General features: G+C 42.1%; 1 long non-coding RNA gene across 1 annotated transcript; it reads right to left on the reverse strand.

The window, feature by feature from the left end:
- Window positions 1–17,730: 17,730 nt before the first annotated feature.
- On the reverse strand, window positions 17,731–34,643 carry LOC131828111 (uncharacterized). The gene is made up of 3 exons (XR_009352237.1): window positions 34,504–34,643; window positions 34,112–34,149; window positions 17,731–19,840 (listed from the first exon to the last, which is right to left on the reverse strand). It is a non-coding gene; the product is annotated as an uncharacterized LOC131828111 (long non-coding RNA).
- Between the last annotated feature and the right edge of the window lie 37,446 nt (window positions 34,644–72,089).

A 72,089-nucleotide genomic window follows, 5' to 3' on the forward strand; every position in this document is an offset into this window, starting at 1 on the left:
CTGGTTCCCTCTCACAGGCCAAGGAAGCGCCATTTTCAGAAAAACTCCCTGCTTCTCAGAATGAATGCCCTTTTGGTGAAGGGCACATGAAGGGAAGTTTCTTTTCTTGCTTTGCTTTTGTTTCAGATTCCCCTGGGGGTTACACATATCCTGTTCGAATTCCCCGGTTCCTTGGGGAAGCACTCAGCCTGTGACGGGAAGAGAAGGGACGTGGGCCCCAAGCCCCATGGACAGGGAGGGAACGGAGGCTCCTCTGGGTCTGGGCTGCCACTTTGTTTCCTCCTCTGCCCAAGTACGTCACTCGTGTGCACAGGAAACTTTCAAGTGCCACACACTGACCCTTGGTAAGATTCCATTTCTTACTTCCCATCTCTATGACCTTCAGTTGCCAGCTCCTTCTGGTATTTTTAACCGCCTTCTATCGCCTGGGAGCCTTCTGTCTCCACGCTGCAGGAGAATGTTGGAAATGGCCGGGCCAAGGAAACACCAGTGTGGGGAGACGGGGATGCGCCGAGGGAGAGGAACAGAAGCTCAGACTGCAAAACAATTAGGTCTTGCGTGCTTCAGGATTTGAGGTTATCAGACATTTCTTGTATTGTTAGCTCTTTTTCAATAATCACAAGTGGTCATTTTCTGCTAATTGTCCCACAGGAAGCAAAACTGAGTTTCAAATATTTTTTGTTTTCTGTCTGGCAGTCTCGTGGATAAGCAGAGGCATTGACAAAGGTTGACCCAGGGAGGAGAGAGGGACAGTAAAGTCGTATTTCATTCACCGTTCAGATAATCACCTGGTCGTGACCGATCATGTAGAAATAGATGCCTTCTCTCCAGTAGGTAGCCTCTCTCTCTAGATCTTTCTGGAAATACCTTTCTTGAATTTAAAGACCACCTCTAGATATGACTTTCCAAGACAGGAGACTTCTGGTGGAGTCTTTCATTCACACTAATAAGAAGGTGAAACATGGTACCACCTCTTGCCACAGTGATCTTGTATTTGAAGTGGACACAGGACGGACGACATGCAGCTTATCTCTTCCACTTCGTGTTGAGCTCTGATATCTGAGTCTGGCAAAGACATTGCCTTCCTTGGCTGCTCCCTGCTTTGCCCGGCTAAATAAAAATGAATTGTTAGTTTCACTTGGCTTACTAACTCCATGGGTTAGGATAATCTAATAATTAGGATTATAATTAGGATAATTTTGTGAGACGAAATCTGGACAAATTCTCTGTACTTCTTTATGGGCAATATCTACAGTTAATCATGCTTTGAGAAAACATTTCCTTAGAACGGTCATTGGAAAGGGTTTTGTTAAGAAAATTTGAGAGCTGGGGGTGGGGGAGGGGTCCCTATATCACACCCTCTGCTGAATTTTTAAAAAAAACACAAGGCTTCCATAAAATTCAGTTAACTCTAGCCAGTGATAATCTCCCCCCGTTTCCACATGTGTCAAATTGGGATTATGAAATTACCTGTCTCATGGGCTTTTGGGGACTACTTCATATAACTTTTGGAAGTACTTGGTACCTAGTAAGTATTCTATAAATGTTAGCAATCATTATTACCAACTAATAAAATTCCTTGTTGCTCTCACAACATACGACCCATTAGGGAGAGGTTGCAAACTAACAGGCCACAAACAGGTTGCAGTTGTGAACAGAGTTGCAGAAACTTTTTAGCTCTGCATTTTACAAGTGAGAGATTTTGCACACATACCTAACAAACAAACAAAAACTATTTCCAATTTTGCTTTACCAGGAGAGGACCCAGGGTGTGAGGCATGTATTTCTTAAAGGCAGCATGGGCTGAGCTGAAGGACCCTTTTTAGAGGGCGTGTCTGGCCAGTCAGCAAAATCCCCACTGTGTCCTGCTGGGCTCCCGGCAAGGCCACTTGGCCCATGGAGCATTGCATTTCCCTCTCCTGTCTTAGACCCTACCAGGCACTTTGAAATAGGTGCTGATATTTTGCTTTACATGAAGCATAAGACGCGTGGTTTGGCGACATAACCCACATTTCTGAGTTGAGGAAACTAATAAAAGAGAAGGTGGCCCAGTGAGTCTCTGGGAACCGGGACTCAAACCCAGACCCCCTTCTTCTGCAGCGTCATGTCGCTTCCCCAACCTGGTGCACAAACTCCTTTCCAAGTTTTCTGCAGAAGCGGCTTGTCCTCTGTCAGTTCACCAGTTGCCGTGGCAACATGATGTGCCAGTGTTGAATGGTAAGTTAAAATGTGACCTAAGGTGTCCGAGGAATGTCCTCTCCACTCCGCTAATAAGAGACAGGCCATCTCTAAATATTTGCATGGAGTCTGGCTCCCAAGATAATTCAGTGTCCGTGTGGCTCTGTTTCACCTCTACTTATTTCCATTACCTTGCATATTAACTATGTCAAGTTGATGGGCCTGCTGTTCCCCAGGGTGGCTATTATAAATATGGTGTTACAGTGGAACACTTCCAGTCTTCTGGAACCTCATTTGAACTAAGCAAGTTCTCTATAATGATCATTAATGATGTATTGCTTGCATATAAATGTTGGATATTAATCTTTTGTTTACTTTCTCTATGCCATCAGACTTTTTAGAGGTTCTTTGTAACATGCTCTTAATTGATGATGAGCAGTAATTTCTGCATTTGGGAAAGAGTGATTTTTTTTTTCAGCTGACAATGCACTGTGGCCAGTGAAGACTTACTCTCAGAGCCCTGACTGATAGACCCACTTCTCTTGGCCGAAACGGCTGCCCAGAGCTCTTGGAGTTCACGTATAACTAGCGGCAAGGTGTAATATCTCACTGAGCCAAGACTGTCCATTGGCTCATATGTTTCCTGAGTTGGAGACAGGAACCTGTTGACACCAGGAAGTCCCTGCACAATGACTGGGATGCACCCAGTCACCAGTTCTGGAAGGGAGGACATGGTGGGTGCTGGATACATCCTGTTGCTTTCTCACAGGACCTGAATTGGGCCCATGCCCTAGTGGGTCTGAGGGCTTCATCTGGTTTGGATCCTTTGATAAATCCCCTTTTGCCAAGACCCAGAACTCAGGTGCTGGGTTAAATCTAAAAGGGTCTCCCGTGACTTGGGACGGATTCTTCTTTCTGTATTGAATTAGACTCGAAGAGATGCCTGCAATTTGGTTTAATTTGACTTCATACTAGGGGATCGCCCAGGAATAGACTGGCAGGAAACGATGAGACGTGAATGTTCTTTGTGGCACGGGGTTACTCAGTAAGACAGGGGCTCAGGAGTAAGACAGACCTGTATTTGAAACCCCGTTCTGCCACTTACTACCTGTGTAACCTTAAGAAAGTTTCTTTTTTGTGTGGCTGTTGTAGATTGTGTGGTTCCCCCCCCAGGGTTACTGAGATATAATTAACATATAACAGTATATAAGTTTAACATGTATTTAAGGTTTCTTAATCCCTCTTTAAGCCTTTTTTTTTCTTTTTGCTTAATAGAAAGATTAATGGTACTTACTTGATGGGGTTGTTATGAGAGCTAAATGACTCTGTGTGTGTGTGTGTGTGTGTGTGTGTGTGTGTGTCATAGCCCAAAATCTAGTACAAAGCAAAAAGCAAGTGCTCAGTACAAAGTACAAAGCTGTAATAGTAATTTTTTATTACATGTCATTATTATTGTTATTTGTGATGACGCTGATGTTGGCCCTAGCTGCAGAGTCCTCTCCTGACGTTACTCAACCTGAAAGAGAAAGGCTATTTGCTAGGCTGTGTACATATCCCTGTTCCACCTGTCTCTGTTATCAGAAGTTAAATGTGACAGAGGTAAAGGAGACTTTGCTGGGGTTACTTAAGAGCAGGATGAGGAAATGGCCCTGTGCTCAAACCGCAAATTCACTGCAGGTCTTTTATGATAAGGAATGCACATTAAAACCTGTTAGATGCCGACATGCTTATGACATGTAGACTCATGTCTGAGGAAGGTGTGGAGGATCTCGTGGGAGAGGCCAGGCATAGACACGGAGGATGCTGAGGCAGGCATGTCATGGTCAGGGGTCATGTGGAAGTGGGTAAGTCGCATGGTTGCTCGGTACCAGTAACTGTGGTCATGGGTGGGACGTGTAATCTCCTCTGTCTTTTCCATTTTCATCATCCCTCACTTGAACTTTGTGAAAAGCTAACACCATGTTCTCTGCCATTATCCTTTTCCTGCTCAAGTTCATTCTTCCACACTGCTGGCAGAATGATCTTTCTAGAGCACAACTCCAATTATGTCCTCTCTGTCTTATGGTCTTTGCTAGGGCCCAGTGTTTACCCAAGTAAGTCTAGTGGCCAGAACTAACAGCTAAACCCCTTAGGCCTTTGGCATACTATTGCCAATCCCTTGAGCCCCAGATCCAGGAGGAGTTGGTGGTCCCACACTAGAGGTAAGAGGCTGGAAAACTCAAGGCGGGCTTATCACCACTCACTCTGAGCATTCACCACCCAGTGGGCTGCAGTGGAGAGAGATGAAAGGAAGACACACATGTGTTTCCCATCTTTCCTGGAGATTAAGTGTTTTCACAATCAAGGAGATGTGTGTGGTTTCATATGCCTGAAAACTTGTTCAATCCCCAAAGTTGAGTCTGGAATCCTCCTGAAGCATCACTAGAGAGGACTGGGGACTTCCCTTTTTCAATCAATTCCATTTTCCCTTTGGAAATAAACATTCGTCTCACTGCCTGGGTGCCCATGAAGTACCAGCCTTCTACTTTCCTTTAAGTACACACTTACTTGTACTATCTGTTTGGAAGGCTGTGTGATTCTTAGGGAAGTTTCTGTTACATACAGCTTTTTCATGTTTTCTGAATAGTCACTTGTAGTGATAGTAATAATAGTAGTAATAGTCACTCACTTGTAAATAGAAGTTGAGGCCACTCATCTTCAGATTTCTTTAAGAAAAACTGAGTTTTTCCTTGACGAGTAAGGCAATGAGTCCTTCAAATTCCAGAGGACTTGCCTTAAAGGCAAGCAAAGGTCACTTTAGCACAGGTAGAATGTATAACATCTCCCTGTCTTGCGCCATTGTTCTCAATCTAGTCCCCACAGCAGCAAGCTGGAGAACTCTGCCTCTCTCTCTTGGGGATTTATATTTTCCTGGAGGACTAGATCCATGGAGATCATGCGACAGCCTGCCTCAGGCCCTTTGACTTTGCTCCTGACTGGGCCACCAGTATCTGACATGTTCCCATTTTAATACTCAAAACCAAGAAAGAAGCATTCTATCTAGCCCTTCCTCAATACTGATCTCACAAAAAGTAAAGACTGGGAAAACTGTTTTTTGTTTTTTGTTTTTTTAAGAAATGATCCCTGATATTCTCAGATTTACCTGCCTGACACAAGTCAGAAAGCCTCTGGTCTCTGATTTTCCATTGAGTCCAAAGCATGTTGGCTTCTGGCACAAGTCAAAGACTCTGGGGAACGTGCACATCCTCTGTCAGCATTGACTGTTCTAGTACCAGCTATTTGTCAAAAAGACTTATTTACCACAATTTACTTACAAAAATATTTTGTTTCAAACATCGGATGCCGAGCATTTCATGAACATACCAGCAGTAGCTACCTATTTTTCTCCTCGTCAGAGAACTCATGAGCGTGAAAATGTTCCTTAAAGACTTGCTGGAATTGAGAGAACCCACTGGTCCTCCAGGCAAGACTTCCATGTAGAAAATCATTGGTTTCTAAGTCTGATCAATTGAGTGTCTAGCAAAATGATTGGCTCCCCAGATTATTAACCTGCGTCCCAAATCAGCTTTCTTAAATACAGGACTACTTTACCCTCCTCACCCCTGTATGTCACCAGGGGTGAGGAGGGTGAAGTAGTCACAAAATGCTTGTCACAAAAGCCTGTACTCAGCAGCATTTTTCTTCTGAAGTTACCAGTGTGCAAAACAAAAATGGAAGTTAGTGATTTCCTACAGCCCCAAAATGCTTTCTTCTTCCAACAGAAATGCTGCAGCACATTGCTGCAAAATGTGGACTGGGACCCTTGGGTATTTTACAACAAGTGAACAATGGCTGAGTCATTTAATTTAAGAAACACAGCTAGCTAAGCACTTATTTATTTGTGCAAAAAATTCAGTGGGCTTTTATCATTCTTGTACAAGATCCAGTTTTCTGAAGACTCCCTAAATCCATAAATACCCTTTGACATGATGGGCCATTATGACTCTTAAAGACTCATTGCTGTCTGTTGGCTCAAACTCGTGGTTCATGTTGAAGCCTGGGAAGATTTATATGTCAACCATTCCAAATCATATCTCTACTTAAAACTCACTATCTTAAGAATGAACTGTAAACTATTTTTACCTGCTGGTATGAAGCATTATTCCCAGCCAAAAGAGTGTTAGAGACATTTCAACTCTCGAGGCTCACATCTGTACACACCTGCAACCAAATATCTTTCCCTTTTCTTCTCCTTGGGGGATGGAAGTCAGCTTGGTAGATAAGTCTCAGAGTCTCAGACCTACCACTTAACTCCAACTTGACCTGAGCCACATAAATCACTTAATCTTTTAGAGAGATGAGTGTTGGAATGAAGAGTTGAATTTCTTACCAAAGGTCATTTATTAAGTTTCTGCTCATGACCAGAAGGAGAAGCAGGGCAGTGCCGCCTCATTAAAAGATTCAGAAGAGGGGAGGAGTCAAGATGGCGGAGAAGTAGCAAGCTGAGACTGCTTCAGCTAGCCGGAGATCAGCTAGATAGCTTATCTAAAGATTGCAAACACCTGAAAATCCATCGGCAGATCGAAGAGAAGAAGAACAGCAATTCTGGAAACAGAAAAACAACCACTTTCTGAAAGGTAGGACCGGCGGAGAAGTGAATCCAAAGCGACGGGAAGATAGACCCCGGGGGGAGGGGCCGGCTCCCGGCAAGCGGCGGAGCAACCACGCACAAAATCAGGACTTTTAAAAGTCTGTTCCGCTGAGGGACATCGCTCCAGAGGCTAAACCGGGGCGAAGCCCACGCGGGGTCAGCGTGGCCTCAGGTCCCGCAGGGTCACAGAAGGATCGGGGGTGTCTGAGTGTCGCAGAGCTTGCGGGTATTGGAACGGGAAAGCCGGCTACAGAGACAGAGCCGACAGTAAGCTCGCAGCTCCGTGTTACCTTGAACCGGTCGCAGGCTCGGTGAGCTCGGAGCGCGGCCGGAGGTCAGGCAGACGGGAGTAACTGGGCGCTGTTCTCTGAGGGCGCACTGAGGAGTGGGGCCCTGGGCTCTCGGCTCCTCCGGGCCGGAGACCAGGAGGCCGCCATTTGTATTCCCGTCCTCCGGAACTCTACGGAAAGCGCTCAGGTAACAAAAGCTCCTGAAAGCAAACCCGAGCGGATTACTCACCCCGGCCCCGGGTAAGGGCGGTGTAATTCCGCCTGGGGCAAAGACACTTGAGGATCACTACAACAGGCCCCTCCCCCAGAAGATCAACAAGAAATCCAGCCGAGACCAAGTTCACCTACCAAGGAGTGCGGTTTCAATACCAAGGAGAGCAGCAGAATTCCAGAGGAGGAGAAAGCCAAGCACGGAACTCATGGCTTTTTTCCTGTGATTTTTTTTAGTCTTGCAGTTAATTTAATTTTTTCTTTTTCATTTTTTTTTTTTTTCTCGCCTTCGGGTAAAATTTTTTTTTAACTGTTACCTTTTTCTTTTTTAACGATTTTTTACTAGTTTATCTAATATATATATATATATTTTTTACATTTTTCTTAGGTGTTTTCTTTCTTTAAAAATATTCTTTTCTTTTCTTTTTTTTTTTTTTCTTTTTTCTTTCTTCCTTTTTGAACCTCTTTTTATCCCCTTTCTCCCCACTCACGATTTTGGATCTCTTCTAATTTGGTTAAAGCATATTTTCCTGGGGTTGTTGCCACCCTTTTAGTATTTTACTTGCCCCTTCATTTACTCTTATCTGGACAAAATGACAAGACGGAAAAATTCAACACAAAAAAAAGAACAAGAGGCAGTACCGAAGGCTAGGGACCTAATCAATACAGACATCGGTAATATGTCAGATCTAGAGTTCAGAATGACAATTCTCAAGGTTCTAGCCGGGCTCGAAAAAGGCATGGAAGATATGAGAGAAACCCTCTCGAGAGATATAAAAGCCCTTTCTGGAGAAATAAAAGAACTAAAATCTAACCAAGGTGAAATCAAAAAAGCTATTAATGAGGTGCAATCAAAAATGGAGGCTCTAACTGCTAGGATAAATGAGGCAGAAGAAAGAATTAGTGATATAGAAGACCAAATGACAGAGAATAAAGAAGCTGAGCAAAAGAGGGACAAACAGCTACTGGACCACGAGGGGAGAATTCGAGAGATAAGTGACACCATAAGACGAAACAACATTAGAATAATTGGGATTCCAGAAGAAGAAGAAAGTGAGAGGGGAGCAGAAGGTATACTGGAGAGAATTATTGGGGAGAATTTCCCCAATATGGCAAAGGGAACGAGCATCAAAATTCAGGAGGTTCAGAGAATGCCCCTCAAAATCAATAAGAATAGGCCCACACCCCGTCACCTAATAGTAAAATTTACAAGTCTCAATGACAAAGAGAAAATCCTGAAAGCAGCCCGGGAAACGAAGTCTGTAACATACAATGGTAAAAATATTAGATTGGCAGCTGACTTATCCACAGAGACCTGGCAGGCCAGAAAGAGCTGGCATGATATTTTCAGAGCACTAAACGAGAAAAACATGCAGCCAAGAATACTATATCCAGCTAGGCTATCATTGAAAATAGAAGGAGAGATTAAAAGCTTCCAGGACAAACAACAACTGAAATAATTTGCAAATACCAAACCAGCTCTACAGGAAATATTGAAAGGGGTCCTCTAAGCAAAGAGAGAGCCTACAAGTGGTAGATCAGAAAGGAACAGAGACCTATACAGTAACAGTCACCTTACAGGCAATACAATGGCACTAAATTCATATCTCTCAATAGTTACCCTGAATGTGAATGGGCTAAATGCCCCTGTCAAAAGACACAGGGTATCAGAATGGATAAAAAACCAAAACCCATCTATATGTTGCCTCCAAGAAACACATTTTAAGCCCGAAGACACCTCCAGATTTAAAGTGAGGGGGTGGAAAAGAATTTACCATGCTAATGGACATCAGAAGAAAGCAGGAGTGGCAATCCTTATATCAGATCAATTAGATTTTAAGCCAAAGACTATAATAAGAGATGAGGAAGGACACTATATCATACTCAAAGGGTCTGTCCAACAAGAAGATTTAACAATTTTAAATATCTATGCCCCCAATGTGGGAGCAGCCAACTATATAAACCAATTAATAACAAAATCAAAGAAACACATCAACAATAATACAATAATAGTAGGGGACTTTAACACTCCCCTCACTGAAATGGACAGGTCATCCAAGCAAAAGATCAGCAAGGAAATAAAGGCCTTAAACGACACACTGGACCAGATAGACATCACAGATATATTCAGAATATTTCATCCCAAAGCAACAGAATACACATTCTTCTCTAGTGCACATGGAACATTCTCCAGAATAGATCACATCCTCGGTCCTAAATCAGGACTCAACCGGTATCAAAAGATTGGGATCATTCCCTGCATATTTTCAGACCACAATGCTCTAAAGCTAGAACTCAACCACAAAAGGAAGTTTGGAAAGAACCCAAATACATGGAGACTAAACAGTATCCTTCTAAAGAATGAATGGGTCAACCGGGAAATTAAAGAAGAATTGAAAAAAATCATGGAAACAAATGATAATGAAAATACAACGGTTCAAAATCTGTGGGACACAACAAAGGCAGTCCTGAGAGGAAAATATATAGCGGTACAAGCCTTTCTCAAGAAACAAGAAAGGTCTCAGGTACACAACCTAACCCTACACCTAAAGGAGCTGGAGAAAGAACAAGAAAGAAACCCTAAGCCCAGCAGGAGAAGAGAAATCATAAAGATCAGAGCAGAAATCAATGAAATAGAAACCAAAAAAACAATAGAACAAATCAACGAAACTAGGAGCTGGTTCTTTGAAAGAATTAATAAAATTGATAAACCCCTGGCCCGACTTATCAAAAAGAAAAGAGAAAGGACCCAAATAAATAAAATCATGAATGAAAGAGGAGAGATCACAACTAACACCAAAGAAATACAAACTATTATAAGAACATACTATGAGCAACTCTACGGCAATAAATTTGACAATCTGGAAGAAATGGATGCATTCCTAGAAACATATAAACTACCACAACTGAACCAGGAAGAAATAGAAAGCCTGAACAGACCCATAACCAGTAAGGAGATTGAAACAGTCATTAAAAATCTCCAAACAAACAAAAGCCCAGGGCCAGACGGCTTCCCGGGGGAATTCTACCAAACATTTAAAGAAGAACTAATTCCTATTCTCCTGAAACTGTTCCAGAAAATAGAAATGGAAGGAAAACTTCCAAACTCATTTTATGAGGCCAGCATCACCTTGATCCCAAAACCAGACAAGGATCCCACCAAAAAAGAGAGCTATAGACCGATATCCTTGATGAACACAGATGCGAAAATACTCAACAAAATACTAGCCAATAGGATTCAACAGTACATTAAAAAGATTATTCACCACGACCAAGTGGGATTTATTCCAGGGCTGCAAGGTTGGTTCAACATCCGCAAATCAGTCAATGTGATACAACACATCAATAAAAGAAAGAACAAGAACCATATGATACTCTCAATAGATGCTGAAAAAGCATTTGACAAAGTACAACATCCCTTCCTGATCAAAACTCTTCCAAGTGTAGGGATAGAGGGCACATACCTCAATATCATCAAAGCCATCTATGAAAAACCCACCGCAAATATCATTCTCAATGGAGAAAAACTGAAAGCTTTTCCGCTAAGGTCAGGAACACGGCAGGGATGTCCATTATCACCACTGCTATTCAACATCGTACTAGAGGTCCTAGCCTCAGCAATCAGACAACAAAAGGAAATTAAAGGCATCCAAATCGGCAAAGAAGAAGTCAAATTATCACTCTTCGCAGATGATATGATACTATATGTGGAAAACCCAAAAGACTCCACTCCAAAACTGCTAGAACTTATACAGGAATTCGGTAAAGTGTCAGGATATAAAATCAATGCACAGAAATCAGTTGCATTTCTCTACACCAACAGCAAGACAGAAGAAAGAGATATTAAGGAGTCAATCCCATTTACAATTGCATCCAAAACCATAAGATACCTAGGAATAAACCTAACCAAAGAGACACAGAATCTATACTCAGAAAACTATAAAGTACTCATGAAAGAAATTGAGGAAGACACAAAGAAATGGAAAAATGTTCCATGCTCCTGGATTGGAAGAATAAATATTGTGAAAATGTCTATGCTACCTAAAGCAATCTACACATTTAATGCAATTCCTATCAAAGTACCATCCATCTTTTTCAAAGAAATGGAACAAATAATGCTAAAATTTATATGGAACCAGAAAAGACCTCGAATAGCCAAAGGGATATTGAAAAAGAAAGCCAACGTTGGTGGCATCACAATTCCGGACTTCAAGCTCTATTACAAAGCTGTCATCATCAAGACAGCATGGTACTGGCACAAAAACAGACACATAGATCAATGGAACAGAATAGAGAGCCCAGAAATAGACCCTCAAATCTATGGTCAACTAATCTTCGACAAAGCAGGAAAGAATGTCCAATGGAAAAAAGACAGCCTTTTCAATAAATGGTGCTGGGAAAATTGGACAGCCACATGCAGAAAAATGAAATTGGACCATTCCCTTACACCACACACAAAAATAGACTCAAAATGGATGAAGGACCTCAATGTACGAAAGGAATCCATCAAAATCCTTGAGGAGAACACGGGCAGCAACCTCTTCGACCTCTGCCGCAGCAACATCTTCCTAGGAACAACGCAAAAGGCAAGGGAAGCAAGGGAAAAAATGAACTACTGGGATTTCATCAAGATCAAAAGCTTTTGCACAGCAAAGGAAACAGTTAACAAAATCAAAAGACAACTGACAGAATGGGAGAAGATATTTGCAAACGACATATCAGATAAAGGACTAGTGTCCAGAATCTATAAAGAACTTAGCAAACTCAACACCCAAAGAACAAATAATCCAATCAAGAAATGGGCAGAAGACAGGAACAGACATTTCTGCAAAGAAGACATCCAGATGGCGAACAGACACATGAAAAAGTGCTCCATATCACTCGGCATCAGGGAAATACAAATCAAAACCACAATGAGATATCACCTCACACCAGTCAGAATGGCTAAAATCAACAAGTCAGGAAATGACAGATGCTGGCGAGGATGCGGAGAAAGGGGAACCCTCCTACACTGTTGGTGGGAATGCAAGCTGGTGCAGCCACTCTGGAAAACAGCATGGAGGTTCCTCAAAATGTTGAAAATAGAACTGCCCTATGACCCAGCAATTGCACTATTGGGTATTTACCCTAAAGATACAAATGTAGTGATCCAAAGGGACACATGCACCGAATGTTTATAGGAGCAATGTCCACAATAGCCAAACTATGGAAAGAACCTAGATGTCCATCAACAGATGAATGGATCAAGAAGATGTGGTATATATACACAATGGAATACTATGCAGCCATCAAAAGAAATGAAATCTTGCCATTTGCAACAACATGGATGGAACTAGAGCGTATCATGCTTAGCGAAATAAGTCAAGCAGAGAAAGACAACTATCATATGATCTCCCTGATATGAGGAAGTGGTGATGCAACATGGAGGCTTAAGTGGGTAGAAGAAGAATAAATGAAACAAGATGGGATTGGGAGGGAGACAAACCATAAGTGACTCTTAATCTCACGAAACAAACTGAGGGTTGCCGGGGGGAGGGGGTTTGGGAGAAGGGGGTGGGATTATGGACATTGGGGAGGGTATGTGATTTGGTGAGTGCTGTGAAGTGTGTAAACCTGGTGATTCACAGACCTGTACCCCTGGGGATAAAAATATATGTTTATAAAAAAAAAAAAAAATTAAAAAAAAAAAAAAAAGATTCAGAAGAAACCTTCAAGAAGCCGGGAGTAGTAAGCAATGTCATGCGGGAGTGAAGATTAAAGAGAATGAGAACTCTGAAAAGAATCTTGGGTTCCAACCTCTCCCTCACTCCTCCAACCCAACAAGGCATTTGGTCTTGTTCCTTTTACCTCCATGGTGTCTCTCTGGCCCAGCCCCCACTCTCCATTCCTTCTGCGATAACCTTAGTTCAGGCCATCAGCACCTCTCCTTGGACTCTTGCTTTCTGTTTGTCCACACTGTAGAAGGCATTGCTTTGTAATGCGTGGAACTAATCATATGGCAAATGGGATCTTCCACAACTGGAAGGGGCTACTGCTCTCCTAATTGCCCCACTTCCTACCATTCCCTGAGAACACCTTGGCTCATTCCTGTCCCTCTGCCTAGAATATTCTGTCACATCTCTGCTCCCACTATTTGAAATCCTAGTCTCCCACAAAGCCCCCCGCCCAGTCCACCTAATGAAAATACATAGCTCCTGCCTCATTTGCCATGTCCTCAAAGCACTGTCTTTGTAAACTCAATATGATGTATTTGTAAACTCAAAATGATGTCTTGTCTTGTTCTGTGGATTCATCTGTGTACATCTGCTTTGCCCCATGATTATAAGCTTGGTGAAGGCAGAGTTCGTATCACCCAATATCTAGCACAGGGCCCCATAGGTAGATACGCTCAGCAAACATGCACTGACTAAATCAGTCTATGCACACAGGTCAGTAGACTTGGCATTTGGTGTTTGAAATAGGAGAGTTAATGGAGTCATCGAAATAGAACTCAGAGTTGAGGACAGTAAGGTGAGAGGAAGGTTGGTGAGAAAACAGAAGTCTTTTGCAAGATATTATAAAAATATCATATGCATGTATAGGGTTTTTATTTATGGAGGTTGATCGCATATCCTGCTGGCTTATGTCTTCCTATTTCTCTTCTGTCAATAGCCTAAAGAAATGCTCTTTCTTATCATTCTCCTATCCAGCACTGTAAAATCAACCATATTCAGCAAGGTCCCTGCTGATCTCAAAGCCTTAGAAATCTCAGATTTGTTGAGGTAATAGGATTGGCATTGAAGTACTTCTGTAGTCCGGTTTCACTTCTGCTCCGCCCAAAATTCCTCCTGGTGCATTCTGACATACCAGCTGTTTTCTCAATCTTCTTTGTCTTTGGGTCATTTTGGAATTATCTCTAAGTCAATACAAGTCTTATTTCATTTTCATCTCATTTTTCCTCTTTTTTATTTTCCCTGCAAATTAACTTGCATTTTATTCATTCCCCTTAAAAAAAATTGAATGCCAGCACCCGAAGCCATTTATATTCACTCAGACCCTTCTGAAGAGATCCTTTCTGTGTCTCAGTGTCACTGATTTCCTGTGAGCACAACACCTTTTCATCTGTACCCCTTCAGGCACATGTCAGGACACTGCAGATCCTCTGGTCTCTAAGGGTCTTCAGACAGCCTTGCTAACATCCTTGTGATGACAGCCTAGGGTTGTCCTTGATTTGGCTTCCTTCCTAATAGCCAAACTTTACTCTCTTTTACTCATTTCCCCACTTTCCCTGTCTACAGCTGTGACTGACCTCTCCGTGTATCCATCAACTACTGGGTAAGTTGCCACACAGTTTTGTTACTTATTGTCACCGAGCCACCTTCTAGAATGGCGTCCGTGTGACTCCCCCATACTCACTATTCGTCTCTGATTATCCCAAAGGATTTCTGTTCTTGAGCTGAGGCTCAATGATAGAGACTCCTGCAACATCGCGTGCAGAGCGGGACCAAGCCAATTCTGTTTCTAATTTGATCTGATTCTAGGACTTCCCGCCTCTCCTCCGCGCCCACTGTGCCAGCCTCTGTGTCTTTTTCCTCCTACACGCCTTCTGATGCTTTTCTGTAGTGAGCACTACAGAGTTAACTTAACCTTGCCTACAGAGTTATTCTTGGGAAGAAGAGCTAAAAATTGTTGAGCTATTCCTGGGAGCCAGCCATTGTACTTTGCACGTTCTTTGGATTACTTCATTTGTTCTCATCACAGTCTCGTGATGAAAGTACTACTACTTCATGCCCACTTCATAGAGCAGAGAACTGAGGTTTAAAGGGTGGAAATAACTTGCTGGGGTTCCACAGCCGGAGAACAACAGCAGTGGGAGTTCCACCTGTCCACACGTGCGGTAGCCGGCAAGTTGGGGGGCCGTGCTCTGGGAAGCCGGGGCAACCGTGTTGGGGGGCCGTGCTCTGGGAACCGACTGCAGAGGCAGCAGGGTAGGACAGAGACGGTGACAACTTGCCTTCAGTCCACTACGTCCCAGACAGCCTCCCTGGCAGGGTGCCTAGTGACAGCTACCATAGAAACGACCTTTCTCCACACATATTCAGGCTACTTCCATCTGGTTGGGAGACAGGGGTAGCTCCCTGCAACCTTGGCTAATTCTGGACAGAGCCCTTCTTTTTTGTTTTATTTTATTTTTTAAGACAGTGAAAGAATGAGGCTGAGCAGGGGTGGAGGGACAGAGGGAGAGGAAAAGAGAGAATCTCAAGCAGACCCCACACTTAGTGTGGAGCCCAAGGTGAGGCTCGATATCATGACCCTGAATTCAAGACCTGAGCAGAAATCAAGAGTCTGATACTTAACTGACTGAGACATCCAGGTGCCCCATGGACTGGTCCCTTCTTCAGCCAAGACTGACCTTGGAGCAGGTGACACAACAGGCATCTGGCAGCAAGCAGTCCCCATGGCCCAAGCCGCCCTTGGAGAAACAGCATTGAAAACATACACACGTCATAACAAGACCCCCTGCCAGCACACACTTCCCTCCTAGCTTCCTAGAAACGTACAACTGTCCACGTCACCCTCCAGCCTTGCCTGCAGTTTAGTGGTGCTGCTTATCAAGAACTGATGAAAAATCTGCATACAGTCCAAATTGAATCCAGATACAAATGAGATTCCCCTCAAATTCTTCCCTGTCATCTTTCCCTACTTTTTTTTAGACTGTTTTTTTAAAAAACACACTACTTTTATTTCCCCAAATGAAATCTTTGAAATCAACTGAAATATATGAGAGTGAAAATGACACGAAGTATTATTGCCATTATCTCCATCAGCTCTGCATAGGAAATCATGAGCCGCATACCCGATTGGTTTTAGTTCCAGCTCAGCTGTTACACTTCAAAATTCAGGATCTTTTCTCTCTGTAAACCTGAGTTGCCACCACCAAGCCCCCCCCAGACTATCAGAAAGGTACGTGAAGAGCAAAGGTGACAAGATTCTGATATGTTTTCAGGTCTCAGTCTTGGATTTTTAAAACAACTTCCCTCTCGATGTTTTCAGAAATTCTTGACATTTATATAGAGCTTTATTTAGTTAGTTATTTTTTTAAGATTCCATCTATTTATTTGACACAGCGAGAGAGAGAACACAAGCAGGGGGAATGAGACAGGGAGAAGCAGGCCTCTTGCTGAGCAGGGAGCCCGACTCGGGGCTCCATCCCAGGACCCTGGGATCATGACCCCAGCCAAAGGCAGATGCGTAATGACTGAGCCACCCAGGCACCCCTGTATAGAGCTCCCCCTCCTCACCACCAACTTGGTATTATCAGCGGCTTGGTCGACCTTAATAGGATTTGGTACCTTAAATGCTATCACCTGGGGACTGAGCACCACTGCCCTTGTGTTTTCAAGGAATTATTCTCTCATGACCTCTCATCCGAAGCCCAGTTCTGAAGCACAGCGCCATGCGCTTAGAGGGCGACGGGGTAGAGGTAGTTAAGCTTTGATGGTGGAGGCAGAAGACATGACCAGGAAAGAGCACGTCTAGGCATTTGGGGTTGGCGTGGGGACAGAGTGGATGGAAGGACGCAGCCAGTATGAGGAAAGAAGGTGGACTGGAGCCGTGAGGTGCATCTCCCTGATGAGGCCCTCAGGATTAGCCTTTTCCCAGAGCTCTGGGTCCTTCCTCTCCTCACCTGGGCTGGGCCAACTGAGCTTCTCCTTTTGATTCTCTTTCTTGCCCTAGTAGTCATTCCTGGCTTCTCACTCCTGCTCTGGTTGTCCTGAGTCTCTCCTGCTCTCTCCCTTTCTGCCCAACTTCAGCTTTCACCGTGCAAATGGGACCCGTTCGTAGGGGCTACTAGTTCCAGGGCCCCGGGCATTACTGGCTTGATTGTATTCCTATTCTGTTTAGGAAGAAACAGAGGTTGTGTGTCTTTAGTGGGCCGAGCTTGGAATCTGACTCTTGGACTGTGAACTTATGTGCATTTACTCTACATCTGAACGATGCAGTCAGGGGCCCGTGTCACCGAGTTGCCCTTTACCATCGATAGCCTGTGCTCTTGTGCTACAGGGGATTTACATGCAAGCTAGCCCTGCGACCCTGATGTAGACACACGGCTGTGTGGAGCGAAGGGGAGGGAGAGGAAGGTAGGCTCTGTACAGGCAGCCACCTGGTCCCTCGTGGGCCCCGCCCCATGCTCAGAGGAATGGACAAATGAATGAACTAGGGAACGAGTGAGAATGGCTGAGTGGATGAAGGAGTGAGTGGTCGAAGAATGCTGTCTGGAAACAAAGGACTGGAAGGTGGAAGCAAAGGATCTTGTGTCTGAAAACCATGCCCCAGCTCCCTGCAGCTGCCGCTGCATCTCCAGGCCACCCCCGGGGAGGCCACACCGCGGATGGCAGCTCTTGACCCTCGGACATGGTGCAGAAGCTAGAGACCCCATAAACAGGCTGCACTGCTCTGTGGCTTAAGATAAATATTCATACTTAGTACTGGTTCTAGGGTATGAATTTTTAGACTATAATTCTTTAAAATTTATTATAGTTTTAAACTTAATTGGGTGAAAATATTTATTGGTGGGGGAGGGGATGCAATTACCCAATTATGAAAGCCAGAATGAATCCTAGGAGGGACACTAAAACTATCTTTAAGTACTGAGAGGATTTTATTACAGCAACTCTTAAAACAATAATGAATGTTACGTGCTCCTCAGTCTTTTTTTTTTTTTTTTTTTAACAATAGAAAAGGAACACACAATATTCAAACAGAAAGCATTTTGCGTTTGTGGAGGAAGAAAGGAGAAGGGGCTCCATGCCAACAAATTCTCCTTGCAAACCCTCACCACCTCTGATCGCTTATTCTTTGAACATTAAGAAAAAGGGTGGGTGGGGGGGCAGGGAGGGAAACTCTAGCGAGGTTACAGACAATGAAATGGAGATGTGGGAACTAGGATTAAAAATATGTTGGCATTTTCCCAAACAGGGAGTGCTGACAAGTATAATCCTATTACCAAAGTCACATCAGCAATGGGGTAAATGAAATCAAAACCTCATCTCGTCCCACCAGAGCGGCTATTCGTCCACAAAATTCTCATTGCGTGGTTTGTGTCTGTCCCCCTCCCCCAAATCGTACATAGTAGAAAACCGTGTTAAGGAGGCTTTTAAAACACATCATTGAGATTACAGCACCTTTTAAAATAAACAGCACTGAATACCAACACAGGTAAAATGTCATTGTGAGATGGGGATCGGATATTCAACGGTGTGCTTTATGGCTTTCCAGTGTGTGATAAAATCTGTTCACCAGATGTACTATTTGTCTCCTGTGTAGCATACTTGAGCATCCTGTAGGCCTGAGGCCCATTTATTTCATGTAATTGCCTTTCCTGTGCACACCTTAGGGCACCCTAATTCTCCATTTTATTTCAGGCACTGTACAGGGTACCATCTGCTAGTTGAAAACTCATCCCGTTTTATTGCACCACCACAGCGGCTGCATTCAGTGGTAGCACAGGCTCTCGGTGCAGACAGACTTCTTACTACCAGCTATTTATTTTTGCCCGAAATAAAGTAGACTTGAGCTATCAACATGCAGGATTCACACGTAGATCATCGCTGGCCCATACGAGCTTGACAGAGGTTCCTGGGCAACCTGCAGACTCGAGGCTGTTTCGAAATTGCTGGGCGCACAGCTGTTAACTTGTAGAACTGGGATTCTAAATTCTTCGCCTACTTCTGCACGTAATGATATCTTTTTCGTATCTCATTTGTATTATTTCAGTTCAGATGAGCACCAAAATAAATGTATTCCATCACATCTGGAAAAGTACCGCAGAGAAATCGCTTCATACACAAAGCTGCACACCTCATTACGAGGTTCGTCACTCATTTCAAACCCAGCCTTACCTCTGTCCCTCATCAACAGCGGCTTTTGTTTCACTGTTGTTTTCATTACATTGTTAAGTCATTTTTCCAGGGAGTTTGCAAGATCTTGAAAAGGCAAGTTTGGAAATAATATACTCGGCAGACGGAAAATAAATCTCAGAACCTCGCAGCTTCTCTGCAGCAGGTTCCCGATGAGAGCGCCTTCTCTCAACTTGTGCCCAAATTAGATGGGAAGTGACTCTGCTCTGTAGGGGGATTCATGTGTTCCCCCCGCCCCTGCTGCTGCGCCCACACTGCACGAAGCCACTTTAACAAAGGGTCCCTGGTATGCAAATAACACACCCCAGCTGCACGTTTCTAAATGAGTCATTGTTCACCTGCTGGGTTCTGCCTCACCAGATCCCTCTTGCTGCATGTGTTCTGCATTCCCCATCCCTTCTGCCTTCCCTCCTGGTCCACCAAAGGTCTGTGGCTTCTGGAATGGCATGGAGAAGACTGCAACGGGAGGGGGCCGGAAGGGGCGGTGGGACGAGGTGGGTGATGAGTTGGTTTACCAGCCACTGCCGCCTCCTGACATGTGTTATCTCGGCGTTGCCCGGGGAGATTACCAGTCTTTGGCCTGAGATACGGAAAGACCTCCAGGGTACAGGCTGCTACCTGGCACCAGTGACCTGTGTAAACAAACAAACCAATTAGGAGATGGTGCCATGCCTATGGGCGCCTCAGCCCTTCCTCCTGGTGTTGGTTGACAACAGCTCTGCCATGGTTGGGACTGGACGAATACCGATGAGGGTGGATTGGCTGCCGTTTTCCACACGTTTTCCATCTGACCCGTGTGCGGCAGATTCTTTACATGTTTTGCATTCGTGGCAATGACAGATGTAGCTAAATGCACCTGGTTGTAGCTGTCTGCTGTGATCTAAAGCCTGCTTGAATGAAAAGAATAAGTCCCTCTGTTATTTATTGTTGGAAGCAGAGTTTACTTTGCTGTCTTTAGCCTCTGAAGAAATCAGAAATGCCAGTGTGAGAGCAAAGTGATGAGTTCTAGGCAACAGAGCAAAGAGTCATTGGTTGGTGTCTTATAAATCAGTAAAAGAGGACCAGTGACCAAATAGATTCATATTTATTTTCCTGGAGTTTCCCCCTTCTTTGACTCTCAGGCAATCTCCTTCTATAAAAATGTTAATGCTGGTCTGAATATGAAGGGTAATTTTTTTCCCCCACAGCTCTGTCAAACATATCTTCCCAATAATTAAATGTGCATCCTTGGGCTCTAAGAGCAGTCTTGTTGAACAAAGCAACCGCAAATCCAACTAACCTTTGAAGAATGAGGGTGTCAAAGTATAAGCAGATGTTTTAATTTGCACAATGCTGGGATTTTTTGGATGCCAAATGTTCCTAAAATAGTTATTGTATCTAGACAGAAGAAGAAAGATACACTCGGAAATAACCTGCGAGCCTCTTTGTCACAGCGACAGTTTCTTGTTTAGCAGAAGTGATTTTGGAAGCGTTGTTAGGAAAGCTATATGTTAATCAGCATCTAACGAGAGAGTATCGTAACTCTGGGATTATTATACACGAGGAGGGTAAAAGAGGAGAGCGTGGCAACATTTTCAAGTACACGACCCCACACAGTAAGTTCAATGCAGGGTAAGATAAAAACATTCATGCTATCCCTTGCATTTGCATTAAAAGTTTCTCAAGTGATTTAGGGGATGTGTGTGTGTGTGTGTGTGTTGTTTTTTTTGTTTTTTAAAGGAGGATACATACTTTAGCCGTGAAATTAGAGCATCGTGTTGTCTAACCAGCTGAACTTTCATGGCTTTGGGGTAATGTTAGCACACGTTTTCCACAAGTGGATGTATGTGAGAAAGATTTATATTAGACATAAGGAAAAATGTCCTGACTTTCAGAAGAGTTGTGAGAAGTCCAAATAGTTTACCCAAAAAGGCTGTGGAATTTACCTCCTGGAGACTTTTCTCAGCAGACAGAAGACCCATATGTTTGAGTTTATTTAGGAGTAGTTTGAAATGAATAAGAGTTTCCCAGTCTTCCTCATTCTGTCACATGCCTGGGAAACAAGCTGATAGACCAGCTGCCCTCCACATAGCCAGGCCTCTGTCCTGCCCACCTCTGACTCCATCTTCTCTCAAGTCCCAGTCCCCACCTCCCAGAAACCGCTGACTGAAAAGGTTAAGCCAAGACGCACTCCTGCCTTGCTGGTGTGAGGCTGGGGTAGGGGAGAGTGTAAATTGGGCCACTTCCTATGGTGGACAATGTTTCAAAATCTACCAAAATTAAAAGGATGCATTCCCAGTGTCCCTGTGATTACATTTCCGGGACTTGATCTTACACATCTATTTACACGTTTCGAAATGAAGTATGAATTACTGACTTATTGCAGCAACGTTTGTAATAGCAAATAATTGGAAACAACTTAAATATCCATCAAAAGAAGACTGATTAAATGAGTTAAGGCACATAGCTATTACAAGAAAGAGGCAGCTCTATATGTCCCTGTAAAAAGGGATTTCTAAGATACTAAAGAATGAAAAAAAAGGTGCAGAAGATCATGTATAATATGCCACTTCTTGTTTTAACAGGTAGAAATTATGCTTCCCATTGCATAAAAAGTAACCGGTGAATGATTAGACCTTTTGAATTTGCATGTAATACCAATTATTACATGGGAAATAAGTGTAAGTGACTCGGGAAATAAGAAAACTTTTTTTGTCCAGACCACAACCCCCCAAATAAAGTAGGGGATTGATTCAGTCTTATGTCCGGTTCTCTCTTAGTCCTTGTCAAGGAGCCACTAGTCTAGGTTGGCCGACCTGTGGTGGGGCTGGGCCGGTTTGACGCCGGTTTCCTTTTCTCCTTCCTCTAGCTGTAAATTGAGAGAGAGAGAGAGAGGAAGAAGGAGATACAGCCTGGTGAAGGAGTATTGGAGAACGCATCCTTGTTTCCCAGTTTGGTCATGACATAAATGTGAATTGTGTGGAACTGCCTGGGGTTGCACAGAGAATGAACTTCTGCTGAGGATTACGTGAAACAATAAGAGGGGCTAGCGGCCAAAAGATGACCAAGCTCCACAGAGGAAAGGCAAGGCCATTCCCTGGCCCCACTGCGCACAAGGTGAGTGTTCAGCCAACCATTAGGGAGGATTCCCCTCACTATAGCCTAGGTGATGAGGCAACTCAGTGACGTTAATCTAGGAAAGTATCATCTAGAACTCTCTGGAAATCATTTAAAAGCACAGTTGTGGAATCACTTAAAGTATCAAACATCTGTATTTAATACTGTTGTTGGAGGTAGCAGTTGAGACACGGGACCTAACAGACGTGGGTCTCCCTCTGAGAGACCCTGGCAAGTGCCTACACTCTCTAGACTGTCTCATGATGAGGAATGTGTGTCTATGTCATTGAATTATTATGAGGTTTTGTTTTAATTTAATCAAGACTCTATCACACTACCGAACACAGAGATGGCCTCCAAGAAACAGTGGCCAGGGGTATTCTCTGCTAAAATATTTGCCATCCCAGACATTTGGATTCTATTCCAGAAGGCTCTTCACTGACTAGGAAGGAGGGGCCTTTCTTCCCATTACTGATACAAGGCAGGTAAATTAGAGATATTTTTCAACTTAATTTACAAAGTCAAGACATCAGCTCACAAAAGGCCAGAATCACCACAAAGGCAAATGTTTAGCCGTTATATATTATATTCCCCTAACTAAAAATACCCTACTTAAAAAGAGAGGAGAGTTCAGTTCCAGGCTCCTACTCCTGAGATTTTTATTTAAAGAAGACCCTATCTTTACTCGCAGCTGAGAGGCTGAAGATTAAAAATTAGCCACTGTATAGTAGCTGAGCAGTAACAATTTTTCATAAAGGTTTTTACTACACATTTGGGATTATAATTTCAATATTATGCAAATGCATTTTATGGATCTGTAATACAGAATGTGTACTGGCATTAATGTGCATTAGCAGGCGAGCACAAAAAGGCTCCAAATGAGCCATTTTGGTGTCTGCTTTCAACATGTATTATGAATAATAAGTAAAATGTTCTGGTTTAGAACAAATAATATAAAATCTGAATTCCTCTTGGTGTACATTAGTGAGGCAGCCTTATGCAACTCCCAAGGAATTCTTCCATTGAACACAATTAAAAACTGGCTTTTAATCGATATATTTCTGCTTATGGCTTCTCTTTTTGAATGGGATGAGAGTAAAATAAATCCTTTTAATATGAAAAGGGGGTATTTCCTTCTGTTGATCAAAATCAGGCATTGACCACGTGAGTGAGTTAGAAAGGGCATGATCCCTTATATGGCAAGATGGTGGCCCAGGTTCCTTCTATTTTTAGAGGATCTGAGTATTAAAAATTGAAGAGGAATCTAAGCAGGGTTATAGAACATTATTTTCAATTAATGAAATTAACTAATTTAATGCCTTTAACATGAGGTATTTCAGACAAGACAATTGTGTTTTCCAAAGATACTGAAGGGATGTGCAAATAAGATTTCTTCACAGTGTGCTCCAGTCTCCAGTATAGGGACCCAGCTTGAAATTTGTCTGATGTGGGTTTTTTTCCAACTCTATCAGTGTGTCTTCTTGGTTAGATTGGAAAAAATGCTCAAAAATTCATCTGAGGCTCTTCCTGAATGCAGAGGCCTGAGCCAGACTACTCTCTTAAAGTCTAAAAAAAGTCTTTCCTTTTTTAAATTTTAACTTTTTTAAAGATTTTATTTATTTGAGAGAGAGAGAGCATGACGGGGGAGAGGTCAGAGGGAGAAGCAAACTCCCTGCCCAGCAGGGTGCCCGATGCTGGACTTGATCCCAGAACTCCAGGATCATGACCTGAGCCTAAGGCAGCAGTTCAACAGAGCCACCCAGGCACCCCCCTCCTTTTTTAAAAAATATTTCTACATTCTGATTTTGCTTGATAGCAAAGAAAGCTAGACCAAGGAATGTCACAAGTACTGAGACTTGTGGCTGATTATTTATAAGAAAAGTGAAATTTCTCCTTTCGTTGGTATAGTTAGGATCTTGGGATCTGTCATCTTATTTCTTGCATGTGTGTTTAATGCCCCATTTTTTTGCAGTTCCAGAGGAGGGCATGGTCGCACTCACCGGTGATCATGGGCTGGACATTCAATTGAGTCAATAAAAAAAAAAATCTTCCCTCTCAAACAGGTATCCTTAATGTATTTTAGAATGCTACATGTTCCATGATTTATCTTCCAAGTGAAAACAAAACTAACCATCTTTTTGGAGTTCTTACTGGGTTAAGTGTTTTGTATGCGTTATCTTAATTGACCCACAAAGCAATCTCCCGAAGTAGGGTTTGTAATCCCCATGACATGGCTGAAGAATCTGAAAGGCTAAGTAATTTGTATGAAATCGCACAGCTGTCCAGGTCTGTCTAATTTTACGATTCAAATTCTTAACTGTGACATACCCTGGGGTCCATTATGAATATGGTGGGCAGTAGTCTTGGCTTCATTTATCATGTAAGTTATAGCAATGCCGTTTGGTCCCTCACTCTGACACAGCCAGTGCCATTAATACTGACGTCTGAACCAATTTCAACCAGTGATTACATCACTATTGTCTACACTGCTGCAGTTGGTTACTGCTTTCCATTTTCCCCAGACCTTTTTCCATTCTAGATGGAGGTCCATGGAAGAAAAGATGGATAGAGCCAACAGTCTATACAAAAACACAATAACTATGTGCTGGACAAATAAATCAGATTTTTTTGAATTCTCCAATTCAAATTCAACTGAAAAGTCTCTAAGTACCTGTAAAGCATAAGCTGTGGTTTCTGTCCTTGAGTTCTTACCATTTCAAAAAGACCCGAATTGAAGCCTACTAGTACTGAGGCCTTCCCAAGTATTAATTCCCAATCAACATTGACAGTAATGGGTATATTGTGTCCTCATTTGGAAATAAGCTTTGGCCACATTCAGCTAAGGCTTCTACTCTATGAGGCCTTCCCAACAGGTGCCACAGAAGATGCTGAAGAGTAAGAGCTAAGGTGTAGCTTTTTTGAAGTGACAGTCCCAGCACCATTGCTGAGTCGTCTCTGTGCCTTTGAGCCTTGGCACAATCTCCCTCGATCCTCACAGCATTAAAGTAAATAGTACTGTCTTCATTTTTACCAGTGAGGACAACTTCACTTTACGGATCAACCCATGGGTATTAAACTGGGGTTTCATTTATTCCACATACATGGACCGAGGGTTTAGTCTGTGGCCCAGTCCAGCAAAGAAGACAAGGCATGTCCTCCAGGAGCTTCCGGTCCTGGATGCTGCTTAAGGAACCACGGCTCCCAGCTGGGTGTGGAGGCGCTGTGAGTGGGGCAGCCGACCCACTCAGGGCTCAGCAGAGCCTTCCCAGGGATGTTGCCTGAACCCACCCTGGGAGCATCAGTGCCAGCCGAGCAGAGTGAAGAGGGCACACAAAGCAGAGGAATAGGGATATGCAAAGGTGAGAGAGATAAGCACGTGGTCTGTTCCAAGGACTACAAGTCCCCTGGAGCGTCTGGTTCATGGTCAGGGTGAAAGGCTGAGAGAAAGAGCGGGGCAGAAGGGAATCGGGGGTGAGGTTCAGAGGCCCTGAGTGCCCCTAGCCCAAGCGTTCGTGCTTTATCTTGACCATTTAGGGAATGAACTTCAGCAGCAGAGAAGCAGGGCAAGCACATGGTTTAGAAGGATGTGGAGAACAGTCTGGAGGAGTGAGTCTGGCAGCAGGGGCAGGAGGGGAAACTAAGTCAGTGGGCCTGCCAGAGAAGAGAAGGCCATTTTGTGTATGATCGGGAAGGACACACAAATATTTTATTAGGATTCTTAGAGCAACCCCCCACCCCAATCCGTGTTCTCTCATCGTGAATTTGTGAGAGCCACCCGGACTGAAGGATTAAAGGCATCTTTACTTCGAATGTCCTTGTGTTCAGATATCCCAGCTCACTTCTCGGAGATTTAATTAGAGCTGCCTTGAGGCACTTTTTATCTTAACAATCTCTCTGCGGGCCAAAGTAACAGAATAACAGGAATCAATATAAAACAACCTAAGAGGAATATCGCAGAAAGAAAGAAATATGATTTTTGCTGATACACATTTTTTATTTTGAAAAATCATGACGATCTCCATTAGGAAATCATTCTTCCCTGGCATTGTGTTTGTTGCGTGCTCAACAAATAGAAGGTAAATATGCTAAAATTGGTGTCTTTTTCATGGAAACCACATAACTGTAAAGCTCTTTGTTTCCACCCAACTGCTGAAAACATTTGTGTAGGCAATTTCAGTAAACATTTGGAGAATTGGAAGTACTCTTTCCTACACATATGGTTCTTTATGAAGAGGTAATTTTTATCTATGTTCTACTCAATTGAATATTTATAAGTCTGTTTGGCCTCAAAGGTACCTGGTCTCCCCCCTTCCCCCGCCCCCAAAATACAACTGACCTGTAAAGCTAAAGTGAGATTTATCAGTTACCCTTTAAAAACTCAGCGAGTTATTCTCGTTTTCTCCCTACAAATTTATTCCCAGTACAATCCTAAATTTGTCTAATTTGCTGCGTTATCACAATTAGTCAATTCTCCCTTAGTTACACAAATAATAGCCTTCTAAGTTTGAGGCTGTAAATCATTCATCCATTAAAAATGCCATTTCCTCGTACCGCACAATTCGATTCATTTAGAAGAGAAAAACCATGGCACGGAACAGAATTATGCAATGTCATGGACACATTAACATTTGGATCAAAATTTTACATTGTGTCAGCCAGTAAACAGTATAAATGGTTCCGATTTGCAATAAATAATTGTCTATTAATACTCTGGCATGCTGTAGCAAATTACAGTCTCACTCCAGTGAGCACAGCTGTAGGTAGGCGCCAGGGCCGAGGGAGACAAGTGCCACAATTGGTTTGAGTGGAAAGAGCCCGTCATGCAGGGAGGCAGAGCAGCTCCCTTTGCCGGCGATGGGAAACACGGCTGTGGATTAAATGCCTGCGTTTGGAAATGCAGGAGGAGACCCAGTGGGCCCTTAGTGCAGCTGGGACAGGAGATGCCAGAACACAGCCCTGAGCTATAAAACCTGTAGGAAGCATACCTACCGAACCCACTGAGGGCAACTTTCCCATTGGCTGAATGTGAGAGGGATGGTGGCATATTTTATTAACCAGAAAATTGCTCCCGTGTATAGGACCAACCTCGGCAGGGAAAATTGGCTCACGGTTGTAGCAGCCACAACACAATCAGGTGTTGATTATGGAGCCACTGAGGGACTGCCAGGAAGTCAGACTCTGCCCAGAGTCTGCCTTATTAGTGTAGGTAGCACTTGGACCCACCTTCCTTCTCTCCTTCCAGAATCTTCCTCAGTAGCCGATTGAAAACCCTAAAATTAATACCGTGTTCGCTGTTGGCTTAAGGCTTTTTAAAAATGCAAACAAGGGGTCTGGAAGAGCTGGTAAATAGATATATTAACATTCATTAGCATCTTAGCATGCTACAGGTTAAGAGTGTAGCCAAAATTAGGACACTGAATAGGATGAGGGGGAACTTAGGACAGGTAACCTTTAATAAGGGTGAGGGGAGAATGCAGTGTGGCCCAGAGGACAATATGGAGGCACTGGGCACTGCAGGGTGCAGGGGGCACTCAGGGAGTTAGGGAATGAGTCTCAAGATGACTGGCATTTGCCTAGTTTATTCGTGAGGGCAAGTGTTGCTATTATCACTCCCATTTCCCAGATGAGAAAACTGAGGCCTGGAGATGTTAAGGAACCCACTCATCAAGTTCTCCCAGCCAGTGACAATTTACACTGGTGAATCAGGTATCCCTAAAAGCTCATTTATCTTAGTTCATAATTTAGCCCAAGGTTCTCCAGGAATCATAAAGCTTACTTATGTTAAGGTTATCTGGTTCAGTCAATTGAAATTGTGAGCCTTAGCAAATACCAAAGTTTTATGGAATTCTCAACAATAAAGATTCTAGACTCAAAGCCTTACTTTATTCCTTTATTCCTCCTACCATATCACTTAGCTCATGAAGAAAAAATCAATTTGCCTCCAGATTTAGCATTCATTTACTATATACATTTAAAATACATATAAGTTAAGGCAGCCTTATAAATCATATTTTAACAAAAGTATTGATATCTGAAAAAGCTGGTTGTCTAGAGGAATATAATTTTTCTTGCTTGAATTGGATAATATTTTCATCAAAATTGTAAGAAAAATTTATCGAGCACCTTTTAAGTATAGGGCATTGCCCTGGATTTTAGATGATTGCTTAATTTTGCTTTTCATGTCTGCTGAAAGCCAAGTTTAATTTGGCGCTATTTCTCAAGAAGGGGGAGCAGCTGTGACTGATTTATTTAAATACTCCAGAACATTTGAAAATCGTTTTTCTAATTCACCAGAGAATTATTAAAGCCTTGTGGTTGTATATTCTCTTGAGCAGTATTAGTTTCTCCCTCATGTTTGGACAAATGCTGTGGTCTCATAACTGTGTCTTTGCCAACAAGAGCTACTTTTTCTTGCACACTACTAGACTAATCCTCACAACAGTCATTTTAATGGCATCATTCTCCTACTCAAAACCTCTCAGTGGTTCTTCACTTTCTTACAGACAAACTCCCCAGCTTGCATGCAAGGCCTCCACCATCCAGGTACTGTCCACCACTCAGTGCATATTTCCCATTGGCTCCTTACTTTTTCCTCTGGGCCTGGCATTTTCTCTGACCCCAGTTGCTGCACCCTCCACCCTCCACACTTCCCACCCCTCCGCCATCTCCTCAGCCTGCTTGTCTCTGTCATTCTCTCCACAACTCCTCCCACACGCCGCCTACTTCATCTGTGACAGACGTCTTTCTTTATCTTAGCTCCTTTCCTCTCTAGAATCCACAGTTCGACACTTGTCACAGAATGATAAAAAGTTAAAACTGGCAGAGAGTAGGGCCATTTGTTTTATATAGCTTCTCTCAGGCTTTATGTAGCGAAATTGTACTGGATTAAGTGTGACAAGACCCGAGGCTGCCATTTTGTCAAGAAGCAACCTTGGGCCAGCCATGTGAGCCCTTTGAGAGTCAGTTACCATATCTGAAAATAGAGCCTACCTGCTCCACAAATTAGACTTGAACATCAAATGTGATAATGTGTAAGGAAATAATTAATAAATTCTAAAGTACTAGTATTGTTCTTGTTTTTCAAATGTCTCCATAGACAGTGCTGTCCTCCTGTCTTCTCTGCCCATCCACCCAGTGCTAAAGAACGCTGTATTGGGGACTTAGAAATGTTCCAATGATGATGTCCTACAATTCAAGGATATATATCCCTGTATTTAGGAGAGACAGATCGTTTATTTTATTTACTTCCGATGGCTCTTTGAGTTGTGGACATTTCAGGCACCTACTTCTGCCATATTGCAATTGGCAAGATCTCTGGGATCCTCAGCTTCTACCCAATGCATAGAGGCATGACCTAAATCTTTAGCTGTCTATCTCCCACAGGTAGTGGCCCACAAATCTTTGTGGGCAAAATGAATAAATATTCAGTCCTTATCTCTCAATGAGGGTGTGATAACTTTTCGTTACTGATGCTTACACTTCCAAATTGGCTCATTGATTTCAATCACAGTCCTCAAATATACCTTTATTTAGTGCTACTTGCTCCACACATCTAAGTACTTGCGTAGGTACGGAAGCCTCAGACTGTTAATATTTTTCAAATTTACTTGCCGCATGTATGTGTTAGACAAACTTAACAAGATGATCTGCCTGATAAAAAGACCCACTGGTCCTCAAAATGTCCTCATCTTTTAGTGTTGAAACAACAATAATGATTTGCTTCATTTGTGCACTACACACCAATGACATGAGCTAATTGCATACCTACTATGAAATAATGTCTGTTATTACATGGGTAACTACACATGAACTCCATTGGAAACACCGGTAATTACACAGTATGTTACGTTCCCGCACCTGTGTTATCTTCTGATCGCCATATCATTAATTCAAGCGACCTCTATAAATCTGTTTCCCACCATCATTTTCTCATTCTGGGCTCCTTTATAGCCCTTTCTAGAGTGTTAGGAAAACAATCAATTAATCAATTAAGCTACACAATTAAAACTATTTATAAAAAAGATGATCCAAAGTACAGCTTTTGTTTTTCTTCACTTCCGCTCTGTGCAACACATACAAACAACTCTAGAGCTACATTCTATTTCCTTTTGTATGAAAATCAAACCATTTTCCCTTTGGAGAGAGTTGCAGTATGTTTTGATTAAAAAAAAAAAAAAATTCTGAAGACCTCTCTGGTTCACAAACAGAATCACTGCTTCAAAGGGTCTAAGTTCACCCTGGAAAATGCCAGCCAGGTTTTCACAACGGGAACACAGTTAACAAAGGAAGGTTCCCTTTTGCAACTAAACCCTGAGCTGACTCCCCTTCCAGTTTGCATCTGGTTGCACCAAACCTGGTTCCTCTGCCCTCCGCCTGGTCCTGACCATCCCCTGTCCCTGCAAGGCCCCCTTCAACTGCAGAGCAACTGAGGCCCAGGGGATTCAATCCCCAAGCCATCTTCTTAGTTAACGGCAGGGCTACAAAACAGAAAATAACAGCAGGAACCTGAAGCCAGTGCTTTTATTGGACTAACTAACGATATAAATAAAATGGTCCCTGATTGAGCTTCAGAGCATCACTGTCTCTTTATCAGGCCATAGAAACAGATCCAGGAGGGCGATAAATACGGCACATAACAGAGTGGAATTAAATGATTAGGCCTGAATTAACACCCTGTTTCTGAGCCTCACTTAGTGTTCCATGGCCCCAATGAAACACTGCAATTCACAGACGCTCAAGGCCCATTTAATTTTTATTTCGAGCTAGTTGAGAAGCAGGGATTACCTGTAACTCCCCCCTGTTCCATTGTATAACTCTTGAAGGCACAGCGCTGATCCTGTCTAGATAGCTGTGAGGGAAATAGACTGTGCTGTAGGAACCACAGACTAGAATCTTGCCTCCAGGAAGCCATGTTAATTAAAAGGGGCCAAATCCCTGTCTCTGTGAAAGGGACAGGGCTGTCTTTGATGGGAAAATAATGAATTAATTAAGTTGACTTGATTACCTTCCGGGTATTAGCCACAGAATTCAGCAATTGTTAGTCCAAATTTTTTTTTTAACCGTTTGAACTGTGACTTTGGCATGACATAGGTCCTCAGTCCTACCTGCAAAATAGAATCGAATATCACCTTAGAGGGTAGTGCATGGTGGTTCCTTTTCCTACTGTGCCCTAGACTGTGTGATTAGCTGAGTGAGTTCAGGTTAAACCTTGCCTGAGGGAGATTCATTCTGTTCTACGCATTTCCATTTCCATAGTGGTTGTCCAGCAAGAAATCTAAGGATGACATTAGAAGACATGGCAATGCCAGTGGAACACTCGGAAGTTTCAGATGAAATATGCAGCAAAAATTCACTTTGTGTGTCTGTGACCTGAACTTATGTATGAGATCAATAATGAGTTAATTTATTTGGAAGGCAAGATCCTTGAGTGTTGAGAGGTGAGGAAGCTTGCGGTTTTGAGCTATTCCTAAGTATGACTCCACATGCTGGGCTTTTTTCTCATTGGATCATCACAACATCCTACAGAGTGGGTACTATCCAAATAAGGAAACTGAAGCGCAAAGAGTAATGATAGAAATAAAATTTATTTCATAAATAAAATACCTGCCCCAATTCACAAGAAGGTGATTAGGCTGAGATTAAGATCGGTTTCTACCTAATTCCCAAGATAGACCTTTCTGTCAATACTGTGGTACTGCCTGCTTCAGACTCCCAGACCAACAGGAGCTTTGACATAGAAACTTCTCCAATAACCAAAGAAGCCCGACATTATGTATAAAAGGAATGAGACTGATCCAGTATAGTGTTCAAAGGGTATAAAAAGAACCAAAGGATACTGGGCTATGTCTGAGAACACCTTTTATAAAGTCCTAGGAGATACAGACATTCAACCAGTTGATGAGCTCTCCTATAGATGAATCTGCCTATCCAAGAGTGCTTCAGAGCACATGAGTCCTGACTAAAATACAGCAGGAAGATTCTTCCACATTCTCAAGAATATGAGGTCTGACCATACCCAAGTTTTCCCTAACCATCAGCTCAATACAGCATGAAGTTGTGTACAAGACAATTAGAAAGGGACACCTCTTAAATCAAGACTTCTCCCCTTTAATACTTTCTGACAACAAAATTACATAATCCTAACTCAAATTTATGCTTGAGTGCCTTTGATGAAATGCACACTAACATGTACGTAATTCTCTCTTAAAGCAATCTTATTTAACAGGCCTGGCCACTGAGGACTAAAATAAAACCATTTTTTTAAGGATGATCACTAGTAAGTTTACTGGTGATAGATTTACTGCAGCTTAAGAGTGATGAGTTGTGTCTATCCGTTGAATTATGTCTGGGCACTCAATAGGTAGGAAAGTGTCTAATTTCACCTTCTATACAATATCCTTGTAATTTTTAGTACCCAATAAATTAATTAAAATGCTTTTGACACTCAATTAATGTTACATGGTAATAATTACATCTATTCGTTTGCAAGTGATAAATTCCCTGAAACTTTATGTTTTGAGAAAAGATCTTTGTTTACCAGAAAGAGATACTAATATGATTTCAGTAAGTTGAATTTGAATTACTTTGTTTTCATTCCTTGGCCAGTAGTTCTTAAGCAAAGGTCTAGGTTGTAACTGCTCACATGTGAGTCTCCGCTTTTGTGATTGTTCTTGGCTATGGTTTCTAAGAGTAACAACAAGGCCCTCGGTATCTTCTGCCCTAGACTTAAATATAATTCCAGGCTTCCTTTTGACCTGCACTTTTCAGTATTAATTCAAGTGAAGTGAAATCTATCTCAACTGTGTCAGCAATAAAAGATAGACTAAGTCTTTGAACTTGACTTCTGGTCTACTTGACTCCATAGCAAAATGTGGCTTCAACTATCTTGTTTGGTAGATAGGACCAACTTGAGAATTTTCTCTGCCAGTTTGCTTATTTAAGTGGTTGTGTTTGCACTTTGAAGATGTAACTTCAGTTTAAAAAATCTGCATAAAGATGGATAAAACTAGGGACAAAATAATGGACTTTACCAGAGTTTTCATTTTCAACTAGCTACAGCAACAGTGAGTATAACGTAATTAAAATTCCTTCCTTTAAAATTATAAGTATTTGAATTTATGAGTGAAGGGGTCAGCCACGGTAGAGAGAACGGCATCGCCATTTTTAAGTTGACTTTTCTGTGACTTAGTGTCTTCAGCTAATGTGAACATTGTAACACCTTTTGGGATTGTTAAGGGAATCAAAAGGCATAAAAAGTGTGACTTGTACTCTTAAAAAAACCATAAAGTGGTATGCAAGTATGAGGTATTACACTTAATAATTCTCAGTAAAAACTGGCTGGGATTTTAGGTTTTTAATTCTTGCTGTGCCACTTTTTATTACCCATTGATTAAAACCCTGCCCCTCTGGCCTTATTTCAGACCTTGTAAACTTGGGTCTCCTCACAACATTTAATCACTCATTGCATAAAGTTTGGCTCTATGGTGCCAAACTACAAAGCCTCTTCTAGAATGATCCTGTCTGAGCACCGTGGTCTCTTCAACACCCTGCTCTTGGTATAAACCCTTTCCTTTGAGTTTGACAGTATCTTTTTCTTTGGACCAGGAATTTGCAGTGGTGAAATTGTCCAGGGACTTGCTCTGTCAGATGCTCTGTTTTCTGATTTGACATTAAAAAAGCCATCCTCTGAGGTGAACATGGAAACTCACACACCTCAGGTCAGTCTCAGCTCAGTGTCCCTCTTTATTACATGGGAATTTCATTGGTGTGACTTGAAACCCTTCTGTTTACCAGTGGCGTTTATTTACCTGTGTATTTTCCAGCTCTGTCCTCTGGTATGTCTGTTCTGGAAGAGAAGGGGCAGGGTATTACTCCTTTACCACGGTCTCCTGGGCTTACAATCCTTCCTAGAACGTAGAAGAAGCCCGACAAATTGTTGAATGATCAGAGAATTGCTATAAATAGGGAAGGTCACATTTGCTATCACTAAAGCATTTAGGTCTAAATACCATTTTTTTCCTCCCCCAACGGAAAACTTAACACTTTTCTAATCTCTCACAATAAAAATTTCGCTAGTTAGTTTCTTAGCTATATTAATTCCTTACTCGCATCACTGTTTTTCTCAGGGCCCAAGCCTGGGCTAAACATGACTGAGGTCTTCAAAAGATACATTTTTAATATAATTTTAAAATATACTCACTGGGGGGCGGTTCATAAGATTCAGTCTCAGCCACAATCTGGACTATGGGCTGCCAAGTGCTGCATAAATAAATCATCAAGTCATTTTGGCATCCTGTGGGCCAGAAGGAATATCTTCTTCAGCAAATTTAAAGAGACATGGTTCTGAAAGAAAGGGGAGCAAAGTGAGTGATTGAATACATACTCTCACATTATTCTTCTGGAGTTTGGACAAGTCCCTTGGAGTGGTGACTGTCCATTTTACCAAGGGCAGATTCTTTTTTCTTTTTTTTTTTTTTCCTCTTTAATTGGAACCTGCAGTGGAGTTGAAAGAATCCATTCCAATATCTACAACAAATAGCCCCCTACGTCCTTGGCAACTATTGGTACACTTGGAAAAGGAAAATGCAACCCAGTAGTCAGAAGAGCAGGTTACAAGGACAGCTTGTGACCACGTAGAGGTGGCGCAGATGAAGTCAGAAGGAGGCAAGCAAGAGAAACAAGGAGGACAGTGTAGGGTCTCGTGCATGGAGTCGACAGCAGAGGCTCACATGGATGTGCAGACTAAGCTCAGCTGTGCATCCTCTCTCTCTCTCTCTCTGTCACACGCACGCGTGCACACACACACACACACACACACACACACACACACTGTGACCAGCTGCTTCCCTGGTTGAGTTTCCCTGGCCAATCCAGTCCAGGTTGTTCGACTGCCCAGTGGCCTTCAGAAACTTGCCAGAATGAAGAACATTGAATAAAAACAATGTGATGTATCCATTTCCTGTGGATTCAGAAGTCAGGCCTGGAATCAGAATCCTTCCCCTGAACTAAAAAAAAAAAAAAAAAAAAAAAGGAAAGGAAAAGCAGCTCTGAGGTTTGCAGAAAGTTCTTTTATAAATAACACTGCTCGTCAAAAGATCTGCATAACAGTCAGGGCCAGTAGGGGAAAATTGCAGGGTCTTCTCAGAAGAGTTGATAAAAATATGATGCTGTTGATGTTAAGAACGTATAACCCAAGTCATCTGGAGGAACCCCTCAGGACCTGGTGTATGGTGTACCTTTGGGAGCACTCATTCAGACCCACAGATACCAGGCTAGGCCTCTTGAACACCCCCATATTTGAACACACACACACACACAGCAATCCTTCTTTTGAGAAACATCCCTTTTTTCTTGCCTTGTCTTACATGCAACAATAACCAAAAATTAAAAATTACATGCAGTTCCTTTTGTGCTTTGTATTTACTAGAATCCGGGCCAGTTTGGTGTTCATTCTTGGGAAGACATTTGCTATCTGACTGCTATCTGTATCTGTCTTAGCCGGTAGTTGATAGACCTTCCTTGGGTTATTAACCAGTTAGTTTCTCCCAGAAAAGAGGTCATTAGCTTCTAACATCACTCAGGTTGTCAGGACCTGCAGGTACCGGATCCTCTCATTCTGGTGTATCTTTAATCTCTAGATTTTTTAGCTTCAGCTGCCGTCTGGCTTCTACTTAATAACATATTTGTATCTGGCGGTGTTTTGTTTTTTTTTTTTTTAAACAACTCAATAACCAATACAACAATGACAGAGCTGACAGATTCTGCATTCATGGATTTCCTTCCCACATCTAGACTCTGGAGCTGCCAAAACCCAGAAAGGGGAAAATAGATTCCAGGCAGTTACAGGTTAAGAATCATTTGCATAAATTAGCAAGTTTTGCAAATGAATTCATCTAGTGAGAAGTAAGACACGGGACACTGCATTTTAATAATTGACATTCCACATGAAATGCAATGTTCTTGAGGAGGAAATTGAGCTCCAGGTTGCTATTAGAACCAGCGGAGCAGCACGAGTGGAAAGAAATGCCATCCCCCATTATGTGAGTTACCGCCCCTGCATAACAACGACCGTGTTCGGGTGGGCTTCTTTTAATAACGGCACTGGCGCGCGCTCCCCGAGAGGCAGAATCGTCGGCGTCTGCTCATCAGCAGTACTGAGCAGGAAATGAAAATAAAAGAGTTCTTCACATGCAGCCAGTCATTCTTATAGTCTCTTTCTAAAGTCATCTTTCATTTTCTGTTTGATTTGGCAGCCGCGCTCCCCTCCCTCTTCCTTTCCGACTTTATGAAACACTTAGGAGATTATTTAAAATATGCAGAGTGTGAGGGGAAAATTTTTAATTATCCAGTTTGGAGATTGTCTTTCAGAATATCAGTTGTTGCCTCCTGATTTGGTTAAGAACGTGCCACGGGGCAAACACCGGTGAGGGTGCCCGATCAATGCCTCGGCTGAGGGGGTGGCCCGTCCATCAAAGTCAGGGTATCCAGAATGTGGACAGTACAAAACACTCACATATGCAGTCCCAGAGCTGGAAACAAGTCCACCCGTAACAGTGTTTCCTGGCATAATTTATAATTACCATAAAATGAGTTAAATCACTCACTCGATAGACTTTTTTCAAGTTCATGTAGAGTAAGTGTGTCATATCAATTAATTCTCAATGAACTGCAGCAGCCAATAAAATTTCTCCCAGACACTGGTAATAAGCCAAAATATTGATGGAAGGGGTATCATCATTAATACGAGTATAAGCCTCAAATCATGTACAGAGAACAGGCACATACAGTTCCTTCCTTGGAAGGGGGAACATGATTCTTGCTAGCTGTCTGTTGTTCTTTCCAATTTCTTAAGCTTTCTGTTTGTTCTGCTTTCACTTTTTACACTCATAGCCTTTTCATTTTGCCTACACAACTGAATTCCCCTAGTGTAGCTGTCTGTTTTTGCAGGTTGCCTAATCTGAAAACGAAAAAATGGAACAGATTCAGATAAAAGGGATGTATTATATTGCCCATATAATTGAGACATTTTCAGTGGCTCTTCTCCATGTTCTCAACCACAGATAACTGACACAGACAAAAATGAACACAACCAGATCTTTGGTCTGTATAATTCAAATAGGCATCTTAACTGATATTCAGGAGGAATCTTTTTCTAACTAAATTAACCAGTTGATTCTGGTACGATGCAGACCAAACCCCAAAGCCCTACATTTCTTCGTCAATACTATGTGATTGTACAACAAAGGAACCAAGAGCATTGGATTCGTTGTGTTTAATGAGTTAAATAATACTTCACTGATTCACCTAGGTTTTCCTGAACAATAACACCTGTTAACCAGAAATGTTTGATTTTATAGGCGTTTTTCTTTTACCCAGGGGATATGAGTATGGTCCTCAGGTTAAATACGTTAGCTAGTGGAGAGGACAATCTTTTGTCTATGTCTCCATCTGCATGCTTATGGCGACATCAAAAAAGGAATCGTGATGAGCCTGTTGGTATGTGTAATGAGTTGCCGTGGCTCTTCTCCCAATAAAGGGTGTGTTCAGACTCCGCTTATTTATAGACCAATAAAAAGAAATTTCCACTGTTCTCTTCAGCAGGCTGAGGATAAATAGCTCTTCCGTTTCTAACATTTAATGGTCAGAGACACAAAAAACAACTGCTCTGAATATTAAGCCAACACACGTATTTTTTTTTCTCCCCCATGAAGGGGAGAAATCCTTGAATATGAAACAATGGAAGATTCAGATATAATCTTTCCCATTTTAGAACTGTTTTATTGCAACTTGTTTTCCTTAACAAAGGGACACTCTGGCTTCATTTGGTTACTGGATGGAGCGTCAGCTCACGTGCTGTGAGGATTTTCTCTGTGACCAGAGAGCTTCAGGCTCCATGGGAGGGACTCCCAGTCGCGAAGGCCACGGCCGCAGTGCCCACTGCCCTCTGACGAGGCAGCTACTGCCAGCTCGGGCTGCTCTTCGTGGGCACGTGTGCAGCAAATGCTTTCTCTTTTCACATTCTAGAGTGAGGAGCAGCATCAATTATCCCCAATTCTTGATTCTGTGATGAAGTAGCCATCTGGTCTGATAGCACAGTGACAATGATATAGGAGTGAACACTCCGTGCTTGGTCTACTGCACAGAAAAGGACAATAGGACATATTTTAAAATGTCAGGATCCATCAGAAACATGTTCAGGAAAGTTTGCATTTATGAAAATAGATAGTATTGAAGATACATCATGATGCAAATCTAATTAGGGCTGCTGGGCAGCTGAATTAAATTAAGAATAAATCTGAATCGTTCCAATTAAAACTGTGGGTTTTTTTTTTTTTGGCTGCAAAAAAATTTGCCTTGCCATCCTTTGGGGGAAATTGTGTTACAAAGGCTGTTGACCTGCCTACTCCTCTCCTGACACGTGATGTTGACTTCAGGCTGTGCATATGATGAGTCTGGCACTTTCCAGGTAGTTCTTAGTGAAAATTGTCTTCAGCACTAAATCTGTGATAAGGGGTCTATATTCCTGGGACGGGGGGCTATTGAGAAACCACATGGTGTGTGAGCATGAGGTGTATCGACAGAACAGTAAGAGGTTTATTTTTCTAATGGCCTCCTGTTTAATTTATTTACCTCCCGTTCATTCATTCAGTACTTTACAGGTATCAAGCAGGAATAAGGTGTCTCACTGAAATATGGGGGAGGAGAACAGTCATGTATTTTGATAGTCCTAATGTGGTTGATGAACATTACTTTAGTAAGAGAGATCTGCAACCACACAGTGATTGCCTGTGAACAGCCAGAGTCGGTGTCTGCATCATTGCTGTGGGAAGCCAGTCAAATGTGTCATGGGTTTAAGATCTTGGGACAGATGAGAGGCGAGCTGAGGGCTGGTAAGAGTCCTGCTTCCTGGGTGAGTGTTGCAGGTGCTAACGCCAGCTTGTTCATGCTGGTAGAGGCACAGAGTACAGAAGATCTGGGGAACTCAGCTATGACTGAAGCAGTGGGAACCGGGAGGTGCAACCCAATGGGCAGAACAGTGCATCAGTAAGTAATGAGTAACAAGGACAGCCTCCAACTCTCAATGGAGGACAACTTGAATAAAAATTGAATATTATCTTAATTTCTAATAATCTCAGCACCCTTTCTAGTTGGAGTCCAGATATGGGGAAATAGTCGTTACTTTTCTTTCTGAAGGATTAAGGAATTCACGTAATCAAAGAAGAGTTCTTGAGTATCTGTTCTGGGCCACAAATAGCTCGAATTCACCATGTACAGACCCATCCCATTACCTTCCCCACACTTGACCAGCTTCTGCTCTCTCTCAGTGGATATGACCCCATCATTACCCAGTCTCCTAGGCCTACAATCTGGAAGTCATCATGACTCACTTGTAACTCTCCCACCCCACCATCAGTAGCAAGTCCTGCACAGCCCATTGCCAAATATTGGAGCTCTATCCTCATCACTACCACAATCCCCCAAATCATTGTCTCTAGACTGCAAAAGCCTCCCAGCTGATGCTTCACAGATGAAAATTTATCATGTGTTGTCATGACTATCAATCCCATAGTGACACTACATTGACTCTGAAAGTGAATCTATGATTCAGCCACTGTCCGTTTCCTTAGCCTCATCTTTCCTCCCCTCACCCCCCGGAGTGTCAAACAGCACAGCCATGCTCATCAACTTGAATCCTGACTTTGTCTCTGACTATAGCCTTCCACTGGGCCCACTGGGGTCTTCTCATTTTCTTCATTTCAATTTCCATCTAGATTAACAAGAGTTTCCACTTCCTTTCTAAATGTGGTCTGAAGGATAAACCAAACCCTTGGTCCACCCCCAAGAATTTTGAGACTGACTTCTCCAAGTGCTGAAATAGTGAGCAAGGTCCCAGGACCTAGGCCAATCTTCTCACTCACTCTTCTGTTCTTATTCTAAAAGGTCAGTATGCACTAATAGTCCCTTGCCTAGGAACCTTACCTCCCCCAGCCTTCAGTCTGCTTATTGTCATGCTTCCTCCCAACACACAGCAGATGATCTCCTGATAGTCTTACCAACTTTGAGAAGAGCATTATCACTCTACGACCTTTCTGAGCAATGCATCTTGATCCTGGTTTCCCTTTGGAGAAAACAGATTTGCTTTTTCTTTCTTCCTTCTTCTTTTTTTTTTTTAACCCCCAGAAGATTGTTGGGATTCTGGTGTCTGGCACCATGAATAGCCTCTTATTTCAGTGAAAACCTACTTCCTGCCTAAGTGGGGTATGTCTTTGACCATATCATTTAAACAATAAAACAATGCCTTAATCAAAAAATATCTTAATATCCACACAAGACTCACTCATAAAAAACAAAGGAGGAATTATCTGATGAGACAAAGTTATATTGTTTTTATGTGTATAATTATAAGCATGGATGTTATGTATTCATTCAAATATGCCCTATACACAAGACCTTATTTAAAAACAGTGACATTGATAGAACCTACATTTTCACAGAAACAGATGTAAGAAAAGTCTGCACACTCCCTCAGAATGGTCTACAGTGCCTGAATCAGAGACATGTGCTGTTCACTGAATATGCATGCTCCCATGTGCCCACTGGGCCATGAACAAGAGTCACTCCAAGTTGAAGCCCTCAAGAGTCAATGTTCAACTTTCTAACTCTCTTTTCTTTCTGACTCTCTGTATCTCTCCAGCCATGATACAAGGAAGAGTAGGTACTAAGGTGGTGGAGGTATAAGGTACAAATGGCTTGCATCTCTATGTCACAGAATGGAGAACAGCTACTCCGAAGAGTTAGCTAACATCGCATTGGGACTTAGCATGAATAAGAAATAAGCCTTTATTTTGCTAAGTCACTAGGACCCTAGGGTTATATTTTTATTACATCAGAGACCATGCTATCTTGACATATACACTCCATTATCTCAGATTCCAACACACAGAGAATATGGAAAGATATTTTTAAATTGATTGAGGTATTGATATAGGGAATCATGCCAATTAATGTCAGTTTTTATAAAGATTCAGTTCATCTTATCTGAATATGCTGAAGACATGGGGGAACAGTGATAACTAGCCTGAGAGCTTTCAGTGCTGGCCTGTTATCTAAGTTAATGTGAACTTTTATCAGTGAAACTTAGACAAGTTGGGAAGTTGGACTCACACCAAAAACACATGCATTGCAGCAAATCATTTTGAAGACTCAGTAGAAACTTTAAATATTGGTTATGTAAAATGAAACCTTTTATAACTAAATCTGATTTAGGCTCAGCTATCCAAAAAAGATTTAAGGCACAGTTTATTCGATGGAACTATTTGAGATGCAGACCTATTCAGTTTGGGAAAATGAATTCCATATTGAAGAAACTGTTTTCCCTCCCATGGTGGATATATAATCCATATTCAGCCACTCATATCAAAGTCTTGGTCTTTGGAAAGATGTTGAACTTGTATATCTTCTCCTTGTTGCCCACTTGTTAATTGCTTGTGATTTAACTGCCTCCCTTTTATCACCTTTAAAATTTTGAGCCAGCAAGCCAGAAATAGTTACAGTTTCAAGAATGTTTCTTGGTCTTCTGTTTGTTACCAGAGTAAACTTTCAAAAATATTTTTTTAAAAATTTTGTAGTTATGTATTGGGGAGATAGAATGAAGCTGGGGTGGGAAAAGAAGGATTTTATCAGAAAATTTGAGCTAAGAATTGTTATTGACATTAAACATTAAATTTGGTTCTGAGTTTCCTAGTAGTCAAAACAAGAGGGCAACCTGAAAAGTTTTCTAGCTTTCTTTCAATTTTGACAGAAACAATGCTAGCAGCAAGGGTTACTAGTTGACTATTTAGATCATTAAAAAATTATTTTTGTGGTCTGATTTCAAGCAGCACTTGATCCTGCCTAACCAGAGGAATTCTCTACAAAGGTTATCTCTGTAAAACTAAATTAATTTACCGGTTGAATGAAATTGTTTCATACTATAAATTCTCTTTGAATGCTGAAGTGAGGAAATTATATCTGAGAAGTAGAGAAACAAGTTTAGCAGGATAGAGACCCACCATTTTTAAAGATTTTTCTCCTGGAGTCAATTAATCGTTTGCCTTAGTGTGGATTGTAGTTAGCAGATCCCATGTAGAGAGAGTTCTGGGGGAGTCTACAAAATGTGTAACAATCATTGCAGTACTGGGGAAAATAGCTCACTTTGATGTTAAAGAAAATGTTCCCCTATGTGAGCAATTAAATCCTGAAGTCTTTATTGACCATGTTGTCCTGCTGCAATCTGTTCTAGTATATTTTTCATAAAAAGAGTTGTTTCGTAGAGATAACACATTTCTTGGTGATGTCCTCCAGAGCCATTTTATCTCTCTAACTTAGCTGGCTTTTGTGAAATTCATGGTATATTTGTAAATCTAAAAGAAGATGCCAAGTTACCCAGTCACCAAACCCAGAGAAGACAGGGTCTATTCTAATACCATGGTTCCTTGTACATGGTTAATGGTGAAGCCCAGCCCAAGAGACTGGCGTTGGGTCCCAGAAGGTCACCTATGAAGTGGTGTCCTTGCTTCATCCTAGACTAGAGACCTTTGTTTTAGCGCTGCTACTGCGGTTGGCTGCTACTACAGAAAATTCTTGGCTCTGACCTGTCACTGCACTCATGGCCTCTGTAATCCAGGAAGGCAGACAATCTTGGAGTTTGGTTTGACAACAGTGCTCACTTTATTGGCGCCCCATAAAGACTGTTTGCAGTGAGAAGCTAACCAGCAGTACAACTCTTGACCCCCGGGGCTTAGACAGCAAGTTGTAGAGACCCTTTCTGAACTCAGTTCCTCTAAGAAGAAGGGATCTGCCTGGTACAGGTATTGTGATATTCCCAATGGATGCTACTCTAACTAGAGTTCAACTGGGGGAGAATAGTGGTAGAGAGGGCATAGGAAATGTAGGCGAATCTTAGATCCTGCTTCTGGGGAAAGAAACTCAGACAACACATCACATGGAGAGGGCTCTTAAGAGAGATGCTTATAAAGGAATGAGGGAAGAAGGACTGGGCGAAAGGGCAAGTTATACAGTGATGAAGTTGTAACAGGAGTCTCAGATGATTTGACAGGGAGGTCTGGAGCTGCAATGGCCTTTCAGAGATGCCCCCAAATTGGAGCAAGGGTGCTGGGCTTTGTGCCCACTTATAGTCTAGGTGTTAGATATGGGCTAACCCTGAGGAAGCAGCTAAGCTTGAGCAAGGTGGCTTCCTTTGGTCAAGGGCAATTTCTGAGGAGGTTCTCAACCATGGGCTGCCAGCAAACAACACTTCTGGAAGCTGGAGGAGGAATGACCCTGATCTTTTAGGACCTTGGTCTAAAAGGAGGAATCTGGGTGGCACACCACAGCATTATTATACCCAACTAGCTGACTTTCTAACCCAATACCTTCATATAGACAATTAAGAAATATGAAAGGGGGACACTGGGTGAGGTGCATAAACAATGAATTTTGGAACACTGAAAAAAATTAAATTCAATTTAATTAAAAAAAAGAAATATGAAAGGGAATCATACATTTAAGGAAAGGAGGTGGTGGATAACTACTTGAATCTTGATCTATACTGTTACAAGGACACATATAAAGTAAAGGGCTACTTGGTAAATAACAGTAAGCCCGTACTTCTATTAGAGGAGTGAGTGAAATGATTCCAGGATTCTCAATAGCTATTAGAGAAATTGTTCTTAAAGTGGTAGTGGTTAAGTAGGCAGGGGTAATTCTTGCTTACATGACCTAGTAATAATCAAGCCATCCCAGGTTCACATATGAGAATCTTTCTGGCTTGGAGTGGACCGTATATTGGTTATCTTTCAGACTACAGTTGACGTTTAAGGTCTCTGGGAAACACATTATCACCCCATGATCATCTTGTCCCCAGACACAGATTCAGCACTTGGGCATTCAGAAGCTGACCTGATTCAAACCTCTATTGTTAAGAAGCACTATATGACTATAGCCCATGGAGCCCTTCACAGCTAACAGTTTCAACCTGCCTGACTTCTGAAGGTCATTTCAAGTCCTATACTATATTTGAATAAATAAATATACATATGCATTATCAGAAATTCAGGCAATACAGAATGATTTAATGAAGAATTAAAAATTAACTTTTGGGGCGCCTGGGTGGGTCAGTGGGTTGAGCCTCTGCCTTCTACCCAGGTCATGATCTCAGGGTCCTGGAATTGAGCCCCGCATCGGGCTCTCTGCTCAGCAGGGAGCCTGCTTCCTCCTCTCTCTCTGCCTGCCTCTCTTCCTGCTTGTGATCTCTGTCTGTCAAATAAATAAAATCTTTAAAAAAAAATTAACTTTAATCCCACCATGGCTGACATAATGGTGTACATTCATCCTTCTAGTCTTTTTTCCCTAGTCATAGGCAAGTCCTATTCTAAAAAATGATTTCACCCTGGAGGCATACACCTTTGTATGCAAATCCCGGTTCCACCACTTACTCATGGTGTGACCTCAAGTAGTTGCCTCTTGATTTTTCGGTTCATGTATAAAATGGGAATAATTACGGTAACCTCATGGAATTTTATTAAGCTTTAAAACAAGGTGATATGTGTAAACCATATATCCCATCACCTGGTACAAAACAAGCATTCAGTAAATGTCATATCCTTTACTTCCCCACCCGAGGGGCTAAACTGGAAAAACCACAAAGGATTCAACTTTGAGAACTGAGTTATGATCTGAGAAAAGCCTCCTTAAAAACATCTCAAGCTTCATTGCTTAAATTAATTCCAAACTTTTTCAAGCTATTAAGAGGCAATGCACAATTTGATTCAGATATGTAACATGAGACTATGTAATTAAACATATATATCCTGAAATTAATTTTACATTCACTTTTATAATACAGTACACTTATATAGAATAACACATGGCTCTTGATTAAACAGCAGACTGTCATTCAGTCAAAAAGCTCAAGATAGATCATAAAACGTGAAAATGCAGCATCAGCACCAAAATATGGTTATGGGATTTTAATATTCACTTCCACGCTCTTACCTAGGTAGCATAAAAATGGATGTTTCTGAGATAAAGTGTTAAGAAAATGTTAAGCATTAAGTATATCACATTTCTGCTTAAATGCTATTGGGTCATCTAGATTTATTGTAAATAAGACAAGAGGAATTTAGAGATTTGTCTTTCAAAGTAAAGTTAATTAGGACCAATATAATTTTGGTTTAAAATTTTCAATTACGGAAATAAAAAACTTTTAAAGGCATTTGAGTTTATTATTTTCTGTATTTCTTATTTTATTTTCAAAATAAAATCTACTGAACTGTGCACATATTACGATAGAAATATTTTCAAAACCTCTCAACTCTAAATAATCGAAATTCTTGCATAGTTGGGGGAGTAGGGAAAAGGATAAATGAAATAAACAGATGATTCTTTAAAGTCTGGTTTCATTCTTTAATGTGATTTTCTTCCTTTCTACAAACCTTTACCTGAGCGATAAAAAAAGACAGTCAAATTGGCCCTTCGAGTTTCATTTTCCTCATCTTCCCATGTTGGAAGACCTTTCAGGTAGGGAAAACACTATGCTCGACTAAAACTCACCCACTCATTATTCCTTACATTAAAATCATTTTCCCTTTCTCTGATCATGCCCAAATAAGACCTACCTAAAATACCACATAATTCTAAACTTAAACTTGTTATTGAAGTACACCATGTTGAGAGATAATCCTCCAGGGGTCTCTTGCGTTTCTACCTGCCTTGTTCTCAACTATCTTTTCAAGGATCATTGTATAGAGAAAAGCCTTGGAAGATAGTGTCTCCCTCCCAAGCAGAGGACAGGTTTGTTTACTGTCTAGTATCAAAACATACCGTCTCCCTCCATGGAGGTGGATCAAATTGGCTCATAATGAAAGATTTGGGTTTTCTAAGCTTGGGGTTCCTCAGTTGATACAAAGCATTGTATGTATGGCATCCATCTGGGCTTTCCCTGTGCAACTCTGAGGAGGGGGAGCAAGGGCAGTGAGTGCAAACATACAGCTCCTGCTGCCTGTTCAGCTCAGAGTCATCAGTTCCTTTGTCTCTGACCCAGGAATATCGTGTCTTCTGCCAGCATGTATAAAACTGTGGCAGTATTGCAAGCAGAGTCTGTATCAGACAATTTACAGTTCTTGACATAACAATACTTTCACAAATCCTGAATATAAGGATAGATGAATTTTAATGAAGTGAACACATACAAGCAAAACCCAAAAAACAGAATGCAACCAGAGTCCCAGGATTCCCCTCACATCCCTACAAGTCACAACTCCGCTGCGCAAGGTAATCAACCACTATCCTGATTTCTCACACCATTGCTCAGTTTTGTCTATCTTGAACTTTCTGTAAATGAAATCATACAGTGTGTCTTCTTTTGTATGGTTTATTTTCCTCAACACTGTTTGTGGAATTCCTTCATGTTGCTGCATATAGTTTTAGTTTCTTCACTGTCATTACTGAAAGGTATTCCATCATGTGAATATATCACATTTTCTGAATTGCATATCTTCTTTTGAATGCCCACAATCCTTTATTGCTAACTTTCCTGTTCAACTACTTACTTTTTACTTTTTTTTAAATTTTTATTTATTTATTTGAGAGAGAGATAGTGAGAAAGAGCCTGAGCTGGGAGGAGAGGGAGAAGTAGTCTCTCTGCAAGCAGGGAGCCCAACTCAGGGCTCTATCCCAGGACCCCGGGATCATGGTCTAAGCTGAAGGCAGATATTTAACTGACTGAGCCACCCAGGCACTGCTTTACTTTGTGTTTTAGTTATTAAACTACGTGTTGTTTCCTATACTAGATTTTTCAACCCTTGAAAACTTAAGCCTCAAGACAACCTGAGCAGTATATTAGTTAACTCATTCATTCATTCATTTAATCATTCTACAGATACTCAAAGAGAGTCACTTATGTCTACAGTATGATAGATGCCAGCACTGTGCTCATCTATATAATAAGTACTAGAAAGCATTTGGTGAATGACTGAGTAGTTAATAAGCAGGAAGCAAAGGGAAAGAAGGCCACAAGAAAATGGCTGACAACGAACAGAGAGAATGTGTCTTGACTAATGTAGAGTTGATTGTGTTTCATGAGGAATGAGACTAGTTTTGAACCAAGATTCAAGGACTAATATGGCAAACTGCCTTGTAAAATCTTCACAAGATTGTCTTCTAGGCATTTTTCAAACTTTACAAAAGTAAACTTGTAACTTACATGTCCTCAAATTTACTCCTCCCCAAATTGTTCCCATCTCATTAAAATGTACCTCAATCCATTCAGTTGCATCCAGCATCATTTTCTCTTTCCCTTATTCCCACATCCAGTTCAGTAAGCCGTACAGACTCCATCTCTAGAACGTATCCCAAATCTGTACATGGTCCATCTCCACCGCGATCAGTCTAGTCCTGAGAGTTTCCTGGCTTTTTCTCAGCCCCTGCCACATAGCAACCACAGATAGCTTCTGAAACATAAATCAGATCACGTTATGTCCTCACTTCAAACCCTCTGATAGTATCTCATTGATCTCACAACAAAATCTAAATTCTTTACTCTGGTTTTTATGGCACATTCTGAACTGTGAGTTAATCCTGTCCTTTCTTACTGAGTTCCAGCTACCTGGCCTTTTATTTGGCAAGCTTATCTTGCCTTATGGTCTTTGTACTTTTTCCTGCCTTGTGCTAGATGCTTTTCTTCCTGATCTTCACAAGACTGACTCTTTCCAGCCAGCTCACAGCTTAAATATCACTATCTCCAAGAAACCTTGCCTAAACTTCCAGTCGAAAGTAGTCATCCAGTGACCTGCTGCCACATCACCATATTTTAATGCTATGGGTAGCACTTTCCTTCCCTGGTATTTAGTTTCTCATTTTTGTGTCTATTTTGTGTCTGTCTCCCTCAACTGAAATGTAACTTCCATGAGGCCAGGAACCTAGTCTGTCTTGCTCACCAAGAAAGAAGTGGAATGAGATTAGGTAAACACACATGGAGGCTTTAATTTTATTCACAATGTCCTGTTTCTTAAACTGACAGGTACACTGACATTAATTTTATTACCCTTTCTACAGGATACATACATTATATATATATTTTTTCATATATTTTATAATTACAGAATTATATTAACTATTTTATAATTTAAAAAGTAAAAATATAATAAAGTTAAATTATTTACTTAAAACTAAAATTTCCATGTTCTGTATTATAGTTTCAGAAAATATTTTGTCTGATTTGTTACCTAAATAGCTATAGGGCTATGAACTCTGTTTTCTATTTGGATATTATGATGGGTTGAACTGTGGTCCCCCTGAAATTGTTTCGAAATCCTAATGTCCTGCATCTCAGAATGTGATCTTATTTGGAAATAGGGTCACTGCATATGTAACAAGTTAAGGTGAAGTCATACTAGAGAAATTTGGCTCCTGAGCCAATATGACTCATGTCCTTATAAGATGATGGCCATGTGAAGACAGACAGGAGGAGCTGAATGATGCCTTTATGAGCCACGGAATGCCTGGAGCTACCAGAAGCTAGGAGAGAGGCATGGAGCAGATTCTGTCTTAAAGCCCTCAGAAGGAAGCAATCTAACCAACACCTTGATTTTGTACTTCTGGTCTCTAGGACTGTAAGACAATACATTTTTCTTGCCTTTAGACTCCCAGTTTGCAGAAATTGTTATGGCAGTCTTGTGAAAGTAATGCAGTTGTGTCTGAGGGCTATAGATCAAACATGTACTTTGTTGATTTAGGTTTTTCTATGACAAGAGTGAGATCATACCGGAACCAACAACGAAATCGAGTTTCTCTACTTTTATAGTCTTTTCCTTCTGCAGGCCCCAATAATGCATGTAGTGATAACACAGTGAGCCTAAGAACCATTCCCAAATTTGAGGGACTTTAGAACATACTAGGGTATAGGAGAAAATTAAATATCTCATTTTCCCTGGGACCTTCATTGCCGTTGGTTGAATCAATCATTGAGCTGCCTTCATAGCTATTATTCATAGCATGTCTGGTACCATTATGACCTTTCAGATCTTATTAGTTTAGTTGAAGTTGGTAAAATTATATTTACATTGATCTGTAAAGGGCGGTGTGTTTGAGAGCATGCTTGGATGGTGTTTACCAAACAGGGTTGATGGGGTAAACACAGATAAAGAGTTAAGAGTGCTCTAGAGTCAGATGGATGATAAAGGCAAATCTTATTTAAGAATAATTGATTTATGTTACCCATAAATCTGAATTGTATCTGGAAATGCTCCTTTATATCTAATCGGTGTATAGATAGGGTTAGAATAAGAATAACATCTAATCTCTCAAGATCACTTCTTGACCATGGAGAATAGATCCTTCTTTGTTTTCAAGACGGAAATCTTGAGAAATGCCAGTGTGTGACAATAGTGCATCCTATGCTCAACTCCCAGTGGCCATTCAATAAGTATTAAATGATGTCCCTTGGAAAAAATCTCTGACAATGTGAGAATTAATATTCACTATTGTAAGATTTTATCTCAAGAAGAGGAGCTTGGGAAAATGGCAGAGTAGGAGGACCCTAAACTCACCCTGTCCCATGTTTACAACTAGATATCATTCACATCCAAGTATATAAGATTTTATCTCTACATGAGTCACTTGGACTTGGTCAAAGGATTTTACTTGGTTGGAGGTTTGGATTGGTGATGGCACATGTGATACGCGCTTAAATCGGAGTAGCTTCTGAATCACACATGGCCGGATAACCTCTTTACAGATGACTGATGGACTAGTGGCTAAAAGCACAAGAATTGGAAGCAAATATACTTGATTTTGAATCTTGGCCCCATTCTTTACTGGCAACTGGCCTTTAGGTAAATTATTTAACTTTGCTACGTTTCAGACACTGACCTGCAAAACGAGAATTAGTGATAATGCCTACTTATTAGAGGTCTTGGGAGGATTAAGTGGGGTGAGGATGCAGACACGAGAGGGTGACTGCTGCTACGAGTGATGTGATGTCTACTCCACTGCCAACCAGACTGGCTGATACAAGAGTTTCCTATAACCTAATTTGTCTGCCCACCTGTGCCTCCACGCTCAGCAGCACTGGGTGCTCACTTCTTGCCCCAACGGGCAACTTGGAAGTCAGGTCCAAGCTGTTAAGCAAGCAGCCCTTCCCTGCCTTTATCCTCTGTGCTCTCTTTCCACCTCTCTCTCCTACTCCTGGATCAGTGGTGGGTTGCCAGGAAAAGGACCAGCAGGCCAGAGTCAGCTTTAGGGGAAGCAGTATCTCAACTGTACAGTAACAGCTGCAGAGAGACCCTGCTTCCTGGCTCTGTCTTCCCTCCTGCTGCTCTGCTCTCTTGCACGCCTGTTTCTCCTCAACTCCCTGTAGCAACCTGTGGTTTCACCTCCTTCTGCTGCATGTTTTCCCGTCATTGTGGAAGTCCAGTACCAAATCCAAATGCACAAGGTTCTCAATTGGAAAAACGATACTATTAGCAAGGACTACTGACACATCGGATGGGACTATGGCGGAGGGAGCCCTGGGGCAGAATCTAGAGACTCCCTGCAGGGCCAGGAGTCAGCCCTTCATTGGCTGGATTCTTGGGGGTGGGGATATCCTGGAGGGCCTCTAGGAAGGGACAGAGCAACCTGGTAGCAGAGGCAGCGGTCTTGGCACTGGAACACTCCGAGGTCTCGGGGCAATGGCTATTTATACAGATTCCTTCAGCTGTTAGGCTGTTCCCAAGCATATGAGTGAAATACCAGCCCTGATTCCAGACTTCTCTGCTTTCTTAACAAGGTATCTTTTCATTTTCCTTCTTTTCCCTTTCTCCCCTTCTCGGTTTGCCTCTGTCCACTATTTCATCTGGCATATGTCAAATCGCACACATACCAGCCAACATACCCATTCCCTCCCGTGAAGAAGCCAGATGGATACGGACTTGGGAGATATGAAGAGGTCTCCACTGGTTTCCCAGGGTGGCTGTAACAAAGTGTCTCATAGTTCTGGGGGTTGAAAGTCTGGGGTTCAAGTGTTGGCAGGGCCATGCCCCCTCAGAAGCCTACAAGGGAAGCAACTTTCTTTGCTTCTTGCAGCTTCCAGCAGCCCTGGCCATTCCATGGTTTGTGACAGCATAGTCTCCGCTCTGTCTTCACAGTGTTCTCCTGGGGTCTCATCACCTATCTTCTTTCTAAATCTGTGTCCATTTTCCCCATTTTATAAGGACGCTAGTCATATTGGGCTAGTGTGCCCCAGGATGATCTCATCTTAATTTGCTTAAATCTGCAAAGACCCTGTTTCCAAATAAGGTGACATTCCTCAGAATGTGGGTTAGAACTTCAATATATCTTTCTTGAGGAGACACAATACAGCCCGTAAGAATGGTCCTTTCCCACTAGGTAGCCCTTGGGTACAAAACTCGTGAAATTCTCTGTTTGTGTGCCAACAGCAAAGCCCCGATTTGAAAACTGAGAGCATTTGCATTCTACTCAGACACAAAGCATGCTAGGCTAGGGACAGATTGAGAGAGCAGCAGTGCTCACTAAGCTTCAATGCTAAAAAGCATTTCAGAGGTTTCTGTAAGCGACCTACCACGTTACAGATGAGGAAGCTGGAGGGCCAGAGACAGGCTTTCCCTGTTGTAAGGACCATAACCATGAGTAGGACCCATGCTTCTTTGCTCCCTTTCACTGTTCTACTCTCACAGGTAGGGTGTTGGGGGGGCAGTTAATATATTTGTTTAAGATTGTATTTGAAAGAGAGTGAGAGCAAGAGAGCACAAGCACACACAGAGGGGGAGGGAGAGAGAGAAGCAGACTCCCCACTGAGCAGGGAGCCCAGAGTGGGGCTCGATCCCAGGACCCTGGGATCATGACCTGAACCAAAGGCAGACGCTTAACCGACTGAGCCGCCCAGGCACCCCAGGTAAGGTGTTGGTTTAACCAACATTGCATTTGCCTTCTTTGGGGTCCTACTTTAATCCATTTCTCCCCTTACCTTATCTGTGAGGACACAGCCTTTAAGATGATCCCTAAGGAAATACTTCTCAGAGACACCAGTGTATCCAATGAGTAATAATAGGAACCAGTGGGTAAGGCATTCTAACAATCCCCAAATGTGTTTTTAACACTGTTATTGTTGTTTTAACATTGAATACACTTAACCAGGAAATTCAACTTCTTTCTGAAGCATTCCAACTGTTGTGTTTATACCCAGTTGCCACACAACATTTGCTCCTACTGTGTTTTAGTTGGCAAGGGCTGGAGGAAGGGTTTTTGTAGCCAAGTAGCCTCAGATAGGGAATCTTTCCAATCCCCGGGGACATGGCATAGTTCCAGAATCAATAGTCACAGGGACAGATGCCAATGCTCATTTTATCCAGTGTTTTAGCTAACCTTGGACCAACCCTCTAGTTAGACCCTGAACCTGGGTTGGAAGAACCAGCTGAAAAAATAGAACCTCGAAAAGCTTATAGATAAATAAGAGAAAGCTGCATTTTTTTTTTCCATCAGGGAAAAAAGGGAGAATCCTGCAGAGGATATATTAAATTTTCACTCTCCCCCCTGCAAAAAAATCTCAAATACAGCCATGTTGCCAACCCCCTGAATTAAAAATGGATAAACACAGTCAGTGTTTTACTATTATTACATATTTTCCAGGCTACAGAATACAGGATTCTGTCACCACCACAGAGTATTTCCTACTTTCATTAGACAATTTGGAGGCTGTGAAATGAAAATATACTTGATTTAAATAGCAGTGTATAAATCTGACATCCTTCTCTACAAGACATATCATTTATTTATTCAGCAAACTTTGACTAAGCACCTACTATGACATACCAGCCCCGTGCTCTGCCCTGTGATTCTCATCTGAATGAACGTGCACCCCGGATGTGCTTACAGATTGTCAAGCCAGACACTGTGCACCAACTCGACCCCACTGTGTCACTTGCTGGAATAAAGGCGGATGGGCAAGGTTAGGGGATGTGGATGAATGATGAATTCTGCCTTTGAGGGAGAAGTAGAAGATGGGGACGTATGCCAAGGAAGGGTCAGTCCAATCGGTATTTCAGAGAGATGGCTACATTCATGGTGGGGTGGCTGCAGGCAGGCAATGGTTTCCCTCTGTGCATCTACTCTGGGCCCCAGCATATTACATGAATACTTAAAAATGTCTTCAGTGGTGTCTTTCTCAGAAGGTAGATGAATATGGAGAGGTTCTTTGTGACCATGCTAACATACACTGCAGTGAGAAGGCCAGGACTCTGGGCGGTGTGCCTCACCTTTCTTTTTCTTCCTTCCTTCCTTTGATTTTATTTATTTGACAGAGAGAGAGAAAGAGCACAAGCAGAGGGAATGGGAGAAGGAGAAGCAGTCTTCCCACTGAGTGGGGAGCAATGTGGGACTCGATCTCAGGACCCTGGGATCATGACCTGAGCTGAAGGCAGACACTTAACTGACTGAGCCACCCAGGTGCCCTGTATCTCACTTTGGGCTGGAGCAGGTTGGGCTGGAACATTTCTGATGCTCCCTTCCTAATATCTGTTCAGGCACAAACTGCGATTGTCCACTTGTCTGGACAACCTCTAACTGAGGATGCACCAGGAACTGTAGTTGTGGCGAGGTGAGGAGGGCAGTAGAGAGGTAAGGAGGAAAAACGGGGGCGGGGGGAGAGTGGGACCAGAGAAGGGGAGGCTGCAGGTGTGGATTGCATCTGGCTTCGTTTCGATATTGCTCTCCTGGACTCCAAATGAAAACTAGAACTGAACACCCATGATTAAAAAATGCAATACATGCTAAGAAAGTCTAAAGTAATTTACACCAGGCATTAAAGTGTTTTGCATGAGAATATAGTATGATGGAGACAACCGAAGAATTATGGCTTTCATTAAAAGGTTTGCAACTCAGTGTGCTGTGATATAACTATAGCAGTTTTTCTGTCTTGGTGATGGTTTTTTATTTTAAACGCTGCCTTCCAAGCCAAGGAATGTAAATGTATCGGGAACACTTGGCCTCGGGGTTTTAACTTACTGCCACCTCTTACTAATCACTTCCTTTTAGGACTCTACCTGCTGATGCCAAGGTGAAAGGTGACCAGTTACACCTCCATCGCCCCTGAACCTCATGTATCCTGAGCCCAGCCATAAAGTAAACTGTCATTGCTTTCTTCATTATTCAAAGTTCGCATTTGCTAGTTCAAAGCCCATTGGAGATGATGCATCAAGAATGATATACATTAAGGTTGGGATTAAAGGAAAATCAGTTACATGAAAGGAAGGTGTTTTTGCCACAAATCTTATGTGTGCATGTCACGAAGTATATTCATTGCCTAATTTAAAAAGAAACCAGGACAACTCCCAGAGATATATACCTGCATCTGGCCAGTCTTTCAATAAAGACTCTTTCTGTTTGAAGTTTGGCTGTGAAGTTAGAGGAAAAACATCCTTCCCTGGCTAGCACATGCAGCTTGTTTAAAAAAAAAAAAAATTGCTAGGTAGAATTCTGATTTTAGGAACTCATTACGAGTAAAATCAAAAGTTGATTCATCACGGATATGCTTAGGGTAGGAAAACTGGGCTTACAAGTAAGATAGATTTAGACTACCTCTAAGGAGAAATTAGATGAACTTTCAAAACCTCTTTTAACCCAATGATGCCATAATTTTATCAGTTATTGCATAATTATATTCATGATCTTGTTGGCCTCTTTGGAGCAACCATTCACTGACTTGATACAAATCTTGATGATGCTCAGTTGGAATCAGGAGAATGACAATAAGCCAGGCACTGCATTAGATGCTTTTCATGAATTGTTCCATTTAATCCTCAGAGCAGTCCCTCGATTCAGATGTTCTGAGTTTCTACCGTGCCCTGTCCTCCCGGGCAGGATTTGCGTATTCCTTGGACTATCTTTAAACTGGGTACCTGTGGTCTTAGATCTGATGCAAAACCAAATCTGGAACTCGGTGTTCGAGTTCTGTCCAATGTCTAGGACACTGTGAGGTCCTGCATGTTAACCAACAGAAAATAAGAACGCCTGTATTTTGCTGGATTGGTTTTGTAACCTATAAAGAGAATATAATGTGCAAACCAAATGTGAGACTGTGAATTTATGAAGATGCTGGTGCTTGGGAATGATTCTGGCTCCAGAGGCTGAGTGCTCTGGGTCTCTGTGATGTTCCTAATTCCATCCTGGCTCCTGGCATGTCTGGCATTAGGAATGGGTTTGATAAATGGGGGTGGAACCGAACTGAGGCCAACTAACCTCTCTTCCAGGACCTCCTCAAGGGCCCCCAGTCCTCTTGCTTCCAAATACTATGATGGGAAGGTCAGAAGGGCAAGACCTTTCCATGTGTTTCTGGCATTCTCTCTGATCAAGACTTGATAAGCACGAGTGTTATCTGAGGCCTCCAAAGCAGATGCTCAGCATCCATTTCTGCTTTTAACTCAAAGGCAGATTTTGCTAAAGGACTTGGGGTCTGGATGGGAGCTCTGTGATCTGTAGGATTTGAGGAGAAGCATTCAATTCTTCTGTAACTTGGGGAGGGTGCAGAATATTTCAGTGAGTAAAACCAAGTGGAAACCGTACCTCTGTCTCATAGTTTTGCACCCAGCTTAAGGCATCTCATCACTTCCATCTGGTTTTGCTCTTGTAGAACAAAAACATCAAAGTAGACTTGGCAAGGATCATCCCCCAAATATGCTTTCATTGTCTATGTCAGTGAATCTCTGCCCAGTCAATAAAGGGGAATGTTTTACCATGGATAATGTCACTTGCTTCGTGGCAAGAACTAACTTAAGCAACTGTACCTAATCCCAAATAAACCCAGTGGTTTTATAACCAAGGAGAAAGCAAACATTTACGGAGTGACTTAATTGGATCCAGGCATTTTATTTCCTGCAACTCTGTTTCTAAATATCCACCTTACCAGTGAGGAAACACAGGCTCTGAGAGATTAAACAATTTGCTCCTGATCACAGAGAGTATTGGCTGAGTTAGTGACTGAGTTGGGATTTGTACACAGGTCCATTCGAGAAGGGAGTTCCAGCTTTTCTGCCAAACTCTAAGACCTTTATTTGATCTGCAGAGACACAGAAGCACTGACTCATGAGTCTCCCTCACTAGCCCGGCATGGCATGAGTTACTCAGGGCTGTGCCTGTCTGTTCTCAGGGGGCCCCTGCAGTGTGAACACAGAGGGATGGCCTCTGGGGGTGCTGGAGAGCTGGGTGGGTGCTGGCATGGGCTCACTGGAGCACTCAGCAGCCCTGGCGAGCCTGGATGGTAGTTGCCATTATTGTTTCTGACCATACAATGCCAGGCCAAGCCTTGGAGACTCTAGATGGACACGCCTGTGTCATTCTTCCTGCGAGATCCCTGGGTTGGGGGTGGGGGGCAGCGGTGATCATGAATCCTGTGCAGCTGCATCAGCACCAGCTGGCAAACACACTTTCAAATACACGATTGCCATTATTCCTTAAACACTTAAATGTATACTAAATTGCAAGTCAAATACGCCAAGTTGAATGTGATTTTAAGGTTATCCACTGCCCAAATACTATCTTTAAATGAAGATGAGTGCCTATACTGTTCGAATGAATTTACTTAAGTATGTTTATAAACAATCCACTCTCTAGCTTGGAGAACCTAGTAAATGGGTGGAAGGAACAGAATCAGTGTGATTTTCTATTCTGTTGGCATACGTACGTTTTTAATTAGCTTGAGTGTCTATTTCTCAGGTTGATTAAAACTACTATACAGTGAATAGGCATGTATCATTATACACTTGACATGTATACATACATATCAACTTCGCAACTGATTGGCAGAAATGGACAACATATTAGATGGGGCAGGAGCCTTGAGTTTGTTTTCAGACATGAAGAAGAAGCAATAGCACAGGAGCGCCTGGGTGGCTCAGTGGGTTAAAGCCTCTGCCTTCTGCTCAGGTCATGATCCCAGGATCCTGGGATGGAGCCCCGCTTCGGGCTCTCTGCTCAGCAGGGAGCCTGCTTCCTCCCCACTCTCTCTGCCTGCCTCTCTGCCTACTTGTGATCTCTGTCTGTCAAATAAATAAATAAAATCTTAAAAAAAAAAAAAAAGAAGAAGAAGAAGAAGCAATAGCACAGAGAGGCCAATTGTCTGTTTCAGAGTACACAACAGGTGATGCGCTCCGACACATGTTCTGTGCCTCCTGATAAAATGTCAGGAGGCACAAATTCTAGTGTGGCACTACAGAAGGTTTTCTGAGAAATCATGCCTATATCCAGATGAATTCTTGAAAGTACAGTTGGTAACAAACATAAAATCTAACAAATATGTGCAATGCAAACTCCTTATTTTTGCACTCATTTCACAGCATCTTGATGAAGGCTTTTGCCTTTGAAAAATATTTAGGTCTGGTAGCTATAGATATTTTTCTTTTCTTTCAACGGGAGCATTTGCTAAATATCTTTCTCTATGGTACCTGACTTACGTTCTGCTCACAGCCACACTGTGACAACCGAAGCTGACATTCAGGAGGTTTAAGAGGTTTGGATAAAGCCCAAGGGTCAGTAAGTGATAGAGCCAGCCCTGGGACTCAAGTTTCTGCTAAGGCACATGCTCTTCCCAAGTCTTTGCCCAGAACCTGCTCAGGAAGGCTCTCTGAGGGTCCCCTACTCCTGTGACTGGGAAAGGACATGAAGAATGTGAATGAAGAGAACCCATGCTAGATGTACAGAATTTCTTACAGGCCTAGGGTTGACCTCCAGTAAAATGGCCAAGTGTGCATTGGGTGGTTTTGCTACAGGTGCAGGCTTCCCCTCCTCCAGGGTCTTCTGGAGTCCATGACGATCACCCGCAGCCCTAGAATCTCATTTCTGGCCTGTTTGCTTTTTTGACCCAGATAAAATTTTCTTACTCTCTCCATCCTCAGAATCTTCAAAATATCGATAGCTACCGCTTCTAAAGTATCGATGGCTACCAACAGATGAACAACTAGTGAATCTGATAATCCAAGACTGTTTTTGACTGTGACCCTATGGAGACATTCTTATCCATAGACATGACTGCTCGGTTGGAAACTTCAGACATGGCTGCAGATGAGTGGAGAAATCTTAGAGGAAGATTGACAATCATACAATAGCCCACTGTTGCTCTGGGAGTGGACATGTCTCGCCTTAGACTCCCTAAAAATGTGTGCCATGGCCTTGTCTCAAACATATCAAATGTTAGATCTGAGAATAGGCTGCATGATACATTTTTGATTATAAAGAACAGAAAAGAACTTAAGCTAGCCAAAAGGGGGGAAAAATCACTCTAAGCATAAAGATAGGAGAACTTGAGGAGAAACAAGCAAAGGTTGAACAATCACTTGTTCTGAGAAGGGGCTGTTTGTGGGATGCGGGAGTAGGAGTTCAAAACATTTTGTTTTGGTAGTACTGTGACTTGGTTCCCTATACCCAGACTAATTCCTTCCACTTGCCCTTCCCCCTCCTGACACAGAAGTCTTCCAAAAACCAAAATCTGATGACACTGCTCAGCCCAGAGTTTTAAAAAAAGGAGCCACACTGAGCCAATCTGAGTCAGATAATCACTTTGAGCTAATCAGCTCTAACCTGTGAGGGTCATGAGGTCCATACATAATGTGGGGAGGGGAAGGGTTTACAAGGAAGGATTTCTATGGGAAGCTGGAGTGACCACCCCTTGAGTCAACTCTTCTGGTTTCACAGGGGTGGAAGCAGGGGCCCGGAAAGGTTAAGTGACTGCCCCAAGGCCAAATGCCTACTAGTGGAAGAGCTCCTAGGACAGTGTGCTTTGAGCTATCCTTCTGCCTTTGTCCTTTGCATATTTCATGGCTTCAGTCTGTCTTTCCTCTCACTTTCCCTTCCCCCTGCTGACACAGAAGTCTTCCAAAAGCCCAAATCTGATCGTGACACTCCTCTGCTAAGTAGTCATCTATCATTTCTAGTCCAAAGTTTTTAGCACTGCATGCAAAGTCCTTTAAATCATGCCTCATGGAGTGTAGTAGTCTGTTTGGGTTGCCATTACAAAATACCATAGCCTGGGTGGCTTAAACAACAGAAATGTTCTCATAGTGCTGGTGGTTGGGAAATTCAAGCTCAAGGTGAGGGCAAGGTAGGCTTTATTCTGAAGCCTCATCGCTTGGGTAGTAGGTGTTGGGAGTCTCACTATGTTTTCACATGACCTCTCTGAATGTTCAAGGAGAGAGAGAGAACTTTGGTGTCTCTTCTTCTTTTTATAAGGACACAAACCCTATTGTATTAGGGCCCCATCTCACTTAACCTTAATTACTATAAAAAAGCCCTGTCTCCAAATATAGTCACTTTGGGGATTGGGGCTTTAACATATGAATTTGGGGGGAACACAGATTAGTCTACAACATGGACCTTGTCCCATTCTTCAACACAATCTTTTCCCCATTCTCTTTGCATTCAGACACTGGAACTACTGCACCCCAGTCCCACAAGCCTTGCCCTTTTACATCCCCTCCTCTCGCAATGTACTCTCCCCTTTGTTTTCTGCTTGTGCTTCAAGTCCCAACTCAATGGCTGTTGTGCCATGAAAGCTTATGGATGGACATCCTCTGGGTAAGATGCAGCCTTGCCACGCATGTGTGTTACATGTGGGTCCCGTGTGTAGAGCATGTGTATATATCATTGCATTTGCCACATTCTAATTGATTAGCTCATGAATTGGTCTCTCCAAATAGAAGGTGAATTCTTAGAGGGCAGGACCTCTCATTGCTTTTAATGTTTTCTCCCTATTGCCTGTCCAGCATTTGGCACATGTAGGTACTGAATAAGTATTGGTTGAATAAAAAGGCAGCATGATTATAAAAAAGGAAAAGACTGGTTAGAGTACTCTTTGCCTCCATTTCATCAGCATCTGTTTCAGGGGAAAAAAATTCATGAGCCATGAAGGTATATGTGTGTCAGGAATTGGAGGGGAAAGCAAAGAATGGACATGAGAACATTTTTCTAAAGTGATAAGGAAAGCAGAACCTTGCTCATTCACTAATGACAATGGGGAGACGCACTCCAGATTACAAGATTTTGCATAGTGGATTCCTTGTGCATAGGCAAGGGATGAATTTATCTTACTCTTTCACATTGCTCTCTAATATTGCTACGAGACCACAACAAAAAACTGCAAAGGGAGACCTCACGAAGTACCTCGATAGGCAGATGAGAAACAAACATGATAAAATACAAGAGTACCATACCGTAAGACTCACTTTTTCATTCACCTTGACAAGGGTAATGTAATTTTAATTACTAATGATAATATATATTGCCCACTAGTAAATGTCTTGTGGTGTATTTTGTAAACCTTTCATCTTAGAACACCACACTACTCCCAAATTTGTTCATTAAACCTTTTCTACAAACCAAGAGGTTATTGGCTATCAGGAAAAAATGACAGAGTCAGTGAATTAGCAAAAAAGAATTAATAACTTCTTATTGTAACAATTGTATACTTTGAAAAGTAGAGCACAAGATGCAGTGGTCTTCTAAAATATTTTTATTTAATTGGAATATTATAATTTCAAAATTAATAAATTGAACAAAGGCCATCTTCAAATCTGTCTCAAAATGATTGAATAATTCATTAAAACCATGTTTTATTTTCAAGGTCAAATAAGTAGTATATAAAATGTGTTTGCCAAACAAGCTAGCAGAGACAGACAATTGTTTTATTTTGTTTATGTTTATAATTTGTAGCACTCAATGCTCCTATTGATGTGTGTTTGTCTTCCTAACAAATCATGCACAATTATCAATAAGAATTCAAAGAATGCCGCCAAGGTGTGAAATTATACAAATCATCCCACTGCAAAGAAAAGGCCCTGGAGGTGAACAGAATATTGAATTTTTCAAAGGAAAATTATGTGTTTGTGAGTGTGTGTCACTTGATGAAATGATTGTCATGGGAAATTAAATCTCACCTTGAAAGAAATGAGTAACAAAGAGAAAAATCACCATAAATTCTCTCGGTATGAAGGAACTGTACCTTTGTATAAGGGAATTTTTTCTCTAAACCTCTAATCATAGTATATGATACATGTCAATGACTCTTATGTTCACCTATGGGTGATGTAAATATTCACTTTTAGCAGCCCTGTGTTCTTTGGGCCTACATCAGATTTGTGGCAAAGGGAAATACAGAACTTTGGCATCATCTAATTTTGTGTCCCCGAAAGGATGGCTCATGGGCAGCCTATATTAGAATCCACTGGGATGCTTGTTGAAAACACAGCTTTCCATCTTCTAATCAAGACCTGTTGAATCAGAATGTTAGAGGCGAATCTCATAATGAGGCACGTTAGAGAAGCACATGTCTAGCTAATTTAGGCATGATTTATTTACAAACCATCCAGCTGGTTTCAGGATGGACTTTACATTGGTAGAGTGACATTGAGTGAAGTCTGTCACATTTGCTGATGCTCCAAAGGCTTTTGTGACTTGGAAAAAAGCCTCAAATACAAAATACTTTTCAAAGAAATTGGGTTTTAATATTTTTAAATATTGTATATATTATAAATGAAAACATAAATGAGTACTAAGAAATTTAATAAGGAACACTCATGAAAAAAGTTATCATTCACAACAGGCCTGTCCTGCATAGTAAAGCCTCCTAAACATAAAACTTCTATAATATTTAAGAGTTGGTTACTGGACCCAGTGATGAAAGCCTCATGAGGAAATTCATAATTTCTGAGTCCTTGGCTGAATAAGCTTTAATTTTTAAGACTGCATTCTATTTATTTGAGAGGAACTTCCAGGAATTGATAAATAAAACATTTCAACCCTTTTGCTAAATAAGTATCGCATAGACATTTTATGAGTTATAGGAAGAGCCCAGATTAAAGAGGCATGAATTAATGATGTTTGATTGAAAGAGTTCTGCAGGGTATCTCGGCCATGGACGTGTGGGAGATCTTGGTGACATCAACAACAGAAATGAAATCCATGATTTCATCCCTGGGTGAACTGCTCAAAAGAATATAACTGTAAATTTCCTTGTAAATATGACCTTAATACAGTGTGCTTTGCGCTAATATTCTTGAGTGCTGTACTTGGATTCTTGGATTTTATGACACTTAGGAGACTGCCCGGCCCCTCAAAATCGCTCCTGGATCACTGGAAGGGTCCCTGATCTCAGTCTGAGGAATAATCCTTGCCAAAGCTGTGAAATGGGTAAATTTTGCCTCCTTGCACCTATTCTATAACCCATACCTTCCTGTACGGTGGCCTCTGCGTTGGGGACAGGTCATATGAAGGGTAATGGTTAAGTATGTGTGCCTTGCAGTCAGAAGGAGGTTTTGTTTGAATCATGGTTTTGCCACTTACTAGTTATGTGACCTTAGGAAATGCACTTAACCTCTCTGTACCTCATTTTTCTTTCCTGTGTCACCTCCATGTCAGAGTGAAATGGAATGAAGCGGGCTATCCGTGTAGCAGAACACTCGGTATGTAGTAAGCACTCACTTGTGTCTGTATTTGTCTCCCATCCTGACTCCCATCCCCGTCTCCACGTTTTCTGAGCAAACTGAGCTCCGGAGGATTCCCGCTGCTGCGTGCCATTCAGGCCTGACCACAGTCTGCTCACGGGGCTCCTCTATCTATTCTTTTCTCGGAACTTAAGTTGTTCGAGTGGGTCCGTGGACTCTGGTAAACAGTTAAAGGGAGCATTAGATAGCATTCATCTGATTGTAAGTGGTGGCAGCCGAACTTGAGCTAGCTCAGGAAATGAGGGATTTATTGGCTCCCATGACCAAGAAGGGTGGGGACGTAGCTAGGGACGTCTGCCTCTTACTCCGTTTCTCTCCTTCTCAGCAAATGGAAGGGTCGTTTCCCCTCATTGCCTATAGGCTTCTTCACTGCCCCAAAGCCATGCCACTGGCAGCTCCAGGCTAATCTCATTCCTGGGGAGCTAAGGGCTCTTATCTCTAACTCCCAAGAGAACTCCTGGGGAAGGACTCCATGGATTCCTTTGGGTCACCTGTCCACCCACCAGCCAGTTACGGTGAGGGCTTGATCCCTCTGAACTGAACTGCCTGGGAAATCAAGGGCAAAGGTTGTTCCCAGAAGATTGGATGGGGGGAGCGCAGACACAGCTGTGGGAAGACTTACAATAAACGAGGCAGCCAGGTCTTGTCTCTTTTCTAGGTGACTGTGCTTAAGGTAGAAGAGTTAATTGCTAACAACAATTTCAAATAGCAGTTGCTGACCTATGGAGAATGGAGATCACTTATGACACAGAGACTGAGAGCCCTCCAAAGAGGGCTTATTACAATAGGACTTTCTCTTTGTGGTCACCAAATTGTCAGTAAAGAAGTAGAAAAACCGAGTAATCTTACAGATGATAAAAGCTGCTTGGTTCGGCTTAGAAATTGTGCTCACTCAAGTGCTGGTTATCTACAGGTTTTAGATCAATGTTGAGCAATGATGTGTCTGAGCAGGAGGTTCTGAATGCCTGATGGAGTGCAGTGGTTCTCAAAGTGGTGCTCTAGGCCAGCATGGTCTGGGAACTAGCTAGAGGTACAAATTCTTGCACCCCACACCAGATTTAATGGGTCAGAAACTTGAGGGATCAAACCCAGAGTCTGCATTTTAATGAGCTCTCCAGACGATGCTGATGTGCGCTAAAGTTTGCAGACCTCTGGTATAGCCAGCCAGGGTAGCTGGCCCAGATTCCCCTGTCAGGACTTAGGTGCCCACTCCCCGGGACCTTAGAGATCTGGCAGCTTCCAGCTCTGAACTAAGTCCCTCTCCTGGCGTTGCTGTCCACTGAAGAGAGTTCTCTCGTCTAAGGTCACACTTCCTCTCTGAGGCTCCCTGCCGGTAGGACTAATCTATCGATGTAAGGAGAGGGGATCCAAAGGCTTGACTCCCTTTCCTCAACATGCGACAAGTAAAGGGCCATCCCAATCCAGAGCCCCTCAAGGGACGTACAGAGCCCTTTTTTGTGACTACATCACAAATGACTGTTCAACTCCTCCCTCTGCCCAGTCCTGCTGTGCTCGGCCCTTCACCTGCGCTGGATCTAAGGACATGCCCCAGTAAACTTCCTACATGCAAATCACCATCTCCAAGTCTGTTTCCAGGATGAACAATCTTGGCTAGCTGGCCCTCCCTAACCCCCACCCCCACCCCCGATAAGAGTTAGGACCACGCACACCCAGTCCCATAAGAGAGAAGGCACCAGAGCCACCACTCTGCAAATGTCCAAGGCAACAGGACACTGCCTCTTCCCTGCTGTTTTGGTTCCTCTCTTTGAGGAAAGAGAGGTGAAAGTTCTATACATCTTCCAACCCACTTCACTTTCCAGAGGACCTTACTGAGAATATTCTGTCCATATCCCTTCCCTGGCAATATAGTGTGCTAATCCCTGCATGTGGCAAGAAACCATAAACTGTGATCATTAAACCCCCTCTTATATTAGAACTTGCCTTTCCTCTTCACTAGGTCTTCTCAGGACCCAAAAGATCAAAAGGCTTTCTTGTTCCTTCCCCCAATCACCGTGTTTGCATCCCTGTGTAAAGGCCAGTTCATTTAGAGCAAAATGTATCTTCTTTTAATATCATTAATACCTGGCCACTTTGTGTGCTTGGGCATGAGACCTGCTGTGGGCTGTATAGTAGAGCTCTCCTCCCCTCTCCTCTGAAATCCCAGAATGAGAAACAGTCCCAACCCTTTGCAAGCAAAGATGCCACATTCTTGACTCTCTACCGTCTGGCCTGGACTCACAACTCATGTTCATTCTCGTCGTCAAACACCTTTATCTAACTCAACTGCTCATTGTTCCCCAATCTCAACCAGGGTTTTTGTTCTGAGCCTTTGTCCATAGCTCCTGCCATGTGAACCATCGTTCTCCCCGTTTGGCACCAGCTTCATCTCGCCCAGACCCAAAGGCCAATTCAAGTGCCATTTCCTCCATGCAGCCTTCTTGGATTGCTATGTGGAAGTAACATTTTCCAGCTCTGAGCCCCAAGGTCCCCTGCACTAATCTCACAGTATCATCATTCTCTGCCTTGAGGTTGACTATACATGGCTTCTCTCTTCTGCTAAATTACAAATTCCTTGAGGGTGGGGGTTGAGCCTTGGACAGCTTTGTAGCCCCCATAAGACCCAGTACAAGTGCTTTCACATCATGCAGAAAGGATGCAAAATATTTAGTAATTGTCATTACTGTTACAAAGAAATACTAGCATATTGTTACTGCTGAGACACTTTTATAAACATAGTTCTGTCCTTCTCCAAAAGAAACACGAGCATTAAAAATCAATAAAAACGGAGGAGTCAAGATGGCGGAGAAGTAGCAAGCTGAGACTGCTTCAGCTAGCCGGAGATCAGCTAGATAGCTTATCTAAAGATTGCAAACACCTGAAAATCCATCGGCAGATCGAAGAGAAGAAGAACAGCAATTCTGGAAACAGAAAAACAACCACTTTCTGAAAGGTAGGACTGGCGGAGAAGTGAATCCAAAGCGACGGGAAGATAGACCCCGGGGGGAGGGGCCGGCTCCCGGCAAGCGGCGGAGCAACCGCGCACAAAATCAGGACTTTTAAAAGTCTGTTCCGCTGAGGGACATCGCTCCAGAGGCTAAACCGGGGCGAAGCCCACGCGGGGTCAGCGTGGCCTCAGGTCCCGCAGGGTCACAGAAGGATCGGGGGTGTCTGAGTGTCGCAGAGCTTGCGGGTATTGGAACGGGAAAGCCGGCTACAGAGACAGAGCCGACAGTAAGCTCGCAGCTCCGTGTTACCTTGAACCGGTCCCAGGCTCGGTGAGCTCGGAGCGCGGCCGGAGGTCAGGCAGACGGGAGTAACTGGGCGCTGTTCTCTGAGGGCGCACTGAGGAGTGGGGCTCTGGGCTCTCGGCTCCTCCGGGCCGGAGACCAGGAGGCCGCCATTTGTATTCCCGTCCTCCGGAACTCTACGGAAAGCGCTCAGGGAACAAAAGCTCCTGAAAGCAAACCCGAGCGGATTACTCACCCCGGCCCCGGGTAAGGGCGGTGTAATTCCGCCTGGGGCAAAGACACTTGAGAATCACTACAACAGGCCCCTCCCCCAGAAGATCAACAAGAAATCCAGCCGAGACCAAGTTCACCTACCAAGGAGTGCGGTTTCAATACCAAGGAGAGCAGCAGAATTCCAGAGGAGGAGAAAGCCAAGCACGGAACTCATGGCTTTTTTCCTGTGATTTTTTTTAGTCTTGCAGTTAATTTAATTTTTTCTTTTTCATTTTTTTTTTTTTCTCGCCTTCGGGTAAAATTTTTTTTTTTTTTAACTGTTACCTTTTTATTTTTTAACGATTTTTTACTAGTTTATCTAATATATATATATATATTTTTTTACATTTTTCTTAGGTGTTTTCTTTTTTAAAAAAAATTCTTTTCTTTTTTTTTTTTTTTTTTTTTCTTTCTTCTTTCTTCCTTTTTGAACCTCTTTTTATCCCCTTTCTCCCCACTCACGATTTTGGATCTCTTCTAATTTGGCTAAAGCATATTTTCCTGGGGTTGTTGCCACCCTTTTAGTATTTTACTTGCCCCTTCATTTACTCTTCTCTGGACAAAATGACAAGACGTAAAAATTCACCACAAAAAAAAGAACAAGAGGCAGTACCGAAGGCTAGGGACCTAATCAATACAGACATCGGTAATATGTCAGATCTAGAGTTCAGAATGACAATTCTCAAGGTTCTAGCCGGGCTCGAAAAAGGCATGGAAGATATTAGAGAAACCCTCTCGAGAGATATAAAAGCCCTTTCTGGAGAAATAAAAGAACTAAAATCTAACCAAGTTGAAATCAAAAAAGCTATTAATGAGGTGCAATCAAAAATGGAGGCTCTCACTGCTAGGATAAATGAGGCAGAAGAAAGAATTAGTGATATAGAAGACCAAATGACAGAGAATAAAGAAGCTGATCAAAAGAGGGACAAACAGCTACTGGACCACGAGGGGAGAATTCGAGAAATAAGTGACACCATAAGACGAAACAACATTAGAATAATTGGGATTCCAGAAGAAGAAGAAAGTGAGAGGGGAGCAGAAGGTATACTGGAGAGAATTATTGGGGAGAATTTCCCCAATATGGCAAAGGGAACAAGCATCAAAATTCAGGAGGTTCAGAGAATGCCCCTCAAAATAAATAAGAATAGGCCCACACCCCGTCACATAATAGTAAAATTTACAAGTCTCAATGACAAAGAGAAAATCCTGAAAGCAGCCCGGGAAAAGAAGTCTGTAACATACAATGGTAAAAATATTAGATTGGCAGCTGACTTATCCACAGAGACCTGGCAGGCCAGAAAGAGCTGGCATGATATTTTCAGAGCACTAAACGAGAAAAACATGCAGCCAAGAATACTATATCCAGCTAGGCTATCATTGAAAATAGAAGGAGAGATTAAAAGCTTCCAGGACAAACAACAACTGAAAGAATTTGCAAATACCAAACCAGCTCTACAGGAAATATTGAAAGGGGTCCTCTAAGCAAAGAGAGAGCCTACAAGTGGTAGATCAGAAAGGAACAGAGACCATATACAGTAACAGTCACCTTACAGGCAATACAATGGCACTAAATTCATATCTCTCAATAGTTACCCTGAATGTGAATGGGCTAAATGCCCCTGTCAAAAGACACAGGGTATCAGAATGGATAAAAAAACAAAACCCATCTATATGTTGCCTCCAAGAAACACATTTTAAGCCCGAAGACACCTCCAGATTTAAAGTGAGGGGGTGGAAAAGAATTTACCATGCTAATGGACATCAGAAGAAAGCAGGAGTGGCAATCCTTATATCAGATCAATTAGATTTTAAGCCAAAGACTGTAATAAGAGATGAGGAAGGACACTATATCATACTCAAAGGGTCTGTCCAACAAGAAGATTTAACAATTTTAAATATCTATGCCCCCAACGTGGGAGCAGCCAACTATATAAACCAATTAATAACAAAATCAAAGAAACACATAAACAACAATACAATAATATTAGGGGACTTTAACATTCCCCTCACTGAAATGGACAGGTCATCCAAGCAAAAGATCAGCAAGGAAATAAAGGCCTTAAATGACACACTGGACCAGATGGACATCACAGATATATTCAGAATATTTCATCCCAAAGCAACAGAATACACATTCTTCTCTAGTGCACATGGAACATTCTCCAGAATAGATCACATCCTCGGTCCTAAATCAGGACTCAACCGGTATCAAAAGATTGGGATCATTCCCTGCATATTTTCAGACCACAATGCTCTAAAGCTAGAACTCAACCACAAAAGGAAGTTTGGAAAGAACCCAAATACATGGAGACTAAACAGTATCCTTCTAAAGAATGAATGGGTCAACCGGGAAATTAAAGAAGAATTGAAAAAAATCATGGAAACAAATGATAATGAAAATACAACGGTTCAAAATCTGTGGGACACAACAAAGGCAGTCCTGAGAGGAAAATATATAGCGGTACAAGCCTTTCTCAAGAAACAAGAAAGGTCTCAGGTACACAACCTAACCCTACACCTAAAGGAGCTGGAGAAAGAACAAGAAAGAAACCCTAAGCCCAGCAGGAGAAGAGAAATCATAAAGATCAGAGCAGAAATCAATGAAATAGAAACCAAAAAAACAATAGAACAAATCAACGAAACTAGGAGCTGGTTCTTTGAAAGAATTAATAAAATTGATAAACCCCTGGCCCGACTTATCAAAAAGAAAAGAGAAAGGACCCAAATAAATAAAATCATGAATGAAAGAGGAGAGATCACAACTAACACCAAGGAAATACAAACTATTATAAGAACATACTATGAGCAACTCTACGGCAATAAATTTGACAATCTGGAAGAAATGGATGCATTCCTAGAAACATATAAACTACCACAACTGAACCATGAAGAAATAGAAAGCCTGAACAGACCCATAACCAGTAAGGAGATTGAAACAGTCATTAAAAATCTCCAAACAAACAAAGCCCAGGGCCAGACGGCTTCCCGGGGGAATTCTACCAAACATTTAAAGAAGAACTAATTCCTATTCTCCTGAAACTGTTCCAAAAAATAGAAATGGAAGGAAAACTTCCAAACTCATTTTATGAGGCCAGCATCACCTTGATCCCAAAACCAGACAAGGATCCCACCAAAAAAGAGAGCTATAGACCAATATCCTTGATGAACACAGATGCGAAAATACTCAACAAAATACTAGCCAATCGGATTCAACAGTACATTAAAAAGATTATTCACCACGACCAAGTGGGATTTATTCCAGGGCTGCAAGGTTGGTTCAACATCCGCAAATCAGTCAATGTGATACAACACATCAATAAAAGTAAGAACAAGAACCATATGATACTCTCAATAGATGCTGAAAAAGCATTTGACAAAGTACAACATCCCTTCCTGATCAAAACTCTTCCAAGTGTAGGGATAGAGGGCACATACCTCAATATCATCAAAGCCATCTATGAAAAACCCACCGCAAATATCATTCTCAATGGAGAAAAACTGAAAGCTTTTCCGCTAAGGTCAGGAACACGGCAGGGATGTCCATTATCACCACTGCTATTCAACATCGTACTAGAGGTCCTAGCCTCAGCAATCAGACAACAAAAGGAAATTAAAGGCATCCAAATCGGCAAAGAAGAAGTCAAATTATCACTCTTCGCAGATGATATGATACTATATGTGGAAAACCCAAAAGACTCCACTCCAAAACTGCTAGAACTTATAGAGGAATTCGGTAAAGTGTCAGGATATAAAATCAATGCACAGAAATCAGTTGCATTTCTCTACACCAACAGCAAGACAGAAGAAAGAGATATTAAGGAGTCAATCCCATTTACAATTGCATCCAAAACCATAAGATACCTAGGAATAAACCTAACCAAAGAGACACAGAATCTATACTCAGAAAACTATAAAGTACTCATGAAAGAAATTGAGGAAGACACAAAGAAATGGAAAAATGTTCCATGCTCCTGGATTGGAAGAATAAATATTGTGAAAATGTCTATGCTACCTAAAGCAATCTACACATTTAATGCAATTCCTATCAAAGTACCATCCATCTTTTTCAAAGAAATGGAACAAATAATTCTAAAATTTATATGGAACCAGAAAAGACCTCGAATAGCCAAAGGGATATTGAAAAAGAAAGCCAACGTTGGTGGCATCACAATTCCGGACTTCAAGCTCTATTACAAAGCTGTCATCATCAAGACAGCATGGTACTGGCACAAAAACAGACACATAGATCAATGGAACAGAATAGAGAGCCCAGAAATAGACCCTCAACTCTATGGTCAACTAATCTTCGACAAAGCAGGAAAGAATGTCCAATGGATAAAAGACAGCCTTTTCAATAAATGGTGCTGGGAAAATTGGACAGCCACATGCAGAAAAATGAAATTGGACCATTTCCTTACACCACACACAAAAATAGACTCAAAATGGATGAAGGACCTCAATGTACGAAAGGAATCCATCAAAATCCTTGAGGAGAACACGGGCAGCAACCTCTTCGACCTCTGCCGCAGCAACATCTTCCTAGGAACAACGCAAAAGGCAAGGGAAGCAAGGGAAAAAATGAACTACTGGGATTTCATCAAGATCAAAAGCTTTTGCACAGCAAAGGAAACAGTTAACAAAATCAAAAGACAACTGACAGAATGGGAGAAGATATTTGCAAACGACATATCAGATAAAGGACTAGTGTCCAGAATCTATAAAGAACTTAGCAAACTCAACACCCAAAGAACAAATAATCCAATCAAGAAATGGGCAGAAGACATGAACAGACATTTCTGCAAAGAAGACATCCAGATGGCGAACAGACACATGAAAAAGTGCTCCATATCACTCGGCATCAGGGAAATACAAATCAAAACCACATTGAGATATCACCTCACACCAGTCAGAATGGCTAAAATCAACAAGTCAGGAAATGACAGATGCTGGCGAGGATGCGGAGAAAGGGGAACCCTCCTACACTGTTGGTGGGAATGCAAGCTGGTGCAGCCACTCTGGAAAACAGCATGGAGGTTCCTCAAAATGTTGAAAATAGAACTGCCCTATGACCCAGCAATTGCACTATTGGGTATTTACCCTAAAGATACAAATGTAGTGATCCAAAGGGACACATGCACCCGAATGTTTATAGCAGCAATGTCCACAATAGCCAAACTATGGAAAGAACCTAGATGTCCATCAACAGATGAATGGATCAAGAAGATGTGGTATATATACACAATGGAATACTATGCAGCCATCAAAAGAAATGAAATCTTGCCATTTGCAACAACATGGATGGAACTAGAGCGTATCATGCTTAGCGAAATAAGTCAAGCAGAGAAAGACAACTATCATATGATCTCCCTGATATGAGGAAGTGGTGATGCAACATGGAGGCTTAAGTGGGTAGAAGAATAAATGAAACAAGATGGGATTGGGAGGGAGACAAACCATAAGTGACTCTTAATCTCACAAAACAAACTGAGGGTTGCCGGGGGGAGGGGGTTGGGGAGAAGGGGGTGGGATTATGGACATTGGGGAGGGTATGTGATTTGGTGAGTGCTGTGAAGTGTGTAAACCTGGTGATTCACAGACCTGGGGATAAAAATATATGTATATAAAAAATATATGTTTATAAAAAATAAAAAATTAAAAAAAAAAAAAGATAAAAAGAAAAAAAAAAAATCAATAAAAACTATATTCCTAAGATCTGTGCCCAGTGTCAACACGTGTCCTTTTTTTTGCCCCCAGGACAGTCC

This window comes from Mustela lutreola, chromosome 3 (genome assembly GCF_030435805.1).
Source record: "Mustela lutreola isolate mMusLut2 chromosome 3, mMusLut2.pri, whole genome shotgun sequence".
In the NCBI taxonomy this organism is placed as follows: Eukaryota; Metazoa; Chordata; class Mammalia; order Carnivora; family Mustelidae; genus Mustela; species Mustela lutreola.